The sequence below is a fragment of the Rhincodon typus genome, chromosome 3, assembly GCF_021869965.1.
Source record: "Rhincodon typus isolate 14 chromosome 3, sRhiTyp1.1, whole genome shotgun sequence".
NCBI classification, from domain to species: domain Eukaryota; kingdom Metazoa; phylum Chordata; class Chondrichthyes; order Orectolobiformes; family Rhincodontidae; genus Rhincodon; species Rhincodon typus.
Genome location: NC_063334.1, coordinates 28,655,778 through 28,727,866, shown reverse-complemented (window position 1 = coordinate 28,727,866; position 72,089 = coordinate 28,655,778). Strand labels below are relative to the sequence as shown.

The 72,089-nt window shown below is 41.7% G+C and overlaps 1 protein-coding gene across 1 annotated transcript; it reads left to right on the top strand.

The window, feature by feature from the left end:
- Nucleotides 1-16,871: 16,871 nt before the first annotated feature.
- On the top strand, nt 16,872-71,383 carry LOC109926963 (atrial natriuretic peptide receptor 1). The gene is made up of 22 exons (XM_048620137.1): nt 16,872-16,974; nt 19,649-19,781; nt 25,154-25,277; nt 26,830-26,934; nt 27,838-27,940; nt 29,814-29,953; nt 30,072-30,144; nt 31,412-31,550; nt 35,900-35,986; nt 41,261-41,404; nt 42,882-43,003; nt 43,398-43,536; nt 43,794-43,842; nt 47,694-47,798; nt 47,905-48,024; nt 49,788-49,881; nt 50,851-50,938; nt 64,357-64,496; nt 66,691-66,843; nt 66,974-67,072; nt 69,026-69,117; nt 71,186-71,383. The coding sequence occupies exons 1-22, from the start codon at nt 16,872-16,874 to the stop codon at nt 71,381-71,383; spliced, it is 2,550 nt and encodes an 849-aa protein (XP_048476094.1).
- Nucleotides 71,384-72,089: the final 706 nt, after the last annotated feature.

The window sequence follows — 72,089 nt, the reverse complement described above, 5'->3', positions numbered from 1 at the left end:
CCTTCCACACTTCCGCCCACTTATTTAACCTGTCTGTATCCTGATTTGCCTTCCCAACTAGTTTGTTATCCACAAACTTGAAAGACCAGTGAATGTGCTAAGTCATCAATACATTGTCAATAATTGTAGTGCTAGCACTGATCTCTGGCACCCCACTAGTTGAGGTGCTTTCCTGAAAATGCCCACTGTATCCCACCTCCTGGCTAACTAATAAAAGACTATCTTCTATCCATGCTAATTTACCACCCCAGAATCTTCGGCTGTCATCTTCATAAGTCACCTAATCTTTTGTACTTTATCAACACTTTATGGAAATCCAAATATGACATCCACTCCTTCCCTTTTATTTATCCTGCTTGTTATCTCAGAATTCTAATAAATTTGTCAGGTGTGATTTCTCTTTTGTGAAGACATGCTGACAGTGCTTGATTGTATCGCCATGTATTTCTAAATGCTCTGCTAATGTATCTTTTATAATAGTCCCTAATAGATTCCAGTATTTTCCCAATGACCAAAGTTAAGCTAACTAGCTTATGGTTATCTGTTTGTCTCCTTTTGTAAAACTGCCAACGTGACACCTTGACTTAAAATCATCTGGGACTTTTCCAGAATCTAAGGATTCTTGGAAGATTAGTACCAATGCCTTGCTATCTCTCTAGCTACTTTTAATATCCTAGGACGCAAAGTCCCTGTGAATGTCCATTATTTTTAGAATGTTTCCAGTGTTGTCTTCTGTGAAGACTGGCGCCAAGTACTTAATCAAATTTTCTGCTGTTTCCTGGTTCCTGACCAATATTTTCCCAACCTCATTCTCTAAGGCACCTATGTCCACTTTGGCCCCTCCTTTTTTTAATATTTTTAAAGAAGCTTGTGCTATTTATTTTACTACTTACAAGCTTACTTTCAAAGTTTTTGGGTTTTTGGTGGTTTTTAAAACTTTCCCAATCCTGACTTACTAACCTGTATATTATTCCTTTTAATGCTATTCTTAATTTCTCTAGGTAACCATGGTTGGCTTATCTTCCTAGAACCCTCCTTTTCTCACTGGTGTATCTTAATTGCTTTTGGACTACTTTTGTAAACATCTGTTTCTCAACCATCCTTGCTACACTCTCTTCCTAGTCAACTAACTCTGCCCTGATTCCTTTTGTAATTACACTTGTTTAGGTTTAGTGCAGTTGCTTCCAACCCATGCTTCTCCCTGTCAATCTGAATGCTAATTCTACCATATTTATAGTGATGCAGGTGCATATTTCCTGAAAGTGGAGTCACAAGTAGACAGTGGTCAAGGAAGCTTTTGGCATGTTTGCCTTCATTGGTCAGTGCATTGAGTATGGGAATTGGGATGTCATGTCATGGGACACTTGGTTAGGCCATTTTTTGGAATACTGTGTTCAATTCTGTTCTCCCTGCTACAGGAAGGATGTTCAACTTGGGTGTGGGTGGGGGAGTGCCTCTGACTGTCCATGCTAATCAAGTCTCCTCTCAATTGCCATCTTTCCAATGAAAACAATCCTAGCCTTTTTAACCTTTTCTTGTAGCTAATGTCCTTGAGACCATTCAACACTGGTGAACCTTCTCTGTAAAGCTTCCACATCCTGCTGGTAGTGGGGCAACCAAAACTGCGCACATTATACCAAATGCAGCCTAACAAGGGAAACTATATAGTTAATAAAGGCAAGCATGCCATATGCTGCCTTAATCACCTTGGCCACCTGTGCTGACACTTTTTTAGGGAACTGTGGACCTGTACACCCAGATCCATCTGTATGTTAATGCTCCTTAAGGATTAAATTTGATCCTCCAAAATGCATCACCTCGCATTCGTCTGGATTAAACACTATTTGCCATTTCTGTGCCCAAGTTGCTAATCTATCTATATCCTGTTGTGAAAGGATACAATCATCAGCACTAATCAGACCACCCACTGATGGCTGTGGAACACCACTAGTTACTAGTCTGTTCTGAAAAACACCCTTCCACTGCTGCTGTCTGTCTTCTATGACCAAGTTTTATATCCATCTAGCCAGTCCCCCCAGAATCCTATCTGATTTTAGTTTTTGTACTAATCTGCCATGTGGGACTTTATCAAATGCCTTACTTAAATCCACATAAACTACATCCAGAGCCCTTCCCTCATCAATTATCTTTGTCACCTCTTGTCTTTTTTAAAAAGAAAATAAAATCCAGTTGGTGAGACATCACCTTTCCCTGTTTTTATTTTTTAAAAAAACTTGCTGCCTGTCACTAACTAGTAAATTTTCTTCCAAATGTGTATATATCTTGCCCCTCAGTATCTTTTCCAAGAGCTTTCCTGCCACAGACTTCAGGCTCACTGGCCTATAATTTCCCAAATTATCCCTACTCTTTCTTTCTTAAACAAGGGAACAGCATTGGCTAATCTTCAGTCCTCTGGAACCTTGCTTGTGGTCAGAGGATGTGAAGATATCTGCTAATGCCCCAACTATTTCTTCCCATGCCTCTGGCATCAACCTGGGAAAGATCCTGTCTGACCCTGGGGACTCTTCTACCTTAATCTAATTTAGGTAGAATACACTGCTGTCATTTCGTTTTGCTTTACAATACTACCTTGCCTCTCTCTCCCAAACCCTCATTCACCTCTACCCTGACAGCCCTCCCAAGTTAGTATAAAGTCCTCTCTACAGCCATAGATGTCTGATTCGCCAGGATACTGGCCCCAGCACAATTCAAGTGAATCCCATCCTACGTAAATACCTCCCTTCTACACCAGTACTCATGCCAGTGCTGCACAAACTGAAATCTATTCCTCTTTGACCAATCTTTGAGCCATGCATTTTGCTCCTTGATTTTATTTTCTCTGTGGCTCTGCCAATAATCTAATGATTATGATCTTGTGTTCTGCTTTTTAATTTAACTTTCAGCAGAAATTCCTTTCTAGTCCTCTCAATGTCATTGGTACTAACAGCTGGTTCCCTCTCTAGGAGAGATCCTTAACCCTGGCACCAGCTTTCAGTGCTCTCTCTAATGACTACAGAGAACAATATCTAGTGCCCTAAAGTTATTTTCTCCTACAACTTGATTGGTTCCCTTTAACAAGGTGCCATAGTCACTTTGCTCATTCTTTCTTGTAATCCCATTGGCATTGGGCAGTTTTTAAGAACCTTGTAACTGTTGGACAGTTTCAGGGACTGAGGCTCCTCAATTGCAATCTTCTGTGTCCTCATAACTGTACCACCTGGGGTCACATCCTTCTATTCTTAATCAAAGACCAAATTTGAATTGCTTAATTTAAGGGGTATAACCACCTTCTAGAACATCCTCTCTTTGAGTATATTTGAAATTCTTCATTAGTTATTAACTTCCTGCTGTTTACACTTTATTGATTTTATTTTTAGAGAAGTCTCCTGTATCAATCTCAAAAAAAAATTGCTGAGATGAGACAAGTAAACATTGGGCATCTAAACACAAATTAAGATCCTTCCTTTAAAGGCTAAAAATATTCCCTAATTTTACTTGCCAATCTCCCCAAAGCCCACTTGTAGAAGTCCGAATCCATTCCTCTGGCCATCAAGCACTCAGTGAAAGAGCATTCTGAAAAGTATTCAGCACCTCGAGAGAATCATTTATGGGGACCAAATCCTGACACTCAAATAAGTGCAGAGGGCTAGCGCACACAGCCCCACCTCAAAAAAAAAGCACCAAGTAGCCCATTTATCCAATTGCTTCAAACGTAGCCTGCCCTACATATGGTGGAGTCTGCAGTTCATATCAGATCCATTAGCTACATTTTAAAAAAAATTTAAATTTGAAGCAAGTAATCTTCAATCCTGGATTGCTGAAGAAGATTATAGCATTCCCATTTGGTTTTGCTTTATGGCTCAAGCATAGTTGCAAGAGCTTCCATTCTCCTATGCTTGGCTGGCTTCTCGTTTCTGCTACATGAGATGAAGTAAATTGATATCAGATCATTGCAGTTCTCTTCCCTGTTGCTGTAGATCACTGGTGCTATGTTCTGAGACCATGTTTCCACAATGATACTTGCTCCAGACCACTTCTAATTTCTTTCATTGCTTCTGATTGGTCTCCAGAGGGTGAGATGGAGGGATGTAATAAGGAAATTCCTCAGCTTTGGGGCTAGATGATTGAAGGCACAGCTGTTTATAGGTTGTGCAAGGAAAAGTAATGCGTAGGTGGGCAGGAGCAGAGAATTTGGATGATTTTATGAAGAAATGAAGGGTAGATCATAAATTACGTGAGATAAGAATTACAAATTTGATTCCCAATCCTGTTACAATGTAAATCAATGTGAATGGATGAAATACACTGGATAGAAATTGGGAGCAGAGTAGTGGAGGCTGGGGAGGTTGGAGTCATGGTAAGGGTTTGGAGTTTGTATGGTAACTGAAAACAATGGTAATGGTTTTGGTTTCCTAATGTTTGGCTAGAACTAGGCAATTGGTAGTGCCAGGTCAGTCAAAAGACGGGTGATGCAGAGTTAACTCTTGGGAGCTGTCAGCATGAATGTAGAATTTTTGATCCAGTAACTTCAGATGATGATGTCAAAGATCAGAAACTAGGCAAGGGAAAGGCAACTGATTGTAAACTGGCCATGAAAGTGAAGGAGGGTCTAGGCCCGAAACGTCAGCCTCTCTGCTCCTGTGATGCTGCTTGGCCTGCTGTGTTCATCCAGCCCTGCACCTTGTTGTCTCATGAAAGTGAAGGAGTTGGTTTTTGGTAAGATTCCAAATATGAGGCTAGCGAGCAAAATTAAAGTGCACTGAATTGGGGGCAATATACTGGCATAGATTGAGAATTAGTTTACAGACCAGTAACAGTGTGGAATAAATAGGTCTTTTTCTGGGTGGCAAGCTGTGGCTAATGGTTTTCTGCAGGGATCAGTGCTTGGGTCCCAGCTGTTCATAATGTAAATAAATAACTTGGACAACAGAACCAAATGTAATGTTTCCAAGTTTGCTGATGGCGCAGAACTGTGTGGGTTGCAAGTTGTGAGGAGGCTTCAGAGCAATTTAGACAATTTCAGTGTGTGGGCAGAAATGTGGAATATGTAGTGCATTGTGGATAAATGTGAAGTTATCCACTTTGATATGTAAAACAGACAGTATTATTTAAAAAGAAACAAAAACGGAATTACTGGAAAAACTCAGCAGTTCTGCCAGCATCTGTGGAGAGAAATCAGAGTTAACGTTTCAGGTGTAGTGACCCTTCTTCAGTTCTTGAAAAAAACATTTAGTCTGTTTCCCATGGAGCACCCCACTTCAGAGAAGCAGGTCAGAAGGCATATCTCATCACATACTGCTTCCCCCACCCCAAAAAAATGAAAATAAACAATAAATATACAAAGATGGCTTCATTTTCAAAGACTTTAGTCTCATGTTATCAGTATATTACGAGACAGGGACAGGGTACAGTCAACCTCAGTCTGTTCATTCTGTCACGGAACACCTCTGTCTTCCTCCATCAAAGTTGTGATAATGTGTTGGCAATTATGTTTCCTCATCCTGCCACGTGTATAACTTTCAAATTGAATGGCTATAACAGTAAAGTCCATCTAAACAGTCTGATATTTCTATCCTTAAATTTCTCCAAAAATGTTAAGGGTTATGATCAGTAAATACAAATGTCTCAGATACATTACTGGCAACATAACTGTTGAAATGTCACAATGCCAACACCAAACCCAAGGTTTCTTTCTCAATGGTGGAATATTTCTTTTGATGAACGTCTTTCAAGCTTCTCATTGTCTTCTTTTAATTGTACGGCACCGAAGTCCACATCACTTGCATTGATAGCTATCTTGAATGTCTTTGCATATTTAGGTGATGCTAACACCACAACAATGATCAACACAGCTGTTGGGCTGTTAAATCCCTTCTGACACTCCTTTGTCCACTGAAATTCTCTGCACTTCTACAACAGGTTGGTCAGTGGGGCAATCACACTGTTAAAATTTGGTATGAATTTTCAATAATGACCATTCAGTCTCAGGAATCGTAGTACTTCCCCTTTATCAATAGTGTGGGAAGCTCCCCAATAACCTTTGTTTTAATATCCTGTGGGGCCAAATGTCCATGTCCAATGATATGGTCTAGGAACATGACTTGGGCTTTTATGAACTCATTCTTACCCAAATTTATCACCAAGGCTGTTTCCTGAAGTAGGTCAAATAATTCTGCTGGATGCTCCAAATGTTCTTTCCATGTGTGACTAAAAATCACCAGATCCTCTTTGTATAACACACAATTGGATAATCCTGAAAGCTGAAATTTCCTTCATTCCTGCCAGTATCCTCTGAATAAGTCCAACTTGGAAATATAAGTCACCTGTCCCACCTTCTCCATTCAGTCTTCCAAACATGGAATCGATATGAATCAGTTTTCATAACTGCATTGACTTTACGATAGTCCACACATAATTGTTGGATACCATCTGGTTTGAGGACCAAGACTAATCACTGCAACTCACTTCAATTATGTTGTCTCTGAGCATGCTTTTAATTTCCTTTAGAACCTGTGCCAATTTTAGGGAGTTAAGACTATAAGGATGTTGCTTAATTGGAACAGCACTTCCTGTATATACGTTATGCGTAATCAGTAATTTCCAGCTTATTCCCACATATCTTTCCATGTGATTGTAATAACTTTTTCAGGTCATTTTGATTTTCCTCTGGAAGGTAACTCATTTTTAATCCCAAATTTTGAGAACTTCCTCATTGTCCAATTTAATTTGAGGAATGTCAAATTCAGAATCATCTGGATTTAGTTCTTCATTCTGTTACACATTCTCCTTTTGCTTTCCTTCCCTATCAAAAACCATTTGAGCATATTGACATGACACACCCTGTGAGTTTTCCTTCTATCTGGCGTTCTCATCAAATAATTCATCTCATTCAATTTCCTTTCGATTTGATAAGATCCACTAAACTTTGCTTTTAAAAGGTTTACCTACCACTGGTGGTAATATTAACACTATCTCCAGTCACCAACTTCGAAATTTTTGATCTACTATCCGCTTCCTGTTTCATTACATGCTGTGCTACTTTTAAATCCTGTCTAGTCTACTCACCCATTCTGTTTAATCTCTTCCTAAAATTTGACATGTAGTCCAAATATATAGTCTTTGACTCACCAAATTTTCCTTAAATAAGTGGTCCTGCCATTCTCATGCCTAAAAACTAATTCGGTTGAATTTAGTTGATTCGTTAGATGCATTTCTAATTGCGAAAAGTACAAATGGAATTCCTTTATCCCAATTCTCTGGATTATCTTGACTATAGGCCCTGAACGTAGTCTTCAAAGTTTGATGACACCGTTCTGTTGCTCCCTGTGATTTTGGCTGGTACGTGGTGGACCTAATTGTTGTATCCATAACTTCCTTAAATAGCTTTGATGTAAAATTTGATCCTTGATCCAATTGTATTTCTGTGAATAGTCTGTATCTAGTAAAAAGTTTGAATAACTCCTCTGCAATCCTCATAGCTGTGGTATTGTGTAATGAATTGGCCTCTGGAAATCTAGTAGAAACATCCATTATGGTCAGCAAATACTGATTCTCACTTTTTATTTTATGGAGGGATCCTACACAAGACTCTTGTAAAAGATCCCTGAAAAGGTGGAATGGGTATGAAGGATGCAGGCTTTATCACTGCCTGAGGTTTTCTTATTACCTGATACATGTGACATGTCCAGCAAAATTGAACCACATCTTTATGCAGTCCAGGCCAATAAAAATATTTTTGTATTTTGCCTTGAGTTTCCTTACTCCCAAATGACGTCCTACTGGTTACACATGTGCTACCTATCACACCCCCTTTCTGGAACACACCGGTAATACAACTTGATGAACTTCTGCCCATTTCTCACCTGCCTGAATATGTGATGGTCTCCATTTCCTTATCAAGACTTCATTTTTAAGGTAATAACATTCTGGGATTGACAGATATTCTTTTTCAGTGTATGTGTTTTTGTTACAGCTGCTTTAGTTTTTCATCTTTCTGTTACAATTCAGTTAACTTCTCTAAACTAAGAGTATTCACGTTGTCCTCCACTTGTTCTTAATTCTTTTCTCAACCATTTGATCAAACATAGTTTCTGATAAATTGAACTTCAATTTCCCTATCTTCACTCTGATTTGTGCCTTTGTGACCTTGTTAACATAGTCAGGAAAAATCCCAGGAAATACTACCTGTAACACCTCTGTTGTCTGATTTTCTGCTAGCCTTTCAACCACGGTAGGCATCATTCCCACCTGTGATCTAGCTTTATCATTACCCAAAAAAAATGCACAGAAACTGTGTTTCTGGAAGCATGAATTTCTCAATTACTCGTACCACCACTTCAGCAATTTTCACCAAACTCTCCAGCATCATCTCATATAATGGAAAACTACTCTTCTCACCATGAATCCTACATATTACCACCTTTTCTGGCAATATTCTTTCTGAATTACATCTCTCACCATTCAAAGATTGACTTGCTCCCATATCTCTTTAAATCTTAGATAACAAGGTGTAGAGCTGGATGAACACAGCAGGCCAAGCAGCATCAGAGGAGCACGAAAGCTGACGTTTCGGGCCTAGACCCGGCCATTTCTGAAAAAGGGTCTAGGCCGGAAACATCAGCTTTCCTGCTCCTCTGATGCTGGTTGGCCTGCTGTGTTCACCCAGCTCTACACCTTGTTATTTCAGATTCTCCAGCATCTGCAGTTCCTACTTCCTGTCTTTAAATCTTAATTGTTTTACCTACTCATCCTGGTACAGATAAGTAAAACTTACCAATGCAACTAAATTATTTAAAGAGATCTGGCACTTCCTTACCAACCAATCCCTGGTTGCCTGGAACAGGGTGTGTCTAAGACCCTGCAGACTCCTCAACCAGTGTACACAATATTAATTTACCCAGGCACCTTAGCATGTATTAGGAAAAGATTACACAGCATGAGTCTGCAGTCAGTGAACCAGGTCACAACTTAATTTGATGACAAAGGTTAAGAGTTAAATTTTACACTTTTAACAACTCCTTTGCCAACTACACAATTCTTTAGAAACTTGAAATACTTCCTAGATACTCATAACTTAATGCTCTGTAGAATTGTTCAGTCTGTTCCACTCTTCACAGGTTGATTCTCTTTCTCTGGTTGAAGGACGAGCTGCTCCAGTCACTGCTGTATCCTGATGTGCCTCCAGGTAGGCTGGAGAGTGGGGGCACCCCGAGTCCTGCCAGGCTGGGTTCTTATGCCCTTCTAGTTACCTTCCAAACTTTCCAAGGACATGACCAATCAAAAGTATCAAATTAATTGGCTTTATCACCTTGAAATGCTGCTCATGGCTCTCAATGGTTTGCTTTACAGCGACTGCTTTGATGCTCTTGTGCCTGGAAGTCTGGTTTTATCCCAGAATTAAACACCTGGTCTTCTGTCTTGTTGAGGCATGTCTGCCCCATGCACCTAGAGTTGTTTGTTTGTCAGGAAGGGTTGAATTGCCCTTCCACGCTTCCTGATGTGTTCTTTTGCCTCTCAATTCTCTGGGCTTGGATCTTGCAAAGACATGCCATGGGCAGAATTATCTCTTGTCTCTGTCTTGGCTCAGGCATTCCCAGCATACTTTGCTTTTTGGCCAAATTTGATGCCCTGCTTATTTCAGTTGCTGTGTCTGTATTTCTGGCCTCCCTTCTTAATGACTTTTGTTTCACTTGAGGTTTCACAAGCTGCTACACCCTGACCAGGCTGTACATTCTTTTGCAGCTTTTTAGCTTCCCCAGTGCTATCCTTTGTCATTTTAACCAAACCCACTGGCTTACCTTGTTTTCTCACATTCGTCTCCCCAGACTTTTCTTAAACCACCAACACTGCAACTTCATTTGTCCTACTTTATTGCAGTGAAAACACGTGAAGTTCTTTTTTTACTTCTCCTTACCCCTTCATGGGTTTCCTTTTTTAACCTGTGCTAAACTATGTTTATAGAATCATAGAATCTCTACAGTGTGGAAACAGGCCCTTCGGCCCAACAAGTCCACACTGACCCTTGCAGCATCCCACCCAGACCCATCCCCTTTAACCCACCTAAGCTACACATCCCTGAACACTATGGGCAACTTAGCATGGCCAATCCACCTAGTCTGCACATCTTTGGACTGTGGGAGGAAACGAGCACCCGGAGGTAACCGATGCAGACACGGGGAGAATATGCAAACTCCACACGGAATATCTTTACTAAATTCAATTAGATCTCCTTTCCCTTACCGCCTCAGGATTTATCTTTTCCCCAATTTCTATCCCTCTCAGATAGAAATTTATGTCAGAAGCCAAACTTTGATTTCTGAACTAATTCATAATCATCTGCCATTTCAATTGCTATTCTTGCAGTTTTATCTTCCTGCTCCTTCACCATTACTTCAGGAAGTGAAGTTTTGAACTCCTCCAAAATAATCGTCTCTCTGGGAGTGTCATATGTCTTTTCAATGCTCTTGCCCATCTATCAAAGTTATTTTGTTTGATCCTTTTAAACTCTGTGTACATTTGACCAAGTTCCCTCCTTTGATTCCTAAAATGTTTTCTGTAGGCTTCTGGCACCTGTTCATATGCACTTAAGATGGTTTTTTTCACCTCATACTCCTCAGATACCTCCTCTGGTAATGATGCAAACACCTTACTAACTGTACCTACCAACTTTGTTTAAATCGACAATACCCACGTGGCCAGTGGCCGTTTCCTTTGTTTAGCTATTTTCTCGAATGAAGTGAAAAAGTCTTCTATGTCCTTCTCGTCGAGCCTAGGTAATGCATGGATATATTTAAACAGATCTTCACGAGGCCTTTGGCTACGATAGGTTTGCTCTTCATTCACTGTCCTCACCACTACTCCCACCCTTTACCTCTACCTCAGCCATTTTAAGCAAACTTTCACTTTACAGTTCCAACTTTGGAAGTTCAAAAGTTCTCTCTTTATCCATTTCTTCTGCTTGGGCTATTTTTTTCTTTTCATCTGCTTTCAATCGCAATTCAAACTGTCTCATTTCCTTTTCATATTCAAACTGTTTCATTTCCAATTGAATTTTAGCCATTTCCAATTATTTCAAGTGCATTTCTGGCAATTGTAAATGCTGAGCTATTGCTGCAATTACCTCCCCTTTACTCACAGACAAAGGCAACCCCAACTCCAGTTTGCCCACCAATTCCACAAGCTCTACCTTTCTCACCTTCTGTAAACTGCCCCAAATGACTTCTTCCATACCCAGGAATTTTTTTAGCCACTGTGAGAGCTGTTATTACACACGGCGCAGCCTATTTAAACTAACGGAATACAACACCTGAAAAGAGAACACCAATACTCACCACTCACCCTTCAGAAGAAGGGTCCTGACCCAAAACGTCAGCTTTTCTACTCTGCTGATGCTGCCTGACCTGCTGTGCTCCTCCAGCTCCACACTGTGTTATCTCTGACTCCCGCTTTGGCAGTTCAAGTAGACCCTGGCCAGGTCAAGTCTAATGTTATTGGTTTAGCAATGAGTATGTGCTGAAGGAATCATCATGCTCCAGAACCCATGGCGTTGGTGAATTGGTGATCTTGTCCTGCCAAAAGATCCTGGGGATATATCTGAGGCAGCAAAGGTGGAAACTATTCAGACCTTTCTCCTGCCTAAAGTTTGTTGTCCATGTATGGTGACTTTATAGGGTACTGTACTGAAGACAGACTTGATAGACTCACAGAAAGTTGTTCTGAGTGGGGTTTGCTGCTTATTGTTCCACGCTGTTTCGTCAGATTGGAGATTGCTGCACATTTTGTGATGCGTGCATTAATTTTTGCATCAAATGACAAATTGCTGGTGATTGTGGAGCCTGAATATGTGAAGCCAAAAACAATCTCCTGTGTTATATTGTCAGTGTGAAAGGCAGTGTGTATGACAAGATCCCAGACTATGTAATGTCCAGTGCTGATGGTCAATCTTATTCCTTAAAGGCATGAGAGTTTGTCCATTTGCTGTTTGCTGATATTTCTCAGTACAGAAAATTAGTGCTGCATCCTCAGCCAATTAAACTCATCTCAGTTCATCAAAATGGCATGTTTTGTAATGCTTGTCGTCTCCATTAGATGGTGCTACAGACAAAGCCATGATCCCATAACCACCACGTGTCTATCGGTGTCAGTCCCATTTAGTAGGAATCTGAATCCTGAATTTTCCCAGTGCCCGTGGACGTAGCATCAGAAGTATTAGGGTGATGAAAATTCTCAAAAGGGAAAGCGTCAGATCATCTCCCTTATGTGTTCCCACCTCCGTGCAATTTTACTAAAAGCAACCACAACCTTAAAAAATCATAACTGGAGATAGAAAACATAACAGTAAGTTAGTGTGTTCACAGTCTAACAATGAACATGTAGATTAAGAGAACACGAATAAAATATTAAACATCCTCAACCGGAGTATAATGACTTTTTCCACAATTCTACATTTTCCCTGTATTAAATATGATTTCAATACCTCTTTTTGAAAGTTACTGTTGAATCTGCGTCCATTTCCCTCCAAGCCAGCCTGTTCCATATCACAATCACTCACTGCATGAGTGGGTGGAAAGTAAAATCTCCTTATCTCCTTTCTGGTTTCTTTTCCAATTACCGTTTACAGGTGGAAACGGTTTCTCTGCTGTGTCCCAGCAAAACTTTTCATAATTTGTAATACCTCAGTTAAAGCATCAAAGACATGTTTTAGTAATGTGTTAAAGAGGAATGTTTCCCTTTAGCATTCCCAAGAGGTAGCAGGTGCGGTGGAAGTCCCACAACAGAGCGGGTGGGGGGAGTGTAATCTTTGAATGAAAGTGAACCGCACGTTTTTAAATCATGGGAAATCACTACTGGCACCCAGCTCTTAAATGCATTCCATGTCCAATGTACACACACAAACTGGGCTGAAAAATATTAACAGTGAGTTATGGTCAATTGATACAGAGATGGGTCAGCCTGGGTGAAGGTAAGGAATGACGGATGTAGTATTAATGACTTGCGGCTCTGACAGAGCGCATGGTGCATAAAACCCCTGATGTCGTTTATGAGAGGGGGGGAAAGTTTGACTCTCCAGTGTCAGGGAGACTGCAACCCCCTGGCTGGGAAACGAAACCAAAAAATGCTGGACCACCGTCAGCAGATCTGGCATTGCCCGGAGTTTACGTTTCAGAACCCCTCGCGATTTCACATTTACTGTGCGGCTGAAGTTTCAGCGCTCGGCGCAATCAGCTCAGCAAGCAACCAGCATCTGTGCTCTGAGTGAATCCTAACGCTGTAGGGCACAGGAGGCTTGTGGCGCCCCAATCGTATCCCCGTCTCTGGGCCAGAACTGTGGGAGTTATGTCCCACCAGCCCTGAAGATGTGCCTGTAACATGTCTCTATAGGTAGGTTAAACATTGACTTGAGAACACAATGTAAAAATACAGACTATGACCAACATTTTGTCACTCTCTTTCTCATTTCCCTGAAATTTACCACCAACCCAAGGACTTCAGAGCATTAATTGAAGGTTTTCTGAAAGTCAGTGTTCATCTCTCTCTAGCGAGCATCAACATACGTCCTTATCGCGCAATTAATGTGCTGAGACCGTGTCTTGCCGCTTTCTAGCTAGGCATAAATATGGAATCGCGTTCCCTGGGAAACAAACAGGAGTTTTTTTTCGTTCATTTTGAGGGATGTGGGCGTCACTGTCTGGGCCAGCATTTCTTGCCCGTCCCTAGTTGCCCTTGAGAAGGTGGCGGTGAGCTGCTTGAACCGCTGCAGTCCACCTGCTGTGGGTTGACCCACAATGCCATTAGGGAGGGAATTCCAGGATTTTGACCCAACCATAGTGAGGAAACAACGATATATTTCCAAGTCAGGATGGTGAGTGACTTGGAGAGGAACTTGGAGGTGGTGGTATTCCCATATATCTGCTGCCCTTGTCCTTCTAGATGGAAGTGGTTGTGGGTTTGGAAGGTGCTGTCTGAGGATATTTAGTGAATTTCTGCAGTGCATCTTGTAGATGGTGCACACTGCTGTTGGTGGTGGAGGGAGTGGATGCTTGTGGATGTAGTGCCAATCAAGCGGGCTGCTTTATGGTGGATGGTGTCAAGCTCCTTGAGTGTTGTTGGGGCTTCACTCATCCAGGCAAGTGGGGAGTATTCCATCACACTTCTGACTTGTGCCTTGTAGGTGGCTTTGGGGAATCAGGAGGTGAGTTACTTGCCGCAGTATTCCTAACCTCTGGCCTGCTCTTGTAGCCACTATGTTTATGTGGTGAGTCCAGCTGCATTTCTAATCAATGATAACCCCCAGGATGTTAATAATGGGGGATTCAGTGATAGTAACATCATTGAATGTCAAGGGTCAGTGGTTAGATTGTCTCTTCAGGTGATTCTTAGGAGTCACCTCAGTAAGCTGTTTCTAACACAAAGTCTCCATCTCTGTGAGGAAACAACATTCACTCTGAGGTCATTTCCACTAATAATGACTTCTGATTTATAATCTGCTGATCTAACGTGATATTCACAGTTTCTTGTTTCTTGTGCATGCACAATGGAGAGGAGCCAGCCTTTTATGGGTGTGGAAGCAAAGAGGGAGACAGAGTGGAAGTTGGGGGGTGGGGTTGGGGTTTGAGAGATAAAGTGGAAATAGGGAATGCCTAAAAACATAATGCCTGAAAGTGTTTAAGAATAAAGTGCACCTCATTCACTTCATCCTGAGGCTGTGCTACAGAGCAAGGTTTAGTTAGCTCAGTTAGCTGTAAGGTTGGTTTGCAATGCAGTGTAACTGCAACAGCGTGGGTTCAGCTCCTGCACTGGCTGAGGTTACCATGAAGGACTCTCCTTCTTAACCTCTCCCCTGGCCTGAGGAATGGTGTCCCTCAGGTTAAACCATCATCAGTGGTCTCTCCCTAACAGGAGAGCAGCCCTATCATCTGTTGGGACCTTGGTGACTTAACCTTAACACATGGGCTTTGGAAGTTGATAAATGTGGAACTGAAAAAGCACAGCAAGTCAACCAGCATCCAAGGAACAGGGAAGTCAATGTTTCGGCTGAAACCCTTAGTCAGGACTAGGGAGGGGGAGGGGAGTCCAGAAATAAATAGAAGGATGGGGGTGGGGCTTGGGGGGAGATGGTGATAGATGAACGCAGGTAGAGGGTTATCGTGGTTTCTCAGTGGGAAGGTTGGAGCAGATAGGTGAGTGGGAAGTGAGTGTAAACTTCCAAGGCAAAATATGAGGTGTTGTTCCTCCAGTTTACATTTGGCCTCACTCTGACAGTCGAGGAGGCCAAGGATGGACATGTCACTAGGGGAGTGGGAGGGGGTTTTAAAGTGGATGACAACTGGAAGGTCGGGTTGGTTGCAGAGCACAGATGATCTGCAAAATTGGTCCCCAAGTCTGCATTTGGTCTGCCCGATATAGAGGACACCACATCCTGACAAAGGGTTTCACCTGAAACATCAACTTCCCTTCTCAGATGCTGTCTGACCTGCTGTGCTTTTCCAGCTCCACATTTATTGACTCTAGCTTCCAGCATCTGCAGTCCTTTCTGTCTCCAGGGCTTTGGGAGTTGACAGTGTCAAATTCAGTCCTGTAATTCTCACAGTGAGAATGGCCAGGGGAGCTCAACTCAGCCTTTTATATGCATCTCGAACCTTTTCCTCCCTAAAGAAAAGCTGCTGGGGCTAGGCAGATCCAAACTGAGAGTTTCTGTTGGGTTAAAGGGATTGAGTCAAGTAAAACCAAAACCGGCAGATAGAGTTAACCAGCTACGATCTGGTTGACTAGCAGGAACAGATACAAGGGGCTGAATGGCCTCTCCTGCTCTCACATTCAGACAGCACCAAGTTTACTTGAAGTAAGGATGAATGATGAACAGCTGAATTTGTTGTTTGAAAATGGATTTAATTTCTGGCTCTGCCCCTCTCCCAGGTCGCTGTGGTGTAGGGGATTATCTCTGCTGAAGGCAATCGGGAATTGATGCATTTTAAACCGGGCCCCTCTTTCCCCCTCTTATTCGCCACACACACTGCTGCCCAGTTTCTGAAACCCAAAACCTACCCATTATCCACAGAAAGCTGAAAACAAGCAAAGTCCCCATTTGGAAGGGAGAGGGGTAGAGGGCTCACGAACATAGGGCTGTGTAAGTCCCAGTTCCATTCATTCCTGTGTGTGCTGAAGTGATTTAATCTCTATCCCTGTGACTGCAGGTATAGTTTAGCAACGTTAACTCCGGAGCTGCTGTGGGGTAGGGGATGGTAATCTGCTCCATTTACCTCTCCCTCTATCCCCATTTTCTTCCAGGCTCTAGACTTCAACGCATGCTCACAGAAACCCTGGTGAAAGGCGTCCAGAGGATGCACGGACAAAAAACAAAATCACAGACTTTTTTTTGTTATTAACGTATTGAGATTCCCAGTTTCAGGATTGGATTCGATCTCCAACACACCGCAGAAGATTATGTCATCTTCCAAATGGGACACATTTGCTCATTACATTGTTTGTTATTTGCTGGTAAGTTTTTTTTAAAAAAAAAATATTTGATTTGAACAGTGCATTTATAAAGACATAGCTCGGTACTGGAATACGCCAATATATGCGTTCCAGATATTCTGCGCATAATAATATGTGAATACAACTTAGAAACCACCTGGAGTATAAAACAGACTCTAGTCGTTGAAATTTGGAGAAACAAAATTTGGGAAAAGAATTCTGAAAGGAGGAAGGAAATATCCCACAATAATAAATGTTTTAAGGCAAGCATGTTCTTCAGAATAGATTCCAGTTGATATCAGGGAAATTTTCAATTCAGTGTATACAGGAGGTCACCCTTGAATAGGGGTGACAACTGGTTTGTCTCTAATTGTTCCCATATATTTGCAAAGGCGATGCTAACAAGAAGCACGAGGGAGTGGCATGACCTGGACAATACAGACTATGATTGCTGGCCTTTGGAAAACCCGCATGAATACAACATGATCGACTGTGGAGGTGAGTGTTTGGTTTTTCCCCCATTTGTTAACAAGCCAACGTTAGTACTACAGAGCGGTTTCAGGAAGAGACCATTCGGCCTGAGGTGGGGCAGTATTTTAAACTGAGTGGCACGGTTGATGTCTGTTCGATTGGCTTGCCATCCATAGTTGTATCAGTTGCCGTTTGTCAGCAACAGGTGATGTTAAAGACCCGTAGTTTGTGGATGATCGGAACATTGAGTGGTTGGGATAGACACATTCCGCAGAGAAGCATTTGTGGAAATGGATTTGAAGAGATTTGCAACGCTGAGCTTATAACCTACCCTCGTCGAGAGCAGCGGCTTGTAATTGAGTCTAACACACCAGCCTAGTCTGCCCAAGTCCTGGCTGCAATCGGTCAGAGAGCCTACAGGACGGCATCAATAGAGGAACTAAAAACCTGAAACACACAAAAAATCTGCGGGGTGCTGGAAATCAGAAATTACTGGAAAAACTCAGCAGGATCTGGCTGTGGAGAGAAAGCAGAGTTGACGTTTCGGGTCCAGTGACCCTTCAGAATTGATTGTAGCTGGAAGAAAGGTTGATTATGTATGCTGAAGGGGACTAAACGATAGGGACTCAGAGAGAGAGAAACAATTGGGAGACAGAGGAATGGGTAAAGGTTAGCATTGGAGAATGAATAGTTGATAAATGGGGACCGTTAGTAACTGACTATGGGTTGTTTGTGGTAGCAGTCCGTATGATGACAAGGCCTAGAGCGTGGAGATTGAGGGACAACATGGGAGAAGGTGCTCAGGCCCTTCAGGTCACTGGACTGTAAATGTTAATTCTGTTTTCTCTCCACAAATGCTGCCAGACCTACTAATTTGTATGCAACAATTTCTGATTTTGTTTCTCAATAGAGGAACTGTCTGGCAAAACTGAACACATAGCTGTTAGTTTGAATAGTGTCTGCCTCTAGCAATGACAGGATGTAGGACAATCTGAAGACCAGTAGTCCCTGGGCTGTCTCCAAGGAGATCACTATTTTAATTTTTCAATTGTAAGAATCATTGAACCTCCTAACCCTCAAGCTTTTACTACAATTTGTTTAAGATTTAAATTGTTCTGTACGTTAAACTCCATTGAACTGCCTTGACTGGTATTGTTCAATGTTCTCGCCTAACAAAAATCCAAGCATCTGGAGTTCTGGAATTTTCCACTGGTCCTCAGCCACAGTGGGAGGGCAAGACTTCCAGATTTCCACTACCCCATGTGTGGGGGAAGATCTTCTTGACATTGTGTTAAAATGGGTCAGGTTTACTTTTTAAAATGGTGTTTATTTGACCTGGGCTCCCCAGAGGTTGATTGGATCATGCCTCAATATTTTATACTCCAGGAAATACAAACCTGTTCCATGCAAACTGATCTCATAATTGAACCCATTTTATCCCAGTACCAATTCAACCAATCAGCTTTTTTTAGTGTAGGGAGAGATTTCCATGACTTTGTGTCAAAGAGATTAGGTCCTAAACTTTCCAATCATTGAACCCTATGACATGAAACAAGGCTGTTTGTTTGATTATACATAGAATACGATAATATAGACTTAAGTGCAGGAATAGAAAATTCTGCACCCCAAGCCTGCTCCATCATTTAATACCATCACAACTGACCTTCTACCTCAACTCCACTTTCCCACCTGCTTACCATACCACTCCATCCCGTGCAAGGCTGAACAAGTGTCTATCCCAGCCCTAAATATAGTCAACAATTGAGTATCTGCAACCCTCTGCAGATGAATTGAATTCTTGCAATAGAATCCTAGAATCCTAGAATCCCTACAGTGTGGAAACAGGCTATTTTGCCCAACAAGTCCACATAAACCTTCCGAAGAGCATCCCATCTAGAACCATCTCCCTACCCTACCCCTGTAAACAGGCTAATCCACCGAGCCTGCACATCCTTGGACACTACAGACAGTTTAACACGGCTAATCCACCTAACCTGCACATGTTGGGACTTTGGGAGGAAACCAGAGCATCTGGAGGAAACCCACACATCCACAGGGAGAATGTGCAAATCCACACAGACAGTTGCCCAAGGATGGAATCAAACCCAAGTCCCTGGCGCTGTGAGTCAGCAGTGCTAACTACTGAACTAACATGTCATCATGATAAAGTGAATGATGGGAGCAAAAAAAAGAGTCAGAAGGAAGAATAATTTCAAGAAAGGATCTTATGCCACAAAAGGTTTATCCTCTTGTGGTTTATTCTCAAACACACAAACTAGACACTTGGAGCTTCTGAATCCTGAATTTATGGGGGAAATAGTCAGTGATGCAGGTGCTGGATTGTATTAGAGATATAAATAAACAAGTAAGCATAATTCATAACTTAGATACAGTATTAATCTAAAATCAAATACAAAAGAATGTACAGTTGTAATATTTTCAGCATTTAATTAGAAGTTGCAAAATGTATATTTTCTTAATTTACAGAATTAAAGTTAAATTTTCATTGCTGTCTGCATTTTGTATTAAAGCCCATAGATCATATGTTATCAGGTTGAGTTCCCTTAAGTTCTCAATAATTTATGTAGAGTTTTATAAAAGAGAGGATTTGCAGTTTTGTAGTCTACTTGCATTCTTTTACCTAGCTCATATCAAATTATTAAAACTATTTGTTTAACAACAACATTTCTTCCTTCTGCAGGTCTAGAAATGGCATGGGTGCAGAGACCCTCAGAGAAGGTGCTTAGTGGTGAAGAATTCAATGTGACCTATGCAGTAACTGTGACAGATCATTTCTATCACTGGGCAGTGGCGAACAATATCCTTTTACATAGGTGGGTACTGCTTTTGCGCCACAGTTATCTGAGCTGACGTTGAATGTGTATGTCCACTGACCATACTGTACCAACTGGGAGCATTACTCAGCAAACTGTGGACATTGTTGTGCCAATTCTCTGTCTCCTTCTACCTTTCTAAGTTTGTCCCATCCCACCTTCAATTGCATAAAGTTAACCTTTTCCATGCTAACTGGTTCTATGCTATTGAATGTTCACGCTGAGTGAAGCACTTTGTGTTTCAGCTACGAAATGACAAAGTTCCTGTTTTGTGCCCCCATTGGTTTCCAAAAATGACTTCCTAAAGAATTGCTATCTCCTCCAAGATGTAGTTGGCTTGCCTTCATCTCTGTCATTCGAGTTATTCTAACTGCACTATTAGCTCAGAGGTTCAGAGAAAAACATAAGAAAAAAAAAGCTTGCAATTACCAAGCACCTTTCATGACTGCAGGAGGCTCCCAAACACTTCATAGTCAATGAGATACTTTTAAAAATGTAGCCACGTTGTAACGTAAGAAACATGGCAGCCAGTTTATACACATGCAGCTAGGTGATCATTACCAGATAAGCCTTTTTTTTTGTTGACGTTACTTGAAGGTTAAACATTATCCAGGACACTGCAGATAATTCCCAGCTGTTCTTTGAAAAAGTGCCATGGGACCTCTTCTATCCACCTGAGAGGGCAGACAGACCTTCTGATAGTGTAGCACTGTCCCAGAGCTGCGCTGAGAGTGTCAGCCTTATATCCAGGAGTGAGACTTTGAATTCACAATCCCCTAACACAGGGAGAGACTGAGCCACAGCTGACACTGTTAAATAAATTAATGACACTGAATAAACAGATTAAGTTGAGAATGTCGTCTGGTTGAGTTAGTAATTATTATGTTTCTCTATGAGGGACTCTCAAGTTTGAGGATATATTATGTTTGGAAAAGAAGGTAGCATATATGTCAGTATGGTGGTCCTTTCAATTTCAGCTGTCAATTTCCTTCTGTTATCCTCTAGTAAATTTACGCAGAAGGGACATAAAGCAAATCCTGCTTCAGTACAGTGTTACATCTCCAACTCAGAGCAGCAACTAAATAAATCCTACCATTAGTAAATCAGGAATAGGAATAGAGAAACTGTTAATACTTTGGTATAAAATGCATTTTACTGCAAGTTGGCTGACAAGCATTGATTGCATACACAGCATCCAAACAGCTGTTGTATTGCAATAAAGCAGAAGAAGAACAGATCAAATTTAAATTGTACATTCAATCCCTCCACTATTTGTAGCTATGTATTCTGCTGTTGAGCCCCTAGGCTCTGGAATTTCCCTCTTAAACCTCTTACCCTTCTCTCCTTTTAAGATGCTCCTTACAACCCACCCATCCTAATTGCTCCTGTGGCTATGTTAAAGGCACCATCTAAGAGTAGGTCATTGTCAATACATACAAAGACATAAATTTGGTGCAGGAATAGGTCATTTGCACCCATAAATTTGCTTCATTATTCTATAAAATCATGGCTGATTTCTTTGCTTTTCAAATTCCACATTCCCACCTAGCCCTGACAATCTTTAATTACCCTGTCTAACAAAAAATTTGATCTACCTCTGCCTTAAAAAATATTCAGTGACTCTACCTCCACTACCTTCTGAGGCAGAGAGTGCTTGCTTGGCTGGTTAGGTTAATTGGCTGGATGGCCAGTCTTCTCTAACAACAGCGGTTTCAATTCTTAAACCAGCTAAGGTCACCATAAAGGTGCCCCTCACCAAAGTTGTGGTGACCCTCAGGTTAACCTCACAGCAGTCATCTCTCTCTACTGAAAGAGCACCCACTGGGACTACAGTGACTTTATCTATACCTATTTAAATAGGAACAGGAACTAAAGTAAATGTTGGTCCTCTACAGGGTGAGAATGGGGAGTTAATTGTAGGAAATAGGGAAACGGTGGATGAAGTGAGCAAGTTTGCTTCCATTTTCAGAACACAAAAACAATCCATTAATAGCTGTAAATCAGGACTTGGAAAGAAGAAAGAAACTTGGTGAACTTATAACTGCTAGGGAAACAGAACCCGGCAAACTAATGGCGCTGTGGGCTGACATCATTCTAGGGCCTGGAAAGTGATGTCTAATGAGGTAGTAGATACTTTGGTGTTAATTTTCAAAAATTCCTAAACTCTGGAAAGTTTCTAACTGAATGGAAAGTAACATATATAGCTCTTCTATTTTAAAAAAGAAGCAGGAAACTATAGGTCCATTAGCTTGACGTTTGTCATGGGGAATTGATTTAATATCAGTCTTGGAACAATGCAAGGTAATTGGAAAGCGTCAGCATGGATTTGTTAAAAGGAAATGTCTTTAAGCTATTTATCATGGTTGTTTGAATTGGTATATGTCTCAGGTAACAATCCAGAGATTGTTATCTTTGAGATTCTGTGCTTGACTTTTTTTTGCCTAACACCACAAACTGTCTAAGCAGAACCTCTTTCCTAGTCCGACCTATGTTGTTAGTAACTACATGGACTACAATAACTGGGTCATTCCCCTTCCACTTCAAGTTCCTGTCTGTTCCTGAACAGAAGTCCCAAACCATGACACTGGTTTTGTAATGTGGCCGTCTGGACTCAGGCTCTTGACTGCACAGGACGGTGTCTATTTCTCTCACTATATTATCCCCTGCCACTACTACATTCATCTTTACTACCCTCACTGGAAAGCCATCCTGAGCCAAGGTGCACTGGTCATTCCACTCCTCCTGCCTACAAGATCTTGCTGTCATTCACTTGGGTGAGCACCTCAAAATTGTGACTGCCTTCTGAAACTTAGTGACCAGGTATCTCTCACCCACCATAGTGTGTCGCAATGTCTTCAACTCAACCTCCAATTCAACAACTGAGCTTTAGACATTTGCTACAGATGTTTGTTTTGACTCACTTTCAGGTCCAGAAGCTTCCACATTCCTCAGCTGCAACACAACACCTAACTCACCATTGTCTGTGCTAATTAGCACAATCAGTCATATAAAATTAGTTGCTGTTCCACACCATTATTTTACTGTGCCTATTAAATGCTGATGCCACTTACAACTAAAAGCTATACACGTCTTATTTAAACAGGTAACTATTTTAGTGATTTTTTTTTTATTTACAGGCCTTTGGTTCCTAAACAGCCTATTTACACAACCCCGTATGCTGATCACTTTCTGGTCAGTCAGCATACGAGACTCCTATGCAACTACTATTATTTTTCATACTGTTTTTTTCAAAAGCTGAGCAGACACTGGCTTCCAGCAACTGAAGGTGCTACGCTCCAAAAATATGAGGAAAAGAAAAAATATACCTCCTTTTACTACTTCACCAGACCCCTACACTTACCAAACTGCCTGACCTTTCGCTCTGTGCTACTTGTACTCGGTGCTAGCTACACTTTTCCTGGCCATTTATTGATACTGCTTGTAACTTAGATAAACCAGCTCTGTCCCACTATTGTGAAGAGACAAATTTTGGATAACCCTTTAATTAGCTAACTATACTGTAGGTTCTCTCTTCCTTGTCTAAGCCTGAAAAAAAAATCTTGAGATGTTAAATTTGACTTAAGCAACGAATCTCACTTTAATGTTTAACATTTAAATGCTAAAAGCAACTAACACTTTTAAAGTAACATTACTCTTTACGAGAGAGTTACAAAGGGTCATTCAGAAACAGGCTAAGGCAGGGAAATAGAATATGAGTGTAAACTAATGAGTGGCATTAAAATGCATGACATAAGCTTCTCCATCTGAGTGTGTTAAAAGAGGTGGATGTAGTAATAATAGATGCATTGGTGGTCATTTTTCAAAATTTATACTGACTCTGAAATGGACCCTGCTGTTTGGGAAGTGGTGCATACAACCACATTATTCAAGAAAGGAGAAAGAAGGAAAACTGGGAAATATAGACCTATTAGTCAGAAGCAGGGAAAATGTTAGAATCACTAATGAATACTATGGAAATACTGGTAAACTTGGCAAGAATCAACATGGATTTATGAAAGGGTAATCATGTTTGATTCACCTGCTGGATTTTTCTTTTGAGACATAATTTGCAGAATAGGTAAGGAAGAACTGGTGAAGTTTGCATGCTCTCCTCATGACTGTGTGGGTTTCCTCCCACACCCCAAAGATATGCTAAATTGCCCTAGTGTCCAGGGATGTGCAGGTGAGGTGGATTAGCCATGGGAAATGCAGGGTTACAGGTACAGAGTAGGGGGTTTGGTCAATGTGGACTCAATTCGCCGAATGGTCTGCTTCCACACTCTGGGGATTCTATGATTATAGAGTTAGATTAAAGAGTGCCTTGGTAAATGAAGACGTTGCATTGGGAGTAGTGAACTAACTTCAAATAGTGAAATAATATGCAATTACAACGCTTTGGAACGGAAAAAAGCCTAAGCTCAGTTGTGTGAAGACTCCAGGAAGAATCTATCAGACTCTTAAAATGGCAAATTGAAGCTACACTTTAATATTAACTTCAATAGATGTGAAAGAGAAGAGAATTCCGTCCTCTCTGACAACTGTAAAGGACTGTTTATAGCATTAATGCAATTGTATTTTTGCCATGTGTTTTGAAATCCTTAAGCATATGTTTTATGTAAATAGTTTGATTTATTCTATTTTATCTTCATTTCTTTTGCAAAGTAAAATTCTGCTTATTCTTTTATTAAAACTGAACCTGCAACATTTGTGTTTCAGTAAAAGATCACCTGGTTAAAACCAAAAGGAAAATATATCTATCAAGCCAGATTTCAGTCTGGGATCTGACTTGTCTATCAGTAACAATAGTTTGGAATCAAAAGGGTAGATGTAGGAAGGATCTATCCCCTGGTTGGTTCGCCTAGAACTAGAATTAGACAATCTCAGAATAAAAGGCGGGCCATTTCGGACTCGGATGAGGAGGGATTCTTTCCCTCGGGTGGTGAGTTATTGGAATTCTCTGTCCCTTAGGGCTGTGGAGCCTGAGTCATTGAGTATGTTCAAGTTTTAGATCGATAGATTTCTAGATCTTAAAAAGATCAAGGGATATGGGTATAGGTGCAGGAAAACTATGTTAAAATAGAAGATCTCACTGAATGCCGGTGTGGGTTCAAAGAACTGAATGGCCTACTCCTGCTCCTATTTCTTTTATTGTTAGTAACTTGTTTATAATGGGCCTGAAACTTCTTGAAGTTGTGTTTCAAATAAGAGTTTCATTCACACTACTCAACACCAGTCAAAAAGGGCAGAACTTGACGGAAAATCCACAAGTTTCATTTCTACATCTCCAGTTTTATCATGAACATGAAGTCTTCTAGAAAATATCTTTGTGCCATCTGTAATTAATACCACTTGCCTATTTTGTCGACATCTAGCAATCCGACAGAAGCCAAAGCTTTCTGTGAAGAGAAGGAGTGTCCCTTGGACTGGAAGAATGCCAATGAAGACAACTGCTGTGTGCACCATGCCAACATTCACTCCTGCCCACTCAATTTTATGGTTAGTGATCTCACTCTTTGACTCTGGGTATGACTGTACTATACACAAATTGATACAAACACAGACAATGCTGGAAAAACTCAGCAGGTCTGACGGCATCTATATGGAGGGAACCAGAGTTGATGTTTAGAGTCTGACTCTTCTTCAGCTTTATCTACAGCTTGTTGTTTGTGGCTTGATAGTACAAAACTCAAGTATAGCTGAAAAAGGGACATGCTGTCAAAAAGCTTTTCATTTTGCACTCATCACAACAGGCACAGAATGCCACATTTCAAAGGGAGGAACAATTTATACTGCATGACAAAAGGGTTTGATTGGTTGGCAATTCAACTCTAATTGGTTGAGACATTACCACCCAATTAGCACACTTTTCTTCAGTTTATGCCTTCAAGATTTGATATTCTGGTCAAAAAGCTTTGATAATATGTGCCTAACTTCATACAATGATTAAACTCTCATTTCCCTCTCTTTGTACTGGATACAGTACTTACCAAACTTCTCCCTACTGTGACCCCATTTGAATATTGTTGTTACCCCTCAGTGGGACCTGGAGTGGGTTAATGTGGGCAAATGAGGTTCGATGCAGAGAAGTGTAAGGTGATGCAATTTGGTTGGAAGAACAATGAAACACAATAGGAAATAGGGGGTACAATTCTAAATGGGGTGGCAGGAGCAAAGGGACGTCAGTGTATATGTGCACAGATCATTAAAGATGGCAGGACAATTGGAGAGAGCAGTTAGTAGACCATACGGTGTCCTCAGCTTTATCAGTAGGGGTGAGGAGGTGATTTTGAACTTGTACAAGACACTTGTTAGACCCAAGTTAAGAGTATTGTGCACAATTGTGGGCACAACATTGTAGGGAGAGATGTGAATGCATTGGAGAGAATGCAGAAGCAATTTACAAGAATTGCTCTAGCAATGGGAAACTTCAGTTAAGAAAAATTGAAGTTGGAACTTTTCACTTGGAGGGGAGAAGCCTGGGAGGATATTTGATAGAGGGTTTTCAAAATTGAGTGAGCTGGTTGGAGGTAGGGAGAAGCTGTAAAAGAAACAAGAGTGGGGAAAACTAAGCAAGGGTGACGTGAGGGAAAACTTTTCCACTTAGCAAGCAGTTAAAGTATAGAATGCAATGCTTGGAAGGGTGATGGAGAAACGTTCAATTGAGGCATTCAAGAGGGCACTGGATGATTATTTGGATAGGAATAGTGTGCAGGAAAATGGGGAAAGAGCAGGAAGTTGCCAATAGGTAATAATGTTTGTTTGAAGAGCCAGTGCATGCATGATGGGCTGAATGGCTTCCTTATGCCCTGTAACAATTCTGTGACACTGGGAACCTGTCTATTCAAGTGGAAGGGCAGTTGTTATAACTTAGAGCCATTGTTGCCTTGGAGTATGTGATGCAAAGTTTCATCTTGTAGTCCCAACAAATCACTTTGTCAAATCCTGGTGTAATCAGTAGGTTACAGACCCCTCTGTATATTCAAGCTGATTAAATCCAATAATTATTTGGTGCTGAGGCTTAATGTACATTTTTTTTTGCTCCTTGAAGGTAAAGGGAGGAATTTGTGGTCCGTGGATTCCTGATGACGGGCAGATAGTTACCCATACTATATCCACTGCGGGGAAGATCAGCCAAATCAATTGGACTGCCAAGGTAACTTAGGAACATCTGAAGGTATGAACAGTGAAGACATGAATAGGCCTCCTGGCCTTATGGAGGGTGCAGAGGAGGTTTGTCAGAATGGTACCAAGAATGAGAGACTTCATTTCTGCAGACAGACTAGAGATGATTGGATTCTTCTCCTTTAGAGCAGAGAAGGTTAAGGGGAGATTTAACTGAGGTCTTAAAAATCATGAAGTGTTTTGATAGACTAAATAAGGGGTTTTATTTCCTCTCTTATGAGGATCAGTAACCAGATAAATAAAAGTTCAAGGTATTTAATGCAACGATCAGGAGTGAGATAATGATTTCATTCCTTGCTCAGTTTGTTCTTAGGGAGCTGGAATTGCTATCTAAAAGATAGTCAAAGCAGATTCAAAGAGAAAATTTTTAACGGGCAGGTGGGAAAGTGTGGTGGGGATTAGGACCTTTTTTCCTAAGAGCTAGCATGGGGTGATTGACTGAATGATCTCCCTCTGTGCTCTTTCATCTTATGATCCCAAGGTCTATTCCAGCCTGTCATACATTGTGTTTATACCTTGTGTATAATGTCATGTAATCTCCAGACTATGTGAAACAATGTGATATCTTGGAAGTGACAAATGGTCTCTCAGAAAATCAAGGAATGTGGGGAGCAAGTAGGAAAATGGAGTCAAGATTTGTGCATTTCAGTACATTGGCAAAAATATAACAATTGAAGCTGATGTGCTTATTTTCTGTTTTTATGGTTAAGTTCTTTTATTAATTGTTACCCTTTGAATAAATACAAATTTATCTGGCTGGTAGCACAGGGACAATGCAGTTATTTTAGAAACAGAATATAATTGTTAAATGTATAGCTGAGTGCACTGGTTTAAGACTGCAGTAATCTTAATTTCTCATGCTTTCCGACTGTAGGTGGTCCTTGTCCATCTTGGTGTAACCTCCCTAATAGCTCACATCAAGGTTGGTCGAATGCAAGCGGCACTGGAGGCTAAAACCATGGTGTTACCTGCGCAAGGTAATTCAGACTAAAATGCTGTGCATCACTGTGAGAATTGATTGTAATTAAAGAACAATGCAAATTTTTATTTGGAATAATTTTGCAGGGGTAAATCATTGTAAATAGATCACCCCGTCGCGCTTGCAAACTGCAGGGGCTGAGATTCAGATCTATAGGTCTAAATCAACCCTGAGTTGAGTCGCACAGCTTTAAGACCCTACCAGCACTCGGAAGAACTGCAGTTTTAAGGTGCCACCTTTTTGGAGGCAATGTTAAAACAAAGCTCTGTCTCTTCATTCAAGTGAACATGACTAACTCATGGTCACTATTTCAAAGAACAGTTCCGGCCAGTATGTATCCTGCAGCCAGCTCTGTGGGAAGAAGAGACAATTTGGTCATTCTTGCACTGTTCTCTTTTTTTTGGGATTTTGCTGCACAAAATCAGCTCCCGCCTTTTCCTACATTCCAACAGTAAGTACACTTCTGAAAGCATTTAATTGATGGTAAAACCCTTCAAGACATTCTTGAGTTTGAGAAACACACAATATCTTTCAGTCCTCTACAGTCTTTGTGACTATGGTTCTCCAATGAGCCCCTGTGACTGCTGTAGTTCATAAAATAAACTATGCAGATCCTTCCCATTGAAACTGTGATCAACTTTCACACTCTCAATGAGTTTTTAGCTTTATAATGAATGGTAATTTTGAATAGCCAAGTGTGTCAATATTATGGTCGAAAGTCTATAGTACATACAATTACCATTTGGGAATGTAGATCTTTAGAATAGAAACAGATGAGTTTTGGTTTCAGTTCTGTGAGAGTGACTTTTTTCTAAAAAGACCAAAATGTAATTTTGAAAAATTGACCTAAATACATAATTTCCTAGAAAGCATGTGACTTAGTGTCTGGTCAGATAGCAATATAGTTTATTGATCAAATGTTTACGACATTAAGTTTATGACATAGAGAGACAAATGATCAAGGGTCACTGGTAGTATAGTTTGAGCTCAAATTGGGTGAATCGGGTTTCAGTTTGACCCTACCAGAAAGAGGTTTTCAGGTCAGGAAAGCACTGCCATCCTAGCACCAGAGTAGTTTGTGTTTGCAGGATCGCAATTAGATTGTGAAAGTTTGAAAAACTTCTCGGCTGTTAAAACAGAAAATGAATCCAGGCTATCTGAACTAGAAAGAAGTCATAAAACTACTTCAGCAGTCCAAGGAGAAAAATGGTGGAAGATTTAGTTTAGTAACAAATTGAAGAGTTAAGATTGGAGTGGTGTTTCTCTGGGATTGAGTATCTGAAAATGATATTGCTAGGAAAAAGGTTCAATATCAGTTTGTTTTCCAAGTCAAGGTCTTAAATTGACTTGTATATGAACATAACTTGGTTTGTTTCTTTTTCTGTTCCATAACAAACTTGTGTTCTTTATCAAAAGAACATTGGCAGTTTTGTGTGAATATGTTCAGTGAATGACCATGGTGGTAACCAAGTATAAAACATTAAACTTATAATGCCTCAAGCCAGGTTTCATTCTGGGATCTGACTTGTCAAGTATTACCAAGAGCTGGGATATAAATAGAAAATAATTATAATAAATCCAATTGAGAATTGAAGCTTCTTTATCCAAGGTGGGGAGAATATGATGAAAATGTTGCTGAGGATTGCATTTAAGGGAAGCATGATAAACATATTTACGAAGAAAAGGATAGAAAGATGTGCTGTAGTGTTGAGAGGAAGAGGGGTTGAGAGGAGGCTCGTGTGAAACATTAATGACAGCATTTATTAGTTGGACAAAATGACTTGTTTTTCTAAATTATCTGTAACATGTTTTTCTATTGAGCACTGAGATATAACAATGCACTAATAGCGTCTTCCTATTCTTGTGTTGAGTGTGTGGAGATGATAACTGTGATAAGGATGAAACGTGCTCCACTTGTCCAGCAGATTGTGGTGACTGCACTTCCACCATCAAAATAGCTATCAGTTTCCCCATCTCGCTGGCATGTGTTGGCTTCATCCTTACTGTTGTGGTAGGTCTTTTTGTGATGCTCTTTGTGTTTGTCTATGCCTTTACATAAAACAAAATACATCAATAAAAGATCTTAATTGACTGTGCAACATTTACTCACCTTTTTTTTCTCATCTCAGTGGCTTCAGTATCAGAAGCAAAAGATGTTGTGGGATGAAAGCTGGATCATTGACTTCAATCAAATTAAGCAAGGTTTGTGTGTTGCTGTGGAGCTGCTAGCTGTGGGTATAAGTTTGATCAATAAATTAGTAGATTCGTTTGTGCTGGTTGCACGGATCATATGCTGCATTCAATGTACAAAGGCATGGATATGCAGATTATTGTTTGCAGCCTTAGACTGACCGCTGCCTCACTGTCCTGCAGTGATTCCATGATAATATTCCAGAGCACAAATTGTTTTTCTCTGAATACATCTGATGATCAGCCAGTCATTAAACTGAAACTAATATTTGCTTTGCACAAGTGAAGCTGCCAGTCAATTGTGCTCAATTTAAATAATCTTGTATGATGGTGTATTTGAAATGAATTTGTGTTCCTCATAATTTATCTCGTCCATATTTCTATAATCTTCTCCAGCCCCAGAAACCTCTTGATGCTGCTCTCTTCCACATCGTTTCACCTTGGTGCCTTCAATCGCCTGAGCTCTATCAAGTCTGTCCCTAAACCTAGCCATATAGCAGCTCTCTCTCATTCTTTAAGATACTCCTTAAAATCTGTCTCTTTTAATAAACTTTTCTTCTTCCGTCATTATCTGCTCGATGTGACTTGGTGTCAGGTTTTGTCTGATGATGCTCGTCTGAAGTGCCTTGGGATGTTTCACTATGTTAAAGGTGCTGTATAGACGCAAGTTGTTGTGAACTTTTGCAGAACTAAAACAAGCAACACCTACATAAGTCAAAGCATATAGTCCTGTCAGCTGTGGGTCAGCACTTAATCTGCTCAACTTTGTTACCAGTTCCAATCCTGTTGGAAAGAGCTGAATATTTAGTCTTGGCTGACATGCCTGTGCTTCTACATTGGAGGTGATGACTTTTGGGTAGGATGATAAACCAAAGCCCTGCTACCCTCTCTGGTACATGTAAAGGATTTTACAGCACAGTTTTGAGAAAGAGCACAGGAAGTATTGCTAATGTCCTAGTCAACAGTTATTCCATTACCAACATCTAAATGGATAATTTTATTTAATTATTGTTTGTAGGAGCTTTCTCTGCATGCATTGGACACCTTGTTTCCTAAATTACAAAATTGACAACACTTGGAGTACTTAGTTGGCTGTAAAGAACTTTGGAAATGTATTGAGATCGTGAAAGCCACAATATAAATGCAAATTTCTTGTATCTTTCTTTTCAACAGACATTGGCCAATTACATACAGTTACTTGACTAAACAATGTTCTGCTCAGCAGGAAGAAATTGAGTATCTGTAAGTTTTGATGTGACATTTCTGAACTCTCCTGCAGATCATACCATGATGGGCAGCTTGGGCAGTGTTCCCAATGGAGCCAGTGATTCCAATGCCAGCTGTATCACCACAGTGAGCTCTTGTACAGGACCACTCACTGCATCCAGAAAACAGCACTTTACCCAGACAGGCATATTGTAAGTGAAATATACTAATCCATTAACACATTCCAAGTAGTGTGCACAATTTTCCTTCAGGACAGATACACTTGCATTTGAAGCCCTTCAAAGAATATGAACTGGGCGGATTCCTGAGATGAGGGACTTGTGCTCTGAGGAAATAGTGAGCAAATTTGGAATATACACATGGGAGTATATAAGAACGAGGGATGATCTTATTGAAACATGTACGATTGTGAGGGTGGGTAGTAGTATTTACCAAGTAGATGCAGATAATTCTCCAAGTTGTGTGGGGGGAGAGGTCTAAAATGGGGGATAAAATCCAAAAGAACTGCGGATGCTGTAAATCAGGAGCAAAAACAGAGTTGCTGGAAAAGCTCAGGAGATCTTGCAGCATCTGTGAAGGAAGAAAACACAGTTAACATTTCAGGTCCGGTGACCCTTCCTCAGAACTGGTGGCTGGGAAAGCAACGTTCCGAGGAAGGGTCACCGGACTCAATGTTAATTGTGTTTTCTTCCTTCGCAGATGCTGCCAGACTTGCTGAGTTTTTCCAGCAACTTTGTTTTTGCTTTAAAATAGGGGCACAGTTTCAAACTAAATGGTATCCCATTTAAGTTGAAAAGGAGGAGAAATTCCTTCTCTCAGAGGGACTTTAAGTGTTTGGATGTCTCTTGCCCAGTGGCAGTGGAAACTGAATATATGTAAGGCTGAAGGAGACAAAGTTTTTTGATTGACAAAACAATCAAAGGTTATGGGGACACGCAAGTATTTTAGTTAAGACCAAAATCAGATCGGTCATCATCTAATGGAGTGGTACAGCAGTTCAATGGGACAAATGGTCCCTACGTCTGATGCTCATTCTTGTTATTTTTATAAAAGCCAAAAGAACTGCCGTAAATCAGAAACAAAAATAGAAATTGCTGGAAAAGCTCAGCAGGTCTGGTAGCACCTGTGGAGAGAAACCAGTTAACATTTTAGTAAGCCTTACTTAGAACTGATGGTAGCTAGGAAAGGGTGACGGTAGGGGGTAAGGAGTAAATGATAGGTAGGGATAGAGCCCAAAAAGAGAGAAGAATAGTTGGACAGAAAAAGAAGTGGATAACGATCTGGCAAGGAGGGTGAATAGCTATTAATGAGGACTGTTAGTGGCTAATGATGGGTTGTGCGTAATAGCAGACCATGTGAGAACAAGGCCTGGTGTGTGGGGGTTGGGGTAAGGGTATGGAGAGCTCAAGCCGTAAAGTTATTGAACTCCATATTTAGCCTGGAAGGCTGCAGGGTCCCCCAAGCAGAAAATGAGATGCTGTTCTTCTGGCTTGCCACAGTACTTTGGAATGTGGTGACCATCCTGAAAGGAGCCACAGAAATGCAAATCCTTGGTTTGAATTGTACTGTCCTCAACAAAGCAAAAGAGCTCACTGCTGATCCTAAAGGAAGCCTTGCAGAGAGATTGAGTAATATCTGTTGTGATAACTTTAACTCTCTTACTAGATAGTGAAATGGAACATCAGTTTTTAAAGGAGATTTTCAATGTGTAGCTAATAATATATCACACTATCCAAGCAGCCAATCCAATTAAAGCATTCTCACAGACAGCCCAGCAGGAATTTAATAAATTAATCAACCTACTGTTAAATAAAATTTACACAGCAAAATAAATATTGGAGCATATACCTAGAGGTAAACTAGAAGTTGAAATATTATTTTTAAAGATATTTATTGTTACAATCTATTAATCTTGAAAATCTTTAACAACGTTCAACAAACTTTCCTGGGCTACAGAGATCATTCAGCAGTTTGAGACATAACCCAATATGAATGTCTTGCTGTTGAGCAGAGGTCATCAGCCACTCATTATCTTTCTAGTCACAAGATCATGGATCAGTCTATTTTGATTTGCCCCTTCTCCCTTTGAAAGATTGTTTTTGAAATTCCCTTTGCACTTTTACATGTAACAATATGTGGGTCTCTGTCTCTCCAAACATCCACTTAATTTACATACGTGGCCAATGTAGGCTGTATCAACCCTCTCGTATTATTTTAAAAAAAGAATTCTGAAATAAAAATGAAAACCGTCTATTGTACTTTAGGGTCTGACCTGTAGTCAGGACACCTTAAGATTTTTATCTGCAAGCTGCCATAGAACATGGGAAATTCTCTCAAATTAATGCCTATACTGTCTCTGTAAAGTGGTTTGGGAGCAGAGTTGTCATCACACAGTCTGTGGAGAAGCATTGAAGGACAAGCACAACGTCAGGAATCTTTTTGTTTCTTTGTGCGTTCACTAAATCTTGATCCAAAACAGTAATGCTAGTCAATACTGGCAGTTCATCACCAAAATCCTTGTAAATATCGCACCTTTCTTTCTTGTGCATCAAATAACTGTATAGTAACAGCATTGACAGATAACTCACTGCTATGTCAGTGATTAATCCAGTGTGTGTATACACATTCACGCATTAAATAGAATGCATGTCATAGGAATAGTGGTCTATCTGATCTTTCCTGGTATCTGTGTATTGCATAAACATTCTTCCACTGTGATTTCAACGTTAGGTTGGAGAAGCTGGAATTGTTTCTTCTGGAATAAAACATTTGATGGGAGGCTTACAAGATTATTACAGGTTAAAGCAAAATAGATAAAGAAAAGCTTTTGCTATAAGCTCATGGTTCAAGGACTGGAGGACAAACGTTGACAGCTTTGGATAAGAGATACAGGGGATGTGGGGAAGAACCATCTTTATATACAGAAAGTGATATTAACCATTTTGGTGAGCAATTGGATCTGGACTCCTTTTTACCAGCAGCAGGTCAACAGCATGACTACTGTCAGTGTTTGTTTGGCCTTTGTTTGGCTGTAGCTGGAGGAGAAAGGAGCTTTGATGGATGTGTGCCCTCAAAGTCAAGTGAGTGGGGTCCAGGACTCACTGAGGGCAGTTGACACCATTGCCAATGGGACGGTCATCACAGTTGTGCTGAGTGACTAGTTGTCCCAGATTTTTCAGGAAGGACCTTGAAATTTAGCATTTAGCCTGGGTCCTGGGTCAAGTCTTTCTGGGACATACCTTTTCCCAGGTTTGTTCTGTCTCTGCAAGCTTCATGTCTGCTCACACCCTGGCACTTACATGGGCTTGGGTTTGGGGCTGTGCCGAGGATGTCAGGCTATGAGGTCTGAAGCATGGCCAAATCATGCATGAGTCAAAGATTGACGTTGCAGCAGCACCCGCACCCCCCCCCCCCACCCCCACCCCCCCCCCAACCCCAGTCACCCTTACCACCACCACCACCACCACCACCAACATCCCCCCTCCCCCAAACATGCCCCTGCAGCCTCGGGAGGCACTGTGTGGGATGTGAAGTGGCGGAAAAGGAACCTGCCAAGATTTGCCCCAGCAGAGTCAGGAAGAGGCTGTCAATTGGCCATCAATTGGCCATTTAATTGGCTCATTTGGGTTCCTGATCAGTTTATGTGCCATCTTTCAGACCACTTGGAAAACGGTATGGCCATGGGAAAGCATGGGGCCTTATTTTAACTCTCCATCCCACTTTCACTCTGACCTCTCTGTCCTTGGTCTCCCGTAATATTTTAGCGAAGATCAGCATTCAATAAAGGAACGGCACCTCATCTTTCGATGAGTCTACAAAGCTATGTCTAAATTTTGAACTCACCAATTTCAGAACAGAACCTGGACTTCCAATTTTTTTTGTGTGTGGAGAGCACTTGTTTCTGATGCTGAAATTGACACCTTCCTGACACCCATCTTTTGTTTCTTTTAATTGCCTCCTGGCTATCTAAGTTGCAACGCATTGTCATCTCCTTTGTCATTTGTTCGCTCCTATTTTCTACCCTACTCCTCTTTCCTCTTAAATTTATCTGTGTACTTGTTTAGTTTTCTTTAAATCATTCACTGGATGAGCGCATCGTTGGCTAGGCTACCACTTATTGCCCATCCCTAATTGCCCAGATGCCAATACCTGTTATATCTTTGACTTGTTGCAGTTGTGACAGAAGATCATTGACCTGAAATTTTAGTTCTGTTTCTGTCTGTATAAAAAACATGTAAATGTCAGTTGTGGTGTGGTGCAGCATGAGTTAGATACAACATCGGGGAATTATATACTGCCTGTGAATGGTTCAGCTGCTGAAATCACATGCAAGCAACCCAGCACTTGTAGACTTTCTCCCCTACACATTCAGAATCGTGCCCCCCACCATCCAATTCTTTCAACTTCGTCCTTTTATGACCCATCTCAAATGTTATGACAAATATTTGGTTGATTTGATGAACTTTAATCATTTACAACATTTAGTTCTTAACAATGAAATGTGAAGCCCACTGCTATTAATCCTTTTTGTCATTTGTAGCAATGGGCGGACTGTTGCCATTAAGAAAATAAAGAAGAGAACTTTTGCCCTTTCCAAAGCCATTCGCAAAGAGGTGAAACTCGTCCGGTGAGTCACAACCCATAAGCAGTCTCTTTAGAACATAGAGCATAAATCAGTACAGCACAGTACAGGCCCTTCGGTCCACAACGTTGTGCCAAACTTTTACCCTAATCCTAAGGTCTATCTAACCTCCACCCCTACCTTATACTATCATCCATATGCCTATCTAACAGCCGCTTAAATGCCCCTAATGAGGCCGACTCCACTACCCTCTCCGGCATTGCATTCCACACCCCTACCACGTGCTGAGTAAAGAACCTACCTCTGACATCTCCCCTATATCTACCTCCACTCGCTTAAAAACTATGCCCCCTCATAATAGCTACCTCCACCCTAGGAAAAAGTCTCTGGCTGTCCACTCTATCTATACCTCTGATCATTTTGTACACCTCTATCAAGTCACTTCTCATCCTTCGTCATTCTAAAGAGAAAAGCCCTAGCGCTCTCAACCTTTCCCCATAAGACCTTCCCTCCATTCCAGGCAACATCCTGGTAAAGCTCCTCTGCACCTTTTCCAACGCTTCCACATCTTTCCTGTAATGAGGCGACCAGAACTGGACACAATATTCCAGATGTGGCCGAACCAGGGTTTTGTATAGCTGGAGCATAACTTCACGGCTCTTGAATTCAATCACTCTATTAATGAAAGCTAACACACCATACACCTTCTTAACAACTCTATCCACCTGGGTGGCAGCTTTCATGGAACTGTGGACATGAGCCCCAAGATCCCTCTGCTCCTTCACACTGCCAAGAATCTTTCCGTTAACCCTGTATTCTGTTTTCAAGTTTGTCCTTCCAAAATGAATCACCTCACAATTTTTAGGGTTAAACTCCATGTGCCACTTCTCAGCCCAGCTCTGCATCCTATCAATGTCCCTTTGTAACCTAGAACAGCCCTCCGCACTATCCACAACTCGACCCACCTTCCTATCGTCTGCAAACTTACTAATCCACCCTTCCACTCCTACATCCAAATCATTTACAAAAATCACAAATAGAAGAGGACCCAGAAAAGATCCTTGTGGTACACCACTCGTAACTGAGCACCATGTTGAATATTTTCCGTCCACTACCACCCTTTGTCTTCTAAGGATCAATCAATTCTGAATCCAATCTGCCAGATTTCCCCCTATCTCCTGCCTCCTTACCTTCTGCATGAGCCTACCATGGGGAACCTTATCAAATGCCTTACTTAAATCTATGTATACCACATCCACTGCTCTACCTTCATCCACGTGTTTGGTCACCTCTTCAAAGAATTCAATAATGTTTGTGAGGCATGATCTACCCCTCACAAATCCATGCTGACTATCACGAATCAAACTGTGCCTATCCAAGAGATCATAAATCCTATCTCTTAGAGCCCTTTCCAATAAATTGCCCACCACTGACGTAAGACTAACTGGCCTGTAATTTCCAGGGTTATCCCTATTCCCATTTTTGAACGAGGGAATGACGTTTACCTCTCTCCAATCTTCCGGCACTATACCCGTAGAAAGTGAGGACGAAAAGATCATTGCCAAAGGCCCTGCAATCTCTTCCCTCGCTTCCCATAGAATCCTTGGATAAATCCCATCAGGCCTGGGGGACTTATCTGTCTTCAAGTTTCACAAAATTCCTAGTACATCTTCCTTACTACATCCACCTCCTCTAGCCTACCAGCCTGTTTCATACTGTCCTCCTCTACAACTAGGTCACTCTCAGTTGTGAATACTGAAGAAAAGTATTCATTAAGGACCTCTCGTATCCCTTTAGGCTCCGTGCACAAATTCCCTTCACAATCCTTGATCGGCCCTACCCTTTCTCTGGTCATTCTCTTATTCCTCACGTACGTGTAAAAAGCCTTGGAGTTTTCCTTGATCCTATCTGCCAAGGTTTTCCCTTGCCCCCTTATAGCTCTCCTAAGCCCTTTCTTCAGCTCCTTCCTGGATAACTTGTATTCCTCTAGAGCCTCTTCCATTCCTTGTTTCCTAAACCTTATATAAGCATCCTTCTTCCTCTTAACCAGTCGCTCCTCTCTTGAGAACCAAGGCTCCCTCACTCGACCGCATCTTCCCTGCCTGCTAGGGACAAACATATCAAGCACACGCAGTCTGCATTCCTTAAACAATCTCCACATTTCAATAGTGCTCTTCCCTGACAGCATCTGTTCCCAATTTATGTTACCCAGTTCTTGCCTAACAGAATTGTAATTACCCTTGCGCCAATTATAAACCTTACCCTGTTGTATGTGCCTATCCTTTTCCATGACTATTGTAAAAGTAAGAGTTATGATCGCTACCGCCAAAATGCTCTCCTACCAACAGGTCTAACACTTGGCCCGGTTCATTGCCAAGCACCAAATCCAAAGTGGCCTCTCCTCGTGTTGGTCTATCTACGTACTGTGTCAGGAATCCTTCCTGAACGCACTGGACAACATCCGCTCCATCTAAACTATTACAACTAAGAGGTTTCCAATCAATATTTGGAAAGTTGAAGTCACCCATGACTACAGCCCTGTGACTTCTGCACCTTTCCAGTATCTGCCTCCTAATCCGCTCCTCCACTTCTCTGCAACTATTAGGGGGTCTGTAAAAATACCCCCAACAAAGTGACTGCTCCTTTCTTGTTCCTGACCTCAACCCAAACTGACTCTGTAGACATATCATTCTCGAACTGCCTTTCAGTAGCTGCGATACTAGCCCTGACTAGCAATGCCACTCCCCCGCCTCTTTTACCACCCTCCCTATTTCCCTATTTCTTTTAAAGCATCTAAATCCCGGAACTTCCAACAACCATTCCTCTCCCTGAGTTACCCAAGTTTCTGTAATGGCCACAACATCATAGTTCCAAATACTGACCCATGCTTTAAGTTCATCCGCCTAATTTCTGATACTTCTAGCATTGAAGTACACACACCACAAACCATCTTTGTGTCCACAATTACGCTCCATCGACCGCATTTCTTTATTAACAACCTCACTCCCTGTTGTGTCTGTTGGAAGGCTGAATACCTCATCCTCTGAATTACAAATCCGGTTCCCCATCCCCTGCCCATCTAGTTTAAACCATCCGGTATAACTCGAGCAAACCTCCCTCCCAGGACATTTGTGCCCTTCTGGTTCAGGTGCAACCCGTCCTTACTGTACAGGTCCCACCTTCCCCATAATGTGCTCCAATTATCCACATAATGGAAGCCCTCCCTCCTACACCAGCCCTGTAGCCACGTGTTTAGCTGCACTCTCTCCCTATTTCTTACCTCGTTATCACGTGGCACTGGTAGTTATCCAGAGATAACTACCCTGTTTGTCCTGGACTTCAGCTTCCAACCTAACTCCCTGTACTCGTTTTTCACATTCTCAGTCCTTTTTCTACCTATGTCATTGGTACCGATGTGTACCATGACTGCTGGTTGCTCATCCTCCCCCTTAAGGATCTTGAAGACACGATCCGAGACATCATGGACCCTGGCACCAAGGAGGCAACATACCATCCGTTCATCTCATTCGCGTCCACAGAACCACCTGTCTGTGCCTCTTACTATTGAATCCCCCACTACAATTGCTCTCCTATTTTCCCCCCTTCCCTTCTGTGCCACAGGGCCAGGCTCAGTGCCAGAGACCTGTACACTATGGCCTTCCCCCTAGTAGGTCGTCCCCCTCAACAGTATCCAAAACGGTATACTTATTATTGAGGGGAATGGCCACAGGGGATCCCTGCACTGTTTGCCTATTCCCTTTCCCCTTCCTGACAGTCACCCAGCTGCCTTTTTCCTGTACCTTAGGAGTGACCACCTCCTTATAACTCCTCTCTATCACCCCCCTCAGCCTCCCAAATGATCAGGAGTTCGTCCAGGTCCAGCTCCAGCTCCAGCTCCAGTTCCCTAACGCGGTTTTTGAGGAGCTGGAGTTGGGTGCACTTCTCGCAGGTGAAGTCAGAGAGGACACCAGCAGTGACCCTTACCTCCCGCATCCTGCAAGAGGAGCATGCAACTGCCCTAGCTTCCATTCCCTCTACTCTAGCTTTCCAGAAGAATAAAAAAAACCTTACCTTACCGACCCTCCACACAGTCTTTTTTTTTGGTTAGAGAACAAGGATGGGTGGGAGACACTACATGTGTAGTGTTTCAGGTTTAGCCAATGGCCAAATATATTAGTTCCTTCCTGGCTCGCATTCTCTCCACAAACCCACTGCTCCAAACAAGAAGTTTGTTTAACTCTGGTCTCCAACGTATAGATTGCAATTGATTGGTTGATCATAGAGCCTCTGAGTCGATCTTACAGCCTGCCCGTGCTCCCTTACTGTGTGTGCGTACCAGTTGTCATGGCATGACTTGCAATTACAGAAGCCATGTGGCTGGAGAAAAGCGGTTGCTCTTAATCGGCTTTGCCAATTTGTTGCAGTGCGTTTCAGTTTGGTCAAGTTGTAGTAACATTGCAAGGTAAGTTACGTTTTGTAGTGGGAATGCAAAAAAAATGAATGACATCTATTCTAGGATTGATGTGTGAAGGTAGCATATTACAGCACTAGAGACACAGGAGGCTATTCAGCTCGTTATGTCCACATGTACTCTACAAGGTCAGTTCAGCTTTTCCCACTCCTCCACCCATTCTCTGCAGACACGCAATTTTTTTCTTCAGTGGCTTATCCAGGATGAAGAAAAATTGTGGGGAATGTTGCTGCACCCCACATCCGTAACTGAGCAACAGAGGCTGACAAGGAGCCCTGAAACAAATCATGCCCATGATGGTGACCTCCTGTGCCTCCACACTTGAAAGCAGCTAACGACATTCTGGATGTTCCAGTGTTGCAGATCCAGACGCTGAGCTATAATGTGACCAGCAGCAGTGTGAAATCACAAACCACAAGGTGAAGCGATAATGATGAGTGATGAAAATGGATCATTTTAAAGGAAACCAAAAATATTCAAATTCTACCCAGAATGGAAAAATAGATTTCTGTTCACAACTATAAATGATGAGTGTTTGTTTGCCTTGTATGACACCAAAATATATCAATAATGAGAAAAGAGAATTGGGTACATCACGAAACGATGGATAGTAATTTCAAGGATACTTTTCCCTTGAACAGTTTGCTTCATACAAAGAAAGTTGATGACCTGAGGTGGTTTTGAAAGCTCCACAGTAATATTTATCTAAATTGCCAGCACAAGGTAAGACCTGCACTGAAGCATCAGTTCACATTTACAATCTTCTGGCAAAGCGCACATACACTGTTAGCCAGGAGATTAAGGGAGCTGTGAACTTTATAATTTATACATATGTTTGAATTTGACAGTGAACTTGATCATCCAAACCTTTGCAAATTTATTGGAGGATGTCTTGAAGTTCCAAATGTAGCAATAATAACGGAGTACTGCCCAAAAGGAAGCCTGAATGATGTCCTCCTTAATGAAGACATCCCGTTAAACTGGGGTTTCAGGTAAGAGTTTAGAGCGAAGAATTCGGCTTATAATCCCACTCTCAACCCCAACCCCAGTTATGTCTTAGTTATTAAGTTACTCCCTTGTCTTTTGATCCAGGAATGAAGATCAACCTCCTGTATCTTGTCCATCTCCTCTCATTTCATGCTTGGCTACTTCACCAGGGGACGGATTTCAGACAAATCCACGGTGGTCCTTATTGTTGTCTGCGCGCGTACTCTCTCACACACCACACTCATACGTGCATGTGTAGATATGTGTAGCTACATTTATAGCCACACAATCGCATGTTCAAACATATGCATGCAGAACTCTCTCTCACAAACTGAAACATGCTTAATTATACTCCTAAACATTTACACATACAAACACAGTCACTCACATGCTCAACAGATACTCAAGTATACACAGATACACATACATCTACCCATTATTATTATCTTTAGCCCAGAAATTGGGTTTTTAAAAAGTTGCAATTTCTTTAAAATGTGAAATATGTAATTGTTTTTAAGAATCTTTGAAAAGGACTTTTTTGCATCAGTTGTAAAATGACTAATTATAGTTTTCTTTGACAATGAGATACTGGCCTAGGTAACTCAGCAGCCTTTGACCTGGAAACAGTACCAATGGGAAGAAAGTTCAAGCTAGAAGCCATGTGGCTGTTGCACAGGAAAGCTGTAGACATGAAGGAAACAGAAGAGCTAGATGGTACTATTTCAAAGAATAGTAGGGAGGGCCTGCTCCTTTTGGCCCTGGGCCAACTCTGATTGATGGATTGAAAAATAAATAACACAGACTGAGAAAAATGTATACATTCAACAGTGTGAATTTCATGTCAAATTAGGTACAGAGAACTAAAAGGAGGGAAATTTTTAAAAAAACTATTAAAGATTAGATTAAAAATTGGAATCGAAAAGTAAAAAAGCAAACCTTGAACATTTTTAATGATTTGTTTTTAATCTCCCAACCACAATTAAAACATAAAGAAAAAACTTCCACACTCAATGGGTAAATTGTCAGTGCCAGAGATTCTTTTGGAAGTAATTAACATGTCACGGGTTATTAAAGCATACTTGGACGAACATTTGAACTCCCTGTGGATTTAGTCCATATCTACCATACAAAATTTTGCCAGTCAGTGTACGTCAAAGTGAGGGAGATGACTACTGCGATTCTGTTCTTCTGAAGCTAACAGCAGACTGTCATAATTCAGGCAGAAACTTAGATTTATGTATTTAACTGCACAACTCTCCCCTGCACATAATGCTCAATACCCTCATCTTTGCTTTGACAATAAAACTGGGCCAAAATTGCCAAAGAAACAATAACTGTTTATAAAAACAGTGTCACGAAGATACTGCCCCCATGACTTGAGCTTAATATTGAAGATCCAACAGAACATTAAATGATACAATAGCATTTAATTCTTGTGTGGTGTATTGGTGTGTTGGTTAACCCTTTCTGATTTCACCCCAGATTTTCCTTTGCCACTGACATTGCCAGAGGCATGGCTTATCTTCACCAGCATAAAATCTACCACAGCCGATTAAAATCCACCAATGCAGTGATTGATGACCGTTGGGTTTGCAAACTTACAGGTAAGCAATGGCAATATTTAAAGGCAGGAAACAGTCACCTGGCCAAAATCTGACTCCTTACAATATTCTAATAGTCTCATGATAGAACCATATATCACTGAAGGAGGCCGTTCAGCCCATTGTGTCTGTGTGAGTTCTTGGACAGAGCAGTCCATTAGTTGCATTCACCATGGCCTTTTCACTAATGACTGCAGTATGTTTAATTATCAATATTTATCTAGACCCCTTCACAAGTTAGTATTGAATCTGTGTCCACTGCCATTTCATTCATGGCATTCCAGATCAAAACAACTCATTCTGTAAAACATTTTCGTCATCTTGTCTCTGGGTCATCTTTTCCAATTGCCGTAAACCAGTGTCCTGCTGTCATAAAGTGTTCTATACTTCCCACCAGATTTCTGCTTGGCAATTTACAGAAAGGAGGACTTTGAGGATCCGCCTACAATGTACCAACAGAAGGTGATTCAAGAATATTTACCACCTGAGGCCCAGATGCCAAACTTCGAACCAACTCTTGCTGCAGATGTATACAGGTAACTAGGAGAAAAGAACCAGTTTTTTTTTTAAGCTGTTGCTTCATGGTGTTAGAGTTCTTGCCTCTGAATAAGACAGTTATGTGTTCAAGCCCCACTACACAGACATGAGCATAAAAACCTGGTGTGGAGGGAGTTTGGGTTCATGGAGTGGGGAATGTGTGAGTGGAATGGTGTTTGCGGTCAATAGAGCTTTCTGTCAACAGCTGTCCTTTTTTGGAAAGTCTTATTAAAGAAAGATTTTATCATTCTTACAGCTATGGCATCATTCTGCTAGAAATTGCAACCAGAAGTGACCTTGTACTGGTAAGTTTAACTAATAATATGATGCAGAATCTGGTCCTATTCTTTGATCAAGACCTTGAGATCCCGTACTGTAATTATATTTCCATTTAGAACAAAAGGCCATACAGTCCCTAGAGCCTGTTCTGCTGTTCAGATCATGGCTGATCTTTAATTTGACTCAATCTGTGTGCCTCTATTCTATAACCCTTGATACCCTTTGCCTAAAAATAAATCCATCAATCAGAAGTTTAAAAAGTTCTATTGTCCACCCACATAGCCTCAACAGCTTTTTTTTTTTGGAGTAGGTTCTGCATTTCCACTACCTTTTTGTGTGAATACATGCCCCCTAATATCAACCTGAATGGCCCAAACATACTGCTATAACTGTTGATTCAGAGATAGCAGGAACTGCCGATGCTGGAGAATCTGAGATAACAAGGTGTAGAGCTGGATGAACACAGCGGGCCAAGCAGCATCAGAGGAGCAGGAAAGCTGACGTTTCGGGTCTGGACCCTTCTTCAGAACTGGGGGAGGGGAAGGGGATTCTGAAATAGAGAGAGAGGGGGAGGCAGATGGAAGATGGATAAAGGAGCAGATAGCTGGAGAGGAGACGGACAGGTCAAAGAGGCCGGGGTGAAGCCAGTGGTGGGGAGTTAGGGTGGGGTTGGTCAGTCAAGGGAAGACGGACAGGTCAAGGAGGCAGGGATGAGGCTGGTAGATAGGAGGTGGGGGTGGGGGTGGGGTTTGAGGTGGAAGGAGCGGATAGGTGGGAGAAAAGAGGACAGGTCAAGGAAACGGGGCTGAGCTGGGCTGGTTTTGGGATGAGGCCAGGCGCCAGCTTTCTGACACCTCCTCTTACGGCCCCGTTGATCATGACCCCACCCCCGACCACCAAAACATCATCTCCCAGACCATCCACAACCTTATCACCTCAGATGACCTCCCACCCACAGCCTCCAACCTCATGGTTCCCCAACCTCATCGTTCCCCAACCCCGCACAGCCCGTTTCTATCTCCTTCCCAAATTCCACAAACGTGACTGCCCTGGTCGACCCATTGTCTCCGCCTGCTCCTTCCCCACCAAACTTATCTCCCACTTATCTCAACTCCATTTTCTCCACCCTGGTCCAGCAACTCCCCACCTACGTCCGTGACACCACCCACGTCCTCCACTTCCTCCAAAACTTCCAATTCTCTGGTCCTCAACTCCACATCTTCAACATGGACATCCAGTGCCTATATACTTGCATTCCCCATGCAGATGGCCCAAAGGCCCTCCGCTTCTTCCTGTCCCACAGGCCTGACCAGTCCCCCTCCACAGACACCCTTATCTGCTTAGCTGAACTTGTCCTCACCCTTAACAACTTCTCTTTCAACTCCTCCCACTTCCTACAGACAAAGGTGGTGGCCATGGGTACCTGCATGGGCCCAAGCTATGCCTGCCTCTTTGTAGGATACGTGGAACAGTCCCTCTTCCGAAGCTACACTGGCCCCATCCCCCACCTCTTCCTCCTCTACATCGATGACTGTATCGGCGCCGCCTCGTGCTCCCACAAGGAGCTTGAACAGTTCATCCACTTTACTAACACTTTCCACCCTAACCTTAAGTTCCTGGACCATCTCCGATACCCCTCTCTCCTTCCTGGACCTCTGTTTCCATCTCTGGCAACCACCTGGAAACCAACATCTATTTCAAGCTTACCGACTCCCACAGCTACCTAGAATATACCTCCTCTCACCCACCTTCCTGCAAGAATGCCATCCCCTATTCCCAATTCCTTTGCCTCCGCCGCATCTGCTCCTGAGATGAGGCATTCCACTCCCGGACATCCCAAATATCCTCGTTTTTTTAAGAACCGCAACTTCCCCTCCACAGTGGTCGAAAATGCCCTCGACCGCATCTCTTGTGTTTCCCACAACTCATCCCTCACAGTCCCTCCACGTAATAACAACAAAAAACAGAATCCCCCTCGTCCTCGTGTACCACCCCACCAAGCTCCAGATTCAACACATCATCTTCCGCCGCCTGCAATCTGACCCCACTACCAAGGACATTTTTCCCTCCCCACCCTTATCTGCCTTCCGGAGTGACCGCTCTCTCCGTGACTCCTTTGTCCGCTCCACACTCCCCACTAGCCCCGCCACCCCTGGCACTTTTCCCTGCAACCGCGGGAAGTGCTACACTTCACCCCCCTCACCCCCATTCCAGGCCCCAAGAAAACCTACCACATTAAACAGATGTTCGCCTGCACATCTGCTAATGTGGTATACTGTATCCGCTGTTCCCGATGTGGCCTCCTCTACATCGGGGAAACCAAGCGGAGGCTTGGAGCCCACTTTGTAGAACACCTACGGTCGGTTTGCGGCAAACGACTGCACCTCCCAGTCGCGAACCATTTCAACTCCCCCTCCCATTCCTTGGACGACATGTCCATCCTGGGCCTCCTAGGGTGCCACAACGATGCCACCGGAAGGTTGCAGGAACAACACCTCATGTTTCACTTGGGAACGCTGCTGCCCAATGGTATCAATGTAGACTTCACAAGCTTCAAAATCTCCCCACCCCTGACCTCATCCCAAAACCAGCCCAGCTCGTCCCCGCCTCCCTCACCTGTCCATCTTTTTTCTCCCACCTATCCACTCCTCCCACCTCAACCCCCACCCCCACCTCCTACCTACCAGCCTCATCCCCGCCTCCTTGACCTGTCCGTCTTCCCTTGACTGACGAACCCCCATCCTAACTCTCCACCTACGCTCACCTTTACTGGCTCCATCCCTGCCTCTTTGACCTGTCTGTCTCCTCTCCACCTATCTGCTCCTTTATCCACCTTCCATCCGCCTCCCCCTCTCTCTCTCTCTTTATTTTAGAACCCCCTTCCCCTCCCCCATTTCTGATGAAGGGTCTAGGCCCGAAATGTCAGCCTTCCTGCTCATCTGATGCTGCTTGGCCTGCTGTTCATCCAGCTCTACACCTTGTTATCTCTGCTATAACTATTGTTGTTTTTCTATACGTTTTAGTATTACTAAGTTTACTTTTGAGATTTATTTGGAACCCAAGGCATTGACTTGTGCAGTATGAATACCACATACATTATGTCCCACAATACAAAGCTATTTGCTTGTCTCTCTTCAACAGTGTCTCGTTGGGAATGGTTGAGGAAAGACTGCACTTTCCCCATCACGTGCAATATTTGTTCAGACCTTTTTATATTTAGTTATACAGATTCATTTGGAGTCAATGCAAAGTAGGGTAAATATCTGAAGGAAAAACATTTGAAAGGGTGTGGGGGAAGTGCATGTTGAGCAGGACTATTTTGGATAGCTGTACCACAAAGGACCAACATTGACACAATGGGTCGAATGGCTGGCTTTGTCCTCCATCATTCCCTGTTTTGAGTTACCTACACTTCCTTAGAAACCTGAACACAGTCCATTAGGGACGGAGTGGAATCAGAATTGTGTTTTCTCCTTGTTGCTGTTGTAATTAACTCTTTTAAAGGGAAACCTGGTGTCATGATTTAAATCAAATCTCCATTCTTTATTTGCTGAGGTGCAGTTTTAAAGCCGAAATTTTCTCCACAAATGACACGATGCAGCAAAAAGTGTCAACAGGATTTCGACAAATTCTGTGTGAGAGGTTTAGGCAATCACTTGGGCATGTTGGTGAGAGGAGAAATTTGTTTTTTGTGTAGATGCATAAAATCATACAGAGCAGAAGACAGCTTTAGCCCATTGAGTCTGTACCATCATGGGTTGATGGTTAATATATTGGGATGGAAACGAGTTTGAGTGTGAGATATCTGTGACTTGCTTTTCATCAGAAGTGGCTGGTCTATGAGATTTTTTTTTTAACATAAATCCTTGCTCTTCAGAAAGAAGATGCAAATTCTACCGAATGTAGCCGGTGCCTTCCTTTACCGGAATTAATAAAAGGAAAATCAGAAAATGCCTGTCCTTGCCCTGCTGAATACGTCATGGTAAGAAAGCCAGTTTAAACAACAGAAAAGTTGAGGAATTATGAAATGACTTTGACAGTAGAATGGACTTTTATTTTTTTGACTAATTTCTCCTTTTGCTCCACAGCTGGTTAGGAAATGCCAGACGAAGAATCCGACCAATCGGCCCACATTTGAACAGATCAAGAAGTACCTGCACAAAATTAACCCCAATAAAGTCAGCCCTGTAGACATGATGATGACCCTGGTATTGATAGAGAATTGGAAATTGAATTTGTTATTTTACACAATGTAAACATGATTATATACAAGTACCTTCCCAATTGTGGCATCAACATTAAAAGTTAACTGTTATATACAGTACATTTATTGCAAAATTCTATGCAAAAAAACAGAAAAGGCCATTTGGCCAAATTGATCCATGCTGTTGTTCATGCTCCACACTGGTGTCCTCCTGCCTCTTTACCTTACTCTGTTCTTCTATTTCTTTCTCCCTCATGTTCTTAGCTATTATCCCCTCAAATGTATCTGATAAACTCACCAGAACCACTTTCTTCTGTGGTGGCAAGTTCCACGTTTTCACCAGTCCCTGGATGAAGAAGTTTTTCTGAGATTCCTTTAATGGCTTTAAGTTAGTCTGTTACCTTGTCTTTTTGTTGTTTCATAATTCCAAACTTCTCTTCAAGATAAGATAAGGTCAGTCCAGCCAAAGCATGCTGTGTTGTAACTTGACTAATTGACCAAGAATTGTATCTAAGCATCATGGAAGAACAGACTGGAGAAGTTGGCGTCATTTTCCCTAGAATGGATTGAGAAGACATTTAGTAGGGTGTTCACAATTGGGAAGAGTTTAGACAGATTAGTGAGAGAGAAATGGTATCATCTGGGAAAAGGATCAAAACCAGGGAATACAAGTCGTCAGGGGAACCAATGAGGAAAAAGCATTTTTTACATAGCAGGTTGTAATGGTTTGGAACATGCTGCCTTTAAAGGATGGTGGAAGCAAATTCAGCAGTAAATTTGTAAAGGCAAAGTACTAGAAAACAATAAAAATTGCAGGCCTGTGAGGAAATGAACACTGGAGGGAGACTATTTGTTTTCTACTTCCAAAGGGCATAGTCACAATAAACCAAAATAGCCGTCTTCTGTGCTGCTTGTTTCTGTGGACCTGCTTATGATCTGCTTCTTCCTGGGTAACGTGCAGTAGCATACCCCCTCTTCTACTTTTGAAGCACATCAAAAATATATGCATGAAACAATTAAATCCCTTAACTATTGATTGTCCACCTTCAATCAAAACTTAGCCACTGAAATTGGACTTGTTGCAAGTTGTGAACGTTTGCTCTCATGGATAAAATAAAATTTACTCCTCATTTGCTGGCTTGGTTTTCCAAGAGAAGGAGCAGGAAAGCAAGCTCTCTCTTGCAACAAAGGCTCCCTTTTGGAAGGTGGTCCAAAAAAAGGCATACACAGCCTCGAGGAGAATATGGGTGAGGTTCTGATACAGGGTGGATAGACCCTCAACCACTGGGTGCATGGGGATGTGTGTTGGTCGATCACGTTTGCTAGTAAGTGCAGAGGGGTACAGCAAGGGTCTCTGTCCTGTGTGGCAAGGTCTCCAGTCCCATGTGGCTGTGGAAACTCTGACGGTAAGAATGTGGGCCTCTGGCCTTCCAGTGGGCAATAGATGTGGTCCTTCCCAGTAAGTACACCCTGCCAACAGCAGGGTCTGTGGCAGTAAATGGTTCTATTCGTAGTTGTCATCTTGGCACTGCCACATTCAATGGTACCAGAACAGACAGACATTGGCACAAGCAGATCTGCAAAACGAATATAGAATGACTACAAACATAGTTCCAAATTTGGAACTAACTAGAGATCACCATAGAATTCAGGTTAGAAATGTTCCCTTACTTACTTCACTTACTGTCATGAAAGAGAGAAGTTGACGCTCATTCTGGTTCTGTCACACTGTTGGCCTGATCATAATTGATTTATGTCTGTGTTAAGATGGAGAAATACAGCAAACACCTGGAAACACTGGTAGCTGAAAGAACACAAGACCTGGTTCACGAGAAACAGAAGACGGATCGTTTGCTATACAGTAAGTCCTGAGGCTGCAACACCTTCTTAAAATTTCAATCACATTCCAACTGTTTAATAGAACAATGAAATCACAATTAATCATAAACAAAAATCTGCCTGTTATGTATTGCTCTGGGCAAAACTGATAAAAGGCAATCCTGGGATGTATTGTCACATGTATTAGATAATGGGTTAAGTGAACAAGTAATCGTAATTAAAGCAGTCTTCTGGCAGAAGCAATTGAGAGTTGAATCATGACTTGTTCAGGGGGTGTCATGTGTCCATTGCCCATGGAGCATGCTTTGAGATTTTGGTGACTGAAGAAGGTCTGGGGGAACAAGCAGTGAGTTAGTCGCCAATTTACTGCTCTGACTTTCAGTTTAGGAATTGTCACCATCTTATCTCTATGTGGCAGATGGAGAAGGGGAAACTGCATATTAATGAGGTGATCTGACATATTGAGGATCTTAATGCATTCAGATGAGCCCCTTGCTAGGGAAAATCTTGCCCCTATGTTCAATACTTTGGAAAATGAGGGATTTTTGCTCTCAATGGCAGAAAGCTTCTCACTGCCAATCTCTCTCCATTCTCCCATCCTTCTTACTATTGTCCATTTTGTTCTGGAGGTCATCCCCCTTGTTTTAAACTGAGCAATGATCATGGGTCAAAATTGTAGTCTTTATCTTGTATATGAGTCATGTATTGTGAATGCTTATTGACTGGAGTGTAGCACTATAACAGTGTGAAATATGCAACCTGTTTTCTTGCGTTCTGCATGTCGACTTGTACAATTTGTCTAAAAACCTACGCATATCTTAAGATTTGAATGGTGATTTGAAGACACCATGCTAAATTATTTTAAATGAAGAGAATTTGTGCTTGGCAAATCAGTTGTTATCCCCTGACCATATTTAGACCAACACCAGAAGAGAACATGACTTTACATTTACATTTTGTCTGTCGCTTAAGATATTGTCTCTCTTTTTAGGTATGCTGCCAAAACAGGTAGCTGATGACCTAAGACAAGGAATCACTGCTCAAGCTCAGAACTATGCTAGTGCAACAATATTCTTCAGGCAAGTACAACAGGGACTGTTATTTATTTTTTAATTTTAATGAAATAATATCTCCCAAGGCACTTCACAGGAGCATTTCTCTTAAAAAATTAAGATACCAAACCACATAAGATGATGTTAGTGGAGGTGGCCAAGAAATGGGTTTTAAATATCTTAAAGGAGGATTTTGAGAGAGGCAGAGAATACAGGGAGGAAATTCCAGCTGTTAGGGCCCAGGCAGCTAAAAGTCAGCCATCAACACTGGCGTGATTAAAATTGGAAATCAGAAGTAGATGTGCAGGAACATCATGACAAGATTGTCAGAAGGTGAGTGCAAGCTTTTAACATTTATTGCCTAAAAACTATACACAAAGGTGGTGGGATAACAAGGTGTAGAGCTGGATGAACGCAGCAGGCCAAGCAGCATCAGAGGAGCAGGAAAGCTGAGAAAGCTGAAAGGTGGTGGAGCAGGATTCCACCTAGTGCTGCCTTCCACCAGCTCTCGGTCGTAAATTCTGACAACATGATAAAATTAGTTCCTTACATATGTACTCGAGTATTGGTATAGTCAGTCCTTTACTTCAGATCTCCCTGTAACATGATACTTTGCACAAATTGTTAAGCTCATGAGCTATTCACATTTTTCAGCTTTCCCACTCATCATGCCTCACCAAATCCCTCAGAGAACATGGAACAGAAACAGAAGTTGTTGGAAAAGCTCAGCAGGTCTGAGGAAGGGTCACCGGACCTGAAATGTTAACTCTGACTTTTTTCTTCAGAGATGCTGCCAGACCTGCTGAGCTTTTCCAGCAACTTCTGTTTCTGTTCCTGACTTACAGCATCCACAGTTCTTTTGGTTTTTATTCCCTCAGAGGACATGTAGGACATTGTATGCTCCCTTACTGTCTCCTGTTAATGCAAACACACTGACAGAATGGGTTAGCAGCTTATCTCAGTGGGTGGCACCTGGCTGTGACACTTACAATGACCTGGATGCAACAGCAGTGAAGACCAACAAAGGAAAAACTGATTCAAAAGACACCCTTGTGGCACCTGAACATCACAATCCCATGAAGAGAAAGATAAATTCTCATTCACCTCTTCTTCTACATTGCACAATGGAGAAGATGGGAAAGTATTGGCTTGGTAAAATGAAGCACCTTTATCTCCTATGAAGAACCTCTGAGCTGTGCCACTGCTTCTGCAAAGGTGAGAAAATCATTTCACACCTTCTCCAGGAATGAATCCGGTAGATGAAAACAGGAGTAAAGCACATACTGAAGATGAGGACAAAAAATTGATGATTTCTCTTTGATCTGTAGGGTAAGAAGTTCTCTTTCTGTATGGAGCGGTATTAGTGCCTCATCCTTTTTTTTTTATCCTGAAGCTACTCCTCTGCAGACAATGACATCTTGGGAATTCCAGCAGAAAAGCAGAATGCACCATCAATGATAGAATAAACTTGAAGATTCAAGGAAATTAGACCTTTTGAGCAATTGCATGAGAATCAGTATCTGTGGAGTGTTCTAATCTGTAAACTTTAATGTTCAATGTTAGCATCTGGCATTTTCTCTACAAGAGTTATATTAGTTATGGGAAGGGCAGCTTCAAATATTTTTGTCCTGTGGTCAGTACTCCCACATGATTACCCTCAAGACATGGTTGGCATTTAGATAGTCATCTCATGCAGTGTGTTCACTTCCACTGACTGAACCATTTCTAGTGTGTGGTTCCCTGTCTGTGGTTTGGTGCTATGTGATTGCTAAAGTCTGGGATTGTAATTCAGCGGTCTCTGTTAGCTAGTTAGCCTTCTTCAACTCTTGCTTAATTTTAAAATTTTCAAGATCCACTGACTTTCAGCTTTAAGCTGGTCTACGTTGGAAGCTCTGTAGTTTGAACCTCTGTTTCTTTTTTTAAAAGATAACTTGAATACGCCCATGAATCGTTGATGTGTTTCAGTCACAGACTCTGGCTTGCACTTTATATGTATTAATATATATGAATATTCAAATATTAGTTTGGTCTAATTTGGATTTAAGCATCTCATTCTCTCTGAATTATATTTCACTGGCTGTTTGCAGTTTTGAACTAGCTCCTAGTGTGCTGTTTCGGAGGTTTAAAACTTTGCTCTGAATCTATCAAGCACATCTTGATGTTCTTTGCTTATTGTTGGAGGTTTCTCTCTCATACAGTTGATTCCTGCAGATACAGCTGAGGTACTATCCATATTACCTGAACCGTCAAGGCTCTCAAACATTTCTACTTGCAAGACTGAAGATTCCTTTCTCACTCCAGAATCCAAGATTTCTCAGATTCTGTGGCCACCTTTCTGCCTGTAGAAATGTTTTAGGCTTCACTGATTTTATAGGAAATGTTGAAACATTAAAAACCAGAAGTAGGAGTAGGGATGTGAACATAGGAGGTATGGTTAGTAAGTTTGCAGGTGACACCAAAATTGGAGGTGTAGTGGACAGCGAACGGGATCTTGATCAGATAGGCCAATGGACCAAGGAGTGGCAGATGGAGATTTAGGTGAATGTGAAGTGTTGCATTTTGGAAGGCAGGACTTATACACTTAATGGGGAGTGTTGCTGAGCAAACAGACCTTTGGTGTGCAGGTTCATATTTCCTTGAATGTGGAGTCACAGGTAGATAGGATAGTGAAGAAGGTGTTTGGTATGCTTGCCTTTATTGGTCAGTGCATTGAGTATAGGAATTGGGAGATAATGTTGCAGCTGTACAGGACATTAGTTTGGCCACTTTTGGAGTTTAGAGTGCAATTCTGCTCTCCCTTTTAATAGGAAGGATGTTGTGAAACTTGAAATGGTTCAGAAAAAATTTACAAGGATGTTACCAGAGTTGGAGGGTTTCAACTATAGGAAGAGGCTGAATAGGCTGGGGCTATTTTACCTGGAGCATCGGAGGCTGAGGGGTGACCTTTATGGAGGTTTATAAAATCATGAGGGGCATAGATAGGGTGAATAGCCAAGGTCTTTTCCCCAGGGTGGGAAAGTCCAAAACTAGAGGGCATAGGTTTAAGGTGAGAGGGGAAAGATTTAAAAGGGACCTGAGGGGCAACTTTTTCACACACAGCATGGTGCATGTATGGAGCGAGCTGCCAGAGGAAGTGGAGGTTGGTATGATTACAACATTTAAAAGGCATCTGGATGGATACGTGAATAGGAAGGGTTTAGAGGGATATGGGCAAATGCTAGCAAATGGGACTAGATTTATATAGGATATCTGGTCAGCATGCTCAAGTTGGACTGAAGGGTCTGTTTCCGTGCTGTATATCTCTGACTCTATTTGGCCCTTCATACTTGCTCTGCCATCTACTATTCATTTTTGATTGATCTATTTTAAGATTATTTTCAGCTGCTTTCACTTTAAGTATTGCAGCTTCTACAGTATGAATCCTCTCATTGTACATACAACACTGGCAGGTCCTCCATATTCAATCTGATTTTGAGGGCTCATCCATTTCTAGCAATGCTTAATGTGACTAATGGCAGCTGAGATTCAGGATTTTGGTCTCCCTCTCCTTCTCTGTCGTGGCCAGGTCTTCTTCACAGGAATGAATCTCGTTGCCTGCTCGTAGTTGCTGCTGTTGATGTTGCAGGACATTGGCTTCAGTATAGAATAAGCAGACCAGTTGACCTCATCATTACTTTTTCCAACATAAAAAGACTGTATCTCCTTAAAAGAGAAAAGCCCACTTCAACACCATTTTCATCAAAGGGTATAGGTTGACCTAGGACCACTTGTTCCAAAAAAAAAATTTCCAACACTGTTAGTTTCATCCTCTTCCACTGTTCTCTGAAAGAGCAAACTAAGGTCCAGATATTGTCTTCCAGCTGGTCACTTGTTTTCCCACTGTCTCTCTAGCATCTCCTTCAAGAGAAATGAGAGGCCTTCCAGTGTCCTAGGCATCAGGCCTCTTCAGTGGAGACTCACTCTTGCTGCACAGAGTTAACTTCAGTTTCTCCTGCAACAGCTAAACGTAGAAGATTCAAATCCACACAAGCATCTTTGCTTAATAAAGAAGAGTGGTGATCAGGAATGGCAAACAAAGTATTAGTGATCTCTACTATATTGAAACATAGGTTGCACTGGGCCTCCCACACTACTTTTAATATCTCCCCACCCTGAAGTTGAGTGAAGGACAGTCTGAGAAATCCAGGCTCCAACTACAACACAGAATCTGAAAGAATAAATTTGCTTGCTCCAGTGTACGATTTAAAATTAGTTGTCCTGCTATTAACCATGATACTCCACATGATTTGATCCACGACTTCCCTCAGGAAGAAAGAATCTTGTTTTTCAGTATTCTCTATTTCTTGGAAAGCTGTCAACTGGATAGTCCTTCTCCCCATCCCCAGCAGTGGCCCAATTTGCTGGGCTGGCCTTGAAGTTCTGTCACTGCTCTCCATTGTTGCTAGGCTTCTCTTTGTTCTTGGTGTTCCAGTTGCTGGGCTAGCATTGTGGTCCTTCACCATCCATTCTCTGCTGCTGGTGGTCTTCTCTTCAAACATTTTTGCTTCTTGCCACCATTTTTTTGTGTGTGCTCACTGCTTACCACCTTTTAGGTACATCATTAGGAGCTCAGGATGTATGAAGTTAGAACATAAACATATTGCAAACTGTTAACTGCCTAAAAACTAACTACATATGCATGGTAGAGCAGGGTTAGGGTTAAGCAACAAGTGCTTTCCCCCATCTGACATCATGATGGCATAGTTCCTTTATGCACATTCTCAGTTGCTATTGTCAGACTGATGGTACAATTAACACTTCTCATTAGAAGGTGAGTGCACATTTCTGCAGCTCTACATCAAACAGATATTTCAGAGATTGCTAGGAGGAATTTGCAAGCAAGACACTGCTTGACTGAGTCAGTGAGCACAAGGTGACTGGTAAATGGGACTTGGTGTGTCTAAGGACATGGGCAACAGGGTTTGAATGAGAGATAGTAGGAACTGCAGATGCTGGAGAATCTGAGATAACAGGGTGTAGAGCTGGATGAACACAGCAGGCCGAGCAGGAAGGCTGATGTTTCGGGCCTAGACCCTTCATCAGAAATGACTTCAGGTTTACTGAGGATAGGCATATGGGAAGTCAGCCAGGCATTCACTGGATTAGTTGGAATGCTCAGACCTGTACATTTCTTCAGTCTTCCTGACCAACCTAGTACATAAACTGCACATCAAGGATTTTGGCCGCACAATACCTAAAAAGGCCAGGGTATTGTAAAGTGAGAGGCCTTCTATTAAAAGAACCAGTTTGCTATTCAAGACTGTTTGATACAGAGTGTCAGCAAGTTATTACAGAATTATGTCTTCACTCTGAGTGATGGGAAGCATAGTTATAAGTATATATTTGCTACAACTGTCAGCAGCTCTCCTGCTTAGCAAGCGAATGATCCTGACGATGCCAGCAATGTATTAAACAGGAACTGCACCTCCTTCTGAATGAAAAGCACAATTAACCAGGCTGTTTTCAAGCATTTGGAAGTGAAGAAAATTAACTAAGTTGAATTGAGTCTTGCCAGTGAAGATAAAAGACTTGCAACTGTTAACCTACTTCAGTTACCTGCCCATTTAGCAATTTTATGAATGTCTTCCTATATTTTGCCAAAGTCCTCCTTTGTTTTAATGGTACCCTTCCATTAGTCCACAAATTTTCCTAAATCCAAATAATTTGTGTATTGAGACTACCAATCTGGGACTTTGATAGCATTTCAAAAACATTTAAATATTGATTGTGTCTATTTCATACTGCTTCTCATCAAGTCATAGTGATACAGCAAGGAAACAGACCGTTCGGTCCAACCAGCCCATGCCACACATAATCCCAAACTAAACTAATCCTCATGTTATACTTCCGTATACTAATGGTGAGAATAGAGTCATAGAGCTGTACACTACGGAAACAGAACCTTCGGTCCAACTCGGCTATGCCGACCAGATATCCTAAATAAATCTAGTCCCATTTTCCAGCATTTGGCCAATATCCCTCTTAAACCCTTCCTATTCATATACCCATCCAGATGCCTTTTAAATGTTCTAATTGTACCAGCCTCCACTATTTCCTCTGGCAGCTCATTCCATACATGCACCACCGTCTGCATGAAAAATGTTGCTCCTTGGGTCCCTTTTAAATCTTTCCCCTCTCTCTCCTTAAACCTATACCTTCTAGTTTTGGACTCCCCACCACCCCAAGAAAAGACTTTGCCTATTTAACCTACCCATGCCCATCATGATTTTATAAACCTCTATAAGGTCGCCCCTCAGCCTCTGACGCTCCAGGAAAATAGTCCTAGTCTATTCAGCCTCTCACTATAGCTCAAACCCTCCAGGCCTGGCAACACCCTTGTAAATCTTTTCTCAACCCTTCGAAGTTTCACAACGTCCTTTTCTATAGGAGGGAGACCAGAATTGCGCACAGTATTCCAAAAGTGGCCTAACTAATGTCCTGTAGAGCTGCAACATGACCTCCCAACTCCTATACTCAATGCACTCACCAATAAAAGTTGGCATACCAAATGCCGCCTTCACTATCCTATCTAACTGTGACTCCACTTTCAGCGAACTCTGAAGCTTCACTCCAAGATCTGTTTGTTCAGCAACACTCCCCAGGACCTTACCATTAAGTGTATAAGTCCTGCCCTGATTTGCCTTTCCAAAATGTAGCATCCCACCTTTATCTAAATTAAACTTCATCTGCCACTCCTGGGTCCATTGGCCCATCTGAACAAGATCCTGCTGTACTCTGAGGTAACCTTCTTCGTTGTCCACGACACCTCCAATTTTAGTGTCATCTGCAAACTTAGTAACTATACCTCCCATGTTTACATCCAAATCATTTATATAAATGACAAAAATCAGTGAACCCAGCACCAATCCTTGTGGCACACTGTTGGTCACAGGCCTCCAGTCTGTAAAGCAATCCTCCATCACTAACCTCTGTCGTGTACCTTCAAGCCAGTTCTGCATCCAAATGACTGGTTCTCCCTGTATTCCATGTGATCTAGCCTTGCTAACTAGTCCACCATGAGGAACCTTGTCAAATGTCTTGCTGAAGTCCATTAGGATCACATCCATCGCTCTGCCCTCATCGATCCTCTTTGCAAAATTAAATCAGTGAAGAAGTAACAATGTTGATACCAATACACTAATGTAAAATGTCATCTGCTTTTGAACTGTGTTTACTGCATTTGTTATAAATAAATGTTGTGACTGTAGAAACAATTTTACTTATTAAAGGAAGCTTAGAATTTGACATGCTGCAGAAGGTTCTGGTGACTATTAAATGATATATATATAAACGAACATTATTTCTATCTCCTTCCACAATCCCAGGATATCACAAGGTGCGTTTTCAGTGAGGAAAGTACTTTATATGAAGTGTTGCAAAGCAGCAACAATCAATTTGCACACAGTCAGTTTTCTGTTTTAGTGACTTTGGTTTCAGAATAAATATAGGCCAGGGAGAATTCCCCAGGGCTTTGAATAGTGCCATGGGATCTTTTACATCCAAGTGAGATGGCAGATTCTTTCATGCTTCATCCATTTGAAGAATGTCACAAACATTTTCTAGGCATTGGAAGAATTATAACTAAGTGTTGCCTGAAGTTCTTCCTTAACGTATGAGATGGCAACTAATCTGTGTCAAGTGGGGGCATGTCATGTGAGACAATGTTAATCTGTGATGTATACATGATCTACCAAAATACATTACCTTTGCAATTCCGTCATAGGACAGTAAATATGAAAGCTTAATGCATTTTCTTTCTCTATTTAAACTGGCTTTTTTTTTATTTCGTTCAAAATAAATGGGTTAACACAGCACCAACAATTATCATTTAAATGACACAATTAACATAGTAAAATGTCCTGAAGCACTTCACAGGGTTGTTACAAAGAACAGTACGGTATGGGAACAGGCCCTTCGGCCCACCAAGACTGTGCCAATGCATGACTCCTTTCTAAACAAAAATCATTTTGTCTCTACACAATCCATATCCCTATATTACCTGCCTATTCATGTCTGTCAAGATGCCTCTTAACCATTGCTATTGTATCCGCCTCATCCTCCACCTCTGGCAGTGCGTTCCAGGTACTTACCACCCACTGATTTCAAAAAAAAAACCTGCCCCTCACATCTTCTTCAAATGTACTCAGAGATGGTAGGAACTGCCAATTCTGAAGTCTGAGATAACAGGCTGTAGAGCTGGATGAACACAGCAGGCCAGGCAGCATCAGAGGAGCAGGAAAGCTGAAGTTTCGGGTCTGGACCCTTACTCAGAAATGATTTCTGAAGAAGGGTCCAGATCCGAAAAGTCAGCTTTCCTGCTTCTCTGATGCTGCCTGGCCTGCTGTGTTCATCCAGCTCTCCACCTTGTTATCTCTCCTTTAAGTGTACCCTCTTTTTACATTAAACCTAAGTCCTCAAGTAATTGACATTTCTACCCTGGTAAAATGACTCTGACTCTGATTATGCATTCTATCCATGCTGCTCATAATTTTGTAAACTTCTATCAGGTTGCCCCTCATCCTTTGACATTAAAGTGAAAACAAACCAAGTTTGTCCAATTTCTCTCAAACCTAATACCTTCCAAACCGGGCAACATCGTGATAAACCATTTCTGTACCCTTTCCAAAACCTCCACATCTTTCTGGTAGTGTGGCAATCTGAACTGTACATAATATTCCAAATGTGGCCTAACCAAAGTTCTGTACAGCTGCAATATGACTTGCTAATTTTTACGCTCTATGCTCCAACCAATGAAGGCAAGCAAACCATCTGCCTTCTTGACTACCTTATCATGAGTGTTGCCACTTTCAGCCAACTGTGAACCTGTACACCTAGATCCCTCTGTATGTTGATACTACTAAGGGTTCTGCTGATTATCACTTACACTTGGTTTTTATTCCGTCAAGTGATGTGGGTGTTGCTGACAATGCCAGCATTAGCTGCCCATCCCTAAACTGGCACTGAGAATAGACTGATAATCCACGCTTTCTTGTAAAACTAATCCTCATTATTGTTCATTGCAAGATCTATCTGGTAGATTTGCTACCAGCACTGTTTTTTCTGATAGGTCCAGCTTAGTCTAGTGTGGTAGAGAAAGACCACTTGGTAGTCTAACAAAAAGCCATAAATTTCAGTGAGTCTAATGATGACCATGAATTCATTGATTGTCAGAAAAACCCATCTGGTTCACTAATGTCCTTTAGGGAAGGAAACTGCCATCCTTACCTGGTCTGGCCTACATGTGACTCCAGACTCTCAGCAATGTGGTTGACTCTTAACTGCTCTCTGGGCAATTTGGGATGGGTAATAAATGTTGGCCTAGTCAGCAATGCCTTCATCCCATGAATGAATGAATAAAGAAAAAAAAAATTGCATGATGATAGCAAGTGTATGAGTTACATGATAGGCATTGTTACAGAGAGTATGAGTGAGACCTGGATGATAAATCTTATTTATTTCAGATCCTAAGCTGTCATCCCACAAGTGCTATGACTTCATCATAGTGGGTGATTCTTAATGCACTTCTCAGCATGAACTTTTACAGACCCTTTTCTAATATTCTTGTCTAATATTCCTGAGCTGCTGTGGTCCTCAGAGTGTAGGTACATACACAACGCTGAGAAGGAGGGAGTTTCAGGTTTGTGACCCAGCAACAGCAGTACAATCCCACCTTAGAATGGTCTGTGCCTTGGAGGGGAGCTTGTAGTTGGTGGTGTTCACATGTATCCTGCTGCCCTTGTCCTTTAAAGTGCTGTCAAAGGAGCCTTGGTATATCACTGAGCCACATAATGAGTTATCAGGAGAGATACCCAAAATTCTTGATAAAGAGGTAGATTTTAAGGAGCAGATATGGAAAGATGGAGAAGTTTAGGGAAAGAATTTCAGATCTTAGGACCAGGCAGTTAAAGGTACGGCCGCCAACAATGGGCTAAAGGTAAATTAGGAATGCTCAAGTGGCCAAAGTTAGAGGAGCTCAGAGTTCTTGAGGGTTGTGGGGCTGAAATAAAACAGTGAAAGAAACACTGTATTGTGGAACCAGTTAAGGGTAAAAATGCAATTATCCTGCTGTATTTTCAAGGCCAGAGTGATGAAACTACCTCATTGAAGAAGAGAAAATTCTTTCCCTAATCTCAAAAAAGTAGGAGAGAGCTCACTATAATATCTGTGGCTACAAATTTAAACTGGACAATGATTGAAATAAGAAAATCTAATTCTCCCTCCTTTTGAGTTTCCAACCAAACTTTAATGTTGGTTTTTTGACCATCATTGTAGTGTCTCTCACAGAAGATGCACAGCAGCTGCAAAGGGCATTTGTTCACCACAATCACTTGGAGGGTGTAAAGTGCCTTTCTTGATACTTTTTTTTATATTATTAGATCTTTTCTGTTTAAATTCTTACAATTATTACTCATCCCTAATTCAATATCTCCAATAAAAATCAAAAGAACTGCGGATGCTGTAAATCAGGAACAAAAACAAAGTTGCTGGAAAAGCTCAGCAGGTCTGGCAGCATCTGTGAAGAAAAACATCAGAGTTAACGTTTTGGGTCCAGTGACCCTTCCTAAGTTCTGAGCTGCTGAGCTTTTCCAGCAACTTTGTTTTTGTTCTCAATATCTCAAATATACATTATCCAGTCATTATCATATTGTGGTATGTGGGACCTTCCTTTCATCATAGAATACCTACAGTGTGGAAGCAGGCTATTCAGCCCATCACATCCATACTGACCTTCCAAACAGTATCCCACCCTTGGCCAATCCACCTTGCCTGCACATACCTGGATACTATAGGTAATTTAGCATGGCCAATCTACCTAACATGCACATCTTTGGACTGTGGAAGGAAACCAGAGCACCTGGAGTAAACCCACCTGGGGACAAAGTGCAAACTCCACACAGACAGTCACCCAACTGTGGGATTGAACCCAGTCCCTATAAGGTAGCAATGCTAACCACTGAGCCACCGTGTCATATTCCTATGAACAAATTGATTACCACATTTCCCCAATACCACACAGAGACTATAAGTTCACTCTCTGGCTGTGAAGTACTGTGGGGCATTCTAAGGTAACAAAATGTGTATAGAAATAGAAGTTCTTTCACTCTATTTTTGCCTGCAGTTTTCAAACATCACAAACACTCCAGAATAAGGTACTGAGTAAGGCTGTTAATCCATCTCTGACCACTACCCAATTTTCCCTGTAATTGGCTAATGGGAGGTGTTGGTAGTTTATTCCTCCCACAATCTGTTATTGCATAATGCTTCATCTCAATCGTATTCTTACAACTTGTCAATGTCTGCAGTGACAATCTAGAGAAAATTATGGAAATTTGTGTATTGCTGGTTAGGCTTCAACTGGACTAATTGTCTTGTTTTGTGCACCACATCTCAGAAAGGTTGTTAAGGCACTAGGTAAATTACAAAGGAGAGTTACCAGGAATGTACTGGAAATGAAGGAATGGAGAAGCTAGCATTTGTTTTCCTTGGGGCAGAGGAGGGTAAAAGGGGAATTTAATTGAGGCATTCAAAACCATGAAGGGTTGTGAAGGAGTAAATAAGGAGAAACTTTCTCATGTGGCCAAAGGATTGTCAGCCAAAGAAGATTTAAGAAATTAGTAAAAGAACCTAAGGGGAAAAAGAGGAGTTTTTTTTTAACACAGCAATTTGTGATCTGGAATGCACAGCCTGATAAGGCAGTGGAAGCAGATTCAATAATGACTTTCAGCAGGGAGTTGGATAAGTATTTGAGGCGGAAATATTTTCAGGGAAACCATGAAAAAACAGTAGAATGAGAATGAGGATAATTGGTGAGGCCACATTTGGAATGTACAGTTTAGTACCCTGCTATAAGGACGATATTATTAAACTGGAGAGGGTGCAAAAACAATTTACCAGGATGTCACAGGGACTGCAGTGTTTGAGTTATAAGGAGTGACTGGATAGGCTGGGACTTTTTTCACTGGAGCGTAGGAGGTTGAGGGGTGACCTTACAGAAGTTTATAAAATCATGAGGGACATAGTTATGGTGAATAGCAAAGGTCTTTTCCCTAGGGTAGGGGTGTTCAAAACTGGAGAGCATAATTTTAAGGTGAGTGTAGAAAGATTTAAAAGGGACCTGAGAGTCGAATTTTTTTTTTTTCCACATACAGGGTGGTGCATGTATGGAATGAGCTGCCAGAGGAAGTGGTAATGCAGGTAGAATTGCAACATTTATAGACTTTTGGAAGGTACATGAATGGGAAAGGTTTAGAGGGATATGGGCCAAGCACAGGCAAACGGCACTAGTTTAGTTTGGGAAACTTGGTTCGCATGGACAAGTTGGACGAAAGGGTCTGTTTCCATGCAGTATGACTCTATAATATCTTCAACATCCAGTACAAGCATGATGGGCTGAATGGCCTCCTTCTATGATTCAAATAACTTTTAATGTTATTACTTTTTCCATCCCTATACCAAAGGTTTGATTCCTTTCCCTCACTGTCCTGGGGGGAAAGGGATGGATTTGAGCCAGTTCAGTAAGTTTGTGAGAAGGAGGTGCAAACCTTCAGGGGTAAAAGCATTTGAACTGCAAAGCTTCAAGACTTGATTGATCCATCTATAAAGCAAGCTAAGGTAGCAATGGCATCTTCAGTGCCTCTGCAGCAGTGAGTTGAGTTTGCTTGATAGAATAGAATAAGCCCGTAATCTTTACAGTTTAGAAGAAGGGAGTAATCTCATTGAAACATATGAAATTCATAGAAGACATGACAGGCTTGACGTTGAAAAGCTGTTTCCCCTCAGTGTGGCATCCAGGACACAGGGTCACAGTCTCACAATAAGTGGTCAGCCATTAAGGACTGGGATAAGGGGAAATGTCTTCATTCAAAAGTATTTGAATCTTTGGAATTTTCTACTCTAGAGAACTGCGGATGGTCAGCTAATGAATATGTTCAAGACCAGAGATTGTTAGATTTTTGGACAACAAGGGGTATCAGGACGGAACTTAAAAATTGAGAAAGAAAATCAACATGTGATCTAACTGAATGATGAACCAGGCTCAAGGCAGTGCGGCTTACTCCTGCCGCTACTTCTTCTGACTTTGTGTTCCTGTTGAATACAGACAGCTTGATTGTAATGCTTAGGTGTATTAATATTGTGTTCCTTGCAGTGAGCATTATACTGAATTTTATAGACTAGAAACAGGCAATATGACCAATCTTAACAAGCCACCTTCCAACCTTTTCATCTTACTCATTCAACATATGCTTCCATTCTCTTCTCCCTCATGTGCTTATCTAACTTTCCCCTAAATGCAACTAGTTTATTAATCTTAAGTACTTGATATGGTAATAAGGTTCCCCTTCCCACCAGTCTCTGGGTAAAGAGGGTTATGTTATTTTCTTTATTCATTTTTTTCTGCTTCACAGTGACATCGAAGGCTTCACACAGCTATCGAGTACAAGTACACCATATCAAGTTGTGGAATTGTTAAACAAATTATATACAACATTCGATGAAATTATTGACAATTATGATGTCTACAAAGTTGAAACTATAGGAGATGCGTGTAAGTATTGCTTATAGAGTTTCGAAAAAAATCGATGCCATTAATTGTTTCTTTTGTAGAACTTAATTTATATAGATAAAAGCAAAACACTACGAGATCTGAAATAAAACAAGACAAAGTGCTGAAGAAACTCAACAGGTCCAGCAGCATTTGAAAGAAGCGTCAGTGCACTCAGAACATTTTATTCTGGTTTTCTCTCCACAGATGCTGCAAGACCTGCTCAGTTTCTCCAGCACTTCGTTTTCATTTCTGTAGAGTTCCTTTACAGAGCAAAACATCCCCAGGCCCTTCACAAGAGCATTGTCAAACAAATTTGACGCCAAGTCTTCATAAGGAGATATTAATACTAGGGCAAAAAACTGAGCCAAGAATGTAGGTTTCAAGGGGCATATTGAAGGGGGACAAGAAGGGGAGAAGAGAAGAGGTTTAGGGACGGAATTGCAGAGCTTAGAGCCTGGCCAGCTAATGGTGGAGTAACAAAAATGCCAGATGCCAGGGACCCAGTTTCTCGGAGTTATAGGGGAGGAGGTGGTTGCAGAGAAAGGGATGGGTGAGCAGTGAAGCATTGGGAAGATTCATAAATAAGCATACAATAACCATCAAAAAGACATTGGTCAAATCTTGAATGAATAGTTGTGTTGGTAAAATATACTGCCAACCATTCAGAAATTAAAAGATTAATCTGCTGTGTGCAACCACGGAACAAAATACCCTATAAACCTCATCAACCAGAGATCTGCTGTTCAGAAACATTAGTTTTCCAGAAAGTTTTCAAGAAGGTTTAAGCAACTCACAATAATTTAGTCCAGTAGTTTTGAGAAGGGAAACAAGGAAGAAACAATATTTGGATATGTAGAGCAATGTTTGCTTCTGCCTTATAATGGTTTGTCACTGCTTTACGTTGGTTTAAATATTCATGTACACCGTTTTCTGCTTCACACACTTTTGGTTAGGCTTTCTAACATCATTCCATATTGCAGGAATTTCCAATGTCCCGAAATAATTGACCCTAAGCATCTCAGACTGGGTGGTCAGTGCAGAAAAAAAAGTTTTTTTTTGTTTTTCTCTAAATATTTTTGTGTCTTGGTTACAAAAATATTGGAAATATAAAAAGATTGTTGTTGAGTAGGAAGCAGCACAGTGGCTCAGTGGTCAGCACTGCTGCCTCACAGTGCCAGGAACCCAGGTTTAATTCCAGCCTTGGGTGGCTGCAAGGAGTTTGCACATTCTCCCTGTATTTGTGCAGGTTTCCTCTGATTACTCCAGTTTCCTCCCACAGTCCAAAGATGGATTGACCATGCTAAATTACCCCATAGTGTCCAGGGATGTGCAGGTTAGGTAGGTTAGCCATGGTAAATGTGGGTTGTGGGAACAGTGTAGGGACTGTGTCTGAGTGAGATGCTGTTTGGAGAGTTGGTGCAGACTCGATGGGCCAAGTGGCCTCTTTCTGCACTGTAGGGATTCCATGATTCTAAAATGTTTGGAGATTTGAAATCATTGTAGCATATTGAAAAATGCGCCGTGAATATTGCTCACTTGAGGCTACAATGTATGTATTCAAAATGCTATGTACAAATTGCAGAAGTGCAATTCTACTCCTAAAGCCTCTGGCTGAATATGCAACTGTTTCTGTAAAAGATCTTCAAAATCATTTGGTCATTTGATAAGACTAGAGTTAGCAATTCTATCACAAAATGGTTAGTGATTTAAACTTTTGATGTAGCTAAATGGATAAATATGGTCACAATATCTGGACAAGAATCAAAGGTGAATCCAGGGTTTGATTTATTATTCATTTACATCCTGTTGTGACCTACATGAGGACTAGAGTTATGCTTCGGTCCATTCAGACAGCATTCCAGTCCAGCCCAATCCAATGTCCCCCACCAAACTGATAGCCAGGTAAACATTGTTGGAAGAGGTTCATTTGTGGTGGGAGAAGGGATCAGCTGAAGTACCACCACTTCTGCTCCCTCTATCGGACTTCCCGTGGTAAAACCAAGTGGAGCAATGATGTAAACACAGCATAGGCCCCAAATTCCAGTCTCACCATTGTCCCTGTCCCTGAACGCTGATCGAAGGAGAAGCAGAATTTCTGAGTCCCTAATTTTTTTCAAAAAAATTACAAATTCAACAAGAAAAGTTTGAAGCTTGGAAAAGTGCTAAGTAGCCTGATGGACTTTTCTTTCGGCAGATATGGTAGTTTCAGGAGTGCCAAAAGAAAATGGCATTGGTCATGCGAGTGAGATAGCAAGCATGGCTCTGGATTTGGTTGCTGTGTGTAACACTTTCAAAATTCCACACAAGCCACAGACAAAACTCAAGATCCGAGCCGGAATCCACTCAGGTAATGTAGGATACTATATCTTTTTAACATTGGTCTAGCATTCCATTGCCTCATTCTATTGCACCTTTGCACATGTATCTGCAACAAGTTGAAAGGATCATTTTTTTTTGTCTAACATTGGTGACTGCAGGGCCTGTGGTTGCTGGTGTGGTTGGGACAAAAATGCCTCGTTACTGTCTATTCGGTGACACTGTAAACACAGCTTCAAGAATGGAGTCAACAAGTCAAGGTAGACTGCATTTTATAATTGTTTATTTTCCCACAATGTTCCCAAATAATACCTTTTGAAGTCAATTGTTCCCCAACCAAATTCCAAACATGGTAATTAGGATTTGCAGCTGCGGCTTCGGCTTCAAGAGAATTTGTCAGTCTTGATTATAATTTTACCAAAAAGGACCCTCCTCCCACCTCTTTTCATCCCACCTTACCAAAATATCCTTCCATATGTAATTTGTCTTAACTTTCCCTTAAAGATATTAATGTTATTCAACCTTGGCACAATTGATATAAGGATTCAGAGGACATCAACCTGAAACATTAACTCTTCATCTGGCTCCACAGATGCTGCCTGACCTGCTGAGTATCTCCTACATCTTCTGTTTGGAGTTATAACTAAGATCGTGCTTTCTAGTGCAGGGTATGTGACAATCTCCTCCCTCAAATACCGTCACTTGAACTTGTAAGAAAGTGAAATAAGGAACAGTGGGATGTCTGGAGATGGATGAGTAGCTTTGGGGGAGGAACTCATTTGTCTACCAATTTCCAGAGTGTGTGTGTGTGTGTGTGTGTGTGTGTGTGTGTGTGTGTGTGTGTGTGGAGATGGCCAATTGATTTTTGAGTTGAACGAAAGGTGAACGGAATTACTAAAGGTGACCTGTTGACTTCTCCATATGCCTGCCCAGGACATTACCTGAGTCTCTAGATTAACAGTCCAGCGATAATACCACGAGACTATCACCTCCACATACCAGTAGGCATGCTCCAGGCATCATGTGCTTATGCCAGGGCTGATGGACACCAGCTGTCTTTTTGGACCACATGCAGAGATAAATAACCACTAGGGTAGGGAGAAGAAGGAAACAGTGGGAAAATGGCTGGCAAAAAATGTAAGTTTATAAAAATAAAACGCACTCTTAAATCCAGTTGCAGAAATGGTTTGAAGAAAATTATACATGGTTTTGGTGAGATCACAACTGGAATACTGGGTGCAGTTTTGTTCTCTATCATTTAGTAACAGTGTACTTGCATCAGAGAAAATCGACTAAATTGCTTGACCTATGATGGAAGACTGAGCAAATTCATCCTTATGTTCTCTGGAGATTAGAAGAAAAATAGGTGATTGTATCAAAACATGTAAGATTCTGAAGGGCCTTTGGATGCTGAGAGGTTGTTTCTATGGCCAGGAAATCTGAAACACAGGGACCATATTCCAGGAAACAGGGCTGACCATTGAGGACTGAACTGAGGAGAAATGACTTCAATCAAAGGGTTGCAAATCTTTGGAATTTGTGTCCTCCAGCATTGAATACAGTTTAAGGCTCAAATAATCAATTTTTAGTGTTTGAGAATGGAGGTGGAGAATAAGCTGGAAAGTGGAGTTGAAGCCCAAAATCAGCCATGATGGTATTAAATAGTGTAGTAGCCCTCAGCCATTTGGTCTCGTAGAAGATCATGGAATCCCTACAGTGTGGAAACAGGCCCTTCAGCCCAACAAGTCCACACCGACCCTTGGAGCATCCCACCCAGACCCATCCCCTATAACCCACCTAATCTACACACCCCTGAACACTACAGGCAATTTAGCATGGCCAACACACCTAACCCACACATCTTTGGACTGTGGCAGGAAACCAGAGCACCCGGAGGAAACCCACGCAGACACGGGGAGAATATGCAAACTCCATGCAGACAGTCGCCTGAGGGTGGAATTGAACCTGGGTCCCTGGCGCTGTGAGGCAGCAGCGCTAACCACTGAGCTACCGTGCCACCCGTCTACTTTTGTTTCTATTGGTGTACGATGTGAAACTGGCCAAAGTAACTAAAATGGAAAGGTTTGCAGGACTATGAAGAAAGAACAAATACAGTAGAATTTACCTGAATAAAACTTTCAAATAACTGTGAATGATCTAGTTTTACGGTGCAGGATTCTAAACAGTGAACTGTTTTGTTGCTCATGTTTTAGCACTGAAGATACAGTGCAGTTCCAGCACCAATAGTCTACTGGAGCAGATTGGAGGATATGTCTTAACATGTCGTGGCACATTACAAATAAAGGTATGTGAATCTCATTCACATTATATATTGGGTTTTAATGGAACAAACTGAAGACAAGTATCATGATGGGAGTAAAATAGGTTTTGAATTTTGTCACATTATCAAATACAATGTATGAGTCATGAGTTAATTTAATCCCCTGACCAGGCTAATAGTTCCTTGTGTCAATGTTATTTTTAATCCAAGTTCTGTGTTGGTTACACATATCTCAAAGAAGGTGAATGTAATTAGTGACAACAAGGAGCAGAGCTGGATGAACACAGCAGGTTAAGCAGCATCAAAGGAGCAGAAAGGCCTAGACCCTTCATCAGAAATGGGGGAGGGGAAGGGGGTTCTGAAATAAATAGGGAGAGAGGGGGAAGCGGATAGAAGATGGATAGAGGAGAGGATAGGTGGAGAGGGAACAAACAGGTCGAAGAGGCGGGGATGGAACCAGTAAAGGTGAGTGTAGGTGGGGAGTTAGGGAGGGGATAGGTCAGTCCAGGGAGGACGTACAGGTCAAGGGGGCGGGATGAGGTTAGTAGGTAGGAGATGGGGGTGCGGCTTGAGGTGGGAGGAGGGGATAGGTGGGAGGAAGAACAGGTTAGGGAGGCGGGGACGAGCTGGACTGGTTTTGGGATGCGGTAGGGGGAGGGGAGATTTTGAAGCTTGTGAAATCCACATTGATACCATTGGGCTGGCCGCACCCCCATCTCCTACCTACTAACCTCATCCCGTCCCCTTGACCTGTCCGTCCTCCCTGGACTGACCTATCCCCTCCCTAACTCTCCACGTACAATCACTTTCACTGGCTCCATCCCCGCCTCTTCGACCTGTTTGTTCCCTCTCCACCTATCCTCTCCTCTATCCATCTTCTATCCGCCTCCCCCTCTCTCCCTATTTATTTCAGAACCCCCTTCCCCTCCCCGATTTCTGATGAAGGGTCTAGGCCCGAAACGTCAGCCTTTCTGCTCCTATGATGCTGCTTAGCCTGCTATGTTCATCCAGCTCTGCTCCTTGTTGTCTCTGATTCTCCAGCATCTGCAGTTCCTACTATCTCTGAATGTAATTAGTGTCAGGCTGGGTATTGACTGCTCAGAATGGTTTCCATCCATTCATCCAATGTCTCAACGTGTAATCCAATACTAGGGGCTAATGATACAAAATAGCCACTCATAAATCCAACAGAGAATTCAGGAGAAATGTATTTAGTCAAAGAGTGGGGAAATTTGGAACTTGCCAAGAAAACAGGAAGTGGTTGAGTTGAATAGTACAGATGCATTTTAGAGGAAGCTAAATAATTATATGAGGAAAAGAATAGAAGGACACGGTAGTCGGAAGCTGGGGGAGAGGAAACCCCACTGGAACAGTTGGACTGGATGGTATACTCAAAGCTCAAAGCCAGAAATATATGATAGTCACTAATAAATAAAGCATGGTAGGAATGTGAACCTCACCACCACAAGAAGTGATTGCAGGAGGTGGTGGTATATTGGTAATGTCACTAGATTAATAATCCAGAAACCTAGGATAATGGTCTAAGGATATGGGTTCAGCAACTAGTGGAATTTAAATTGATTTCAGGAATTACAAAGCTGATGTCAATAATGGTAAAAATAACAACTCTCCTTGATTGGTGTAAAACCGTTTACTTCAGTAATATCCTTTTTATGAAAAGAAGTCTGCTGTCTTCACCTGATCTGGGTTATGTATGTAACTCCAGACCCACAGTATTGTGATTAGCTCCTAACTGCCTTCTGAAATGGTCTAACAAGGCACTCGGTTCAAGGATAATCAATATTGGCCGCAAATTCTGGCCTTTTTAGTGATGCCAAAATCCCTTGAAACAATTTTTAAAAAGTCAAGTACCAAAGATGTATTCAACATGAGGTTTATTAAACACGTAAGGAAAAGAAGGCTATGCTGATAAGATTGATTATGCTGATGAGATTGATCTGAAGAGGGGTGGGAGGAGGCTGATGTGGAGCATATACACCAGCATGAACCTGTTGGGCCAAATGGTCTGTTTCAATGCTGTAAATTCTAAGTAATTCCACGTAATCTGCCTTGGACCTTCTGATATTTGCAGGGAAAAGGTGACATGGTGACTTACTGGCTTGAAGGGAAACAAAGTTCATCATCAAGCACATCAGAAAATACACCAACAAACTCACTGTTGAACAAAGTGCAGCCAGAAAACATCAGCCCCATACCAGACTCCCAGAAAGAAGCATATAGTGTCATTCCTGGTGTTTTGACCAATGATCTTCAATTTAATTCCTGTTAGCCCAAAAACCTATGGTGTAAGACCAGCAAGTAGAAGTCTTTTACAACTTTCAGCATTTTAAGGGTTCAGTAGAGTTTTCTGAAGCAAATGATTCTTTCCTTTGTATGTTTGACAATTCTAAGTGTTAACTAAAGAAATAAACAGTTTGGCAATTTGTTAGATTCAATCAAGGAAGGAACTTGCACCATTGGAGGCCATGACATAAGGAAAGGTGATGACCTCATGAGATCTGAAATTCTTTATAGCCAACTAAATACTTTTTGAAATGTAGTCACTCTTGTAGAACACCACGTGCAGTTTGCACACAATCAACAATGTGATAATGAGCAGATATTCTGTTTTTAGTGATGTTAGCCAGGAATTTAGGGAAAACTCCTTTCTTTTATTCAATGAAAATATGCTCTGGGATATTTTGTCCTACCTGAGAGGCTCGAATCAGTTAAACATCTCATTTGAAAGTTGGCGTCCCAACAATGCTTTGGTGCTGCACCAAAGAATCAGCCCAGAATTTATGCTCTAGTATCACTAGGGAGATGTGAACTCTCAACCTCTGTTTCAGGAACAAGAGTGTATCCTCTGAGCCAAGGCTGATATTGTCAAATAAATCAATGTAGTAGTTTTCCAGCTTCAGAGGTTGAGCAGCAGTTGGTGTCAGTAGGGCACACCTGTAAGATTGAGAGTTTCATAGATGCATTTTTATGGATGT

Bases quoted from the DNA above. Each gene is read 5' to 3' on its own strand.
- LOC109926963 (XM_048620137.1), top strand. From the start codon at position 16,872: ATGCTAACAAGAAGCACGAGGGAGTGGCATGACCTGGACAATACAGAC. The intron at 25,278-26,829 runs GTTAGTGATCTC...TGCTCCTTGAAG, and splicing joins CCTGCCCACTCAATTTTATG to GTAAAGGGAGGAATTTGTGG. The intron at 49,882-50,850 runs GTAAGTCCTGAG...CTCTCTTTTTAG, and splicing joins GACGGATCGTTTGCTATACA to GTATGCTGCCAAAACAGGTA.